Source organism: Lepisosteus oculatus, chromosome 27 (genome assembly GCF_040954835.1).
Source record: "Lepisosteus oculatus isolate fLepOcu1 chromosome 27, fLepOcu1.hap2, whole genome shotgun sequence".
NCBI lineage: Eukaryota > Metazoa > Chordata > Actinopteri > Semionotiformes > Lepisosteidae > Lepisosteus > Lepisosteus oculatus.
The window spans coordinates 487,453-559,541 of NC_090722.1; the positions used below are offsets into that span (position 1 = coordinate 487,453).

At 39.1% G+C, this 72,089-nt stretch overlaps 1 protein-coding gene and 1 long non-coding RNA gene across 3 annotated transcripts; both read right to left on the bottom strand.

Moving 5' to 3' along the window:
- Positions 1-3,881: 3,881 nt before the first annotated feature.
- On the bottom strand, positions 3,882-48,661 carry LOC107075924 (immunoglobulin kappa light chain-like). The gene is made up of 6 exons (XM_069185259.1): positions 48,541-48,661; positions 46,240-46,545; positions 45,273-45,593; positions 43,125-43,226; positions 42,822-42,877; positions 3,882-4,028 (listed from the first exon to the last, which is right to left on the bottom strand). Exons 1-6 carry the CDS (start codon positions 48,578-48,580, stop codon positions 3,882-3,884), a joined length of 972 nt encoding a protein of 323 aa, XP_069041360.1. The 5' UTR covers positions 48,581-48,661.
- A 15,193-nt stretch (positions 48,662-63,854) lies between these two features.
- Positions 63,855-71,997, bottom strand: LOC107075923 (uncharacterized). 2 transcript variants are annotated; one of them, XR_001477390.2, is made up of 6 exons: positions 71,645-71,997; positions 69,284-69,604; positions 67,688-67,814; positions 66,495-66,562; positions 64,870-65,054; positions 63,855-64,087 (listed from the first exon to the last, which is right to left on the bottom strand). It is a non-coding gene; the product is annotated as an uncharacterized lncRNA (long non-coding RNA). The 2 variants fall into 2 exon arrangements; XR_001477389.2 differs by having other exon boundaries at positions 63,855-65,054.
- Positions 71,998-72,089: the final 92 nt, after the last annotated feature.

Genomic DNA, 72,089 nt, shown 5'->3' on the forward strand with positions numbered 1-72,089 from the left:
AACCCAGGGCCCCATTGCTCTAAGGCAGCAATACTGACAGCATACTAAATTATTTTACACATTAATTTTGACTTCTGAAACACAATCTATCACAAAAGCCCAAGGTGAATAAAAATAAATCCTAAAATTAAAAAATATTAAGCAAAGAAGCTCATTTATTTTTTATTATGGAAACGGGAGCAAAAGAGAATTAGGGAAATTAGTCCACCTTTATAGGTGAGTGCCTGTCTATGTAGAAATGCTATTAAAGTTGTTTACTGTGATAACATGTAGTGTCATTTCAACTATCATACAACGATTTTTCATCTGTATAGAGAGATGTATAACATGAAGCATTATTAACAGGATTAAAAGTAGTCAGATGAATATTCAGAAGAATAGACTGTGCTAGAAACTCCAAATAAAGGGCGAAAGCAGACATTCCTGACATGCCTGTCAGCACCATTGCCTAAACATTTAATGCATAATATTATTAGCTAATCAAAAACCTTTTTAGTCCAAGGACAAAACTTCATAGGGGAAAACACTGTTGGTTGTCACATGTATATTGAGGAGAGATCGAACAGTGTCATAGATTAGACACCTCTGTTTAATACAGCTTGATTGTGGTGAAGTAATTGAGCTGTACAGAATATATATATTTTTCAGTAATGGAAATGAGTATGGAGTATACTGTCGCATCCTTTCAAAAAGACCGTATGTATCATGTCAGGTAAAAGGCGACTTAACTATGCAAAACGTCAAATAAAATTTAGGAGGGATGTTTTGAAGAGTAAGTATTTATTAAGAGTTTTTATAAACAAAAACATTAGCTTGGTGACATGCCAGAACTCAAAACGATTATACAAAGTTTAATTAGTAATAGTTTAATTTGGGATTAAATTAAATAACGAACTCAAATGGAACACGCTTGAGCCACGAAGTCCAGTACTGGGTGATACGTCACACTCTGTAGGATTTTAATTGTGATGTAATGAATGTCTCCTAAGTCTCAAGTCCCAGGTCCCAACAAAGCAGAAATTCCAAACTAATCAAGCACCGTGTACCATATCTTTTCTTTTAACTAAGACGCATTGTTCATTCATTATAATAAAACGTTACGACAAACTTATCTTCCAAGTTTTGCAAAGCCTCTTTGAGGTGATATATCGATTCGCACAAACAAAATTACAGTATGCGTATTATCATTGCGCAAATGAAAGTAGCCTACCTCCGCTACATGCTGTACATTATGATAGGTACTATTGAACACAACATTTGCAGCAGCCACTCAGATATCATACTTAAAAAAGAAAAACAACGCTAGATAAAATGTCAGACAAGCTAGCTTGGGTAGTGCATATGGCTTCATGTTGATGAAAGCGAAAATCGACAAAGGGGCTATAAATACTTCTGTTTGTCCCTCTTTAAAATCACCAGGCTTTTTATCTTACAGTTTGCGAGGAGAGCGGGGAGGAATGAAGGCGAGAGTGCAGGACTGCTGGAAGATGCTGTGCGCTCTGGGCCGCTGCTGCAGCCCGAGCGAGCGGCTGGTGCCTGAAGAAGACAGGTACAGGGTGAGAGTGTTTCGATGGTGTCTGTTTCTCACCGTATTCAGCTACACTCCTGTACGGACTCGTGATTACCTCTACATGGATTCAAAATAATGCGAGATCCACAGATATTTTTATAACAACAACAACACCACTGCTTCGTTGTTTGTAAAATGTCTAAATATACCCTGTTCCTTTTTTGCAAGATGTGTGTTACGTTGTAAACGCATTATAAAGATGGTCAATTAACCACAGCTTCCTTCGTGTTGGTATCAGGAGGGCAACGTGATTTCTGTAGGGGATACAAATCATCGTAGATGCAAACAGGTTTCAGGATATTACTCGAAGCGGATATAACCGTGCGTTCACCCAACAGGTTATCGGTTACATTTATTTATGCGTTTGACGCTTTGTCGAGGGCTACCTACATATAGTATATAAAATTATTGGTTCACAATGGCAGAACAGTATAAAATATAGAAAAGTTACATTTAACACTACTGTTAACTTCTGTACGTAAAACAGTTGCACGGTGACAAAAATACATTACACAGCACATACAGTACACATTGAGAAGGATTTCATCGCATTTGAAATACGAAGTGATCCATCCGTTTTCATTTTTTGTTTCATATTCATATTTCCCATTAGATTCCCACGTGTCGTGATTACGAAAATGTTATTATGCCACGACGTATTTGCACTGGGAGGAGGTTCACAGAGAAAAAACACACCCGGGTGACCCCTTTGGTATCATCTTTATTCTGACTCGTCTCTGTGAGTCATGCCACATGGGAAAATCTGACCCCCACGAACTTCCTCCTGTGCTCACAGTTCTGTTTTTAAAGTACTCTCTCGCTCTCTCTTTTATGCGTAGTTTCATTGCTTTATTTTTTTTTATATAATTCGATGATGGCATTAAATGTGGGTTTACTTTATGTTAGCTATATTGCTGCAGTATTATTCTTTATCAGTAATGTTTGCTGTATCAAATTTGTTTTGATCTATGTATGGATCGATGTGAAATATAGTATACCAGTATGGTCTATTTGAGTATCTTTAACCTGATATTTTTGGTAAAAAATATTTCATTATGAAATGCTTTGAGTAGCATCATAGTTGTAGGATTAAGTATTGCCCACAGTAGTAACCAGTGTTCTGTATTTCATATCAAACATCCATCCTTCCTTTTTCTAACCACTGTGTCAAGTGCAGAGTCATGGGGGAGCTGGAGCTTGTCCAGAAATGGGTACAAGGCAGGATACACCCTGGACACCGGGCACACAGACACAAGCACACACACACACACTCATACCAGAGCCAGTCTTCTCAGAGGCCGATTAACTTATCAGCATTTCTTTGGACTGGGTGAAGAGCACCCCACAAAGTATTCCTTTGCACTCACTCAAAAATTGTCACTGAAAAATATTGATATAAATTCACCTTTTGTAATTTTAATTTTACATTTACCAAAACACTAAACATACTTCTAAAAGTAAAAACAAGCAATATTTACTGCTAAAAATATTTATACACAGTAATAATAGTTTATATGTACTTTTTTAATAAAGTGGTAAGTCATTATGTTAAGGATAACCATAAAAAATAGCCACAATTAAATGTACTATTTAAATGTAATAATTTTCTATACACATTAAAAGGTTTTTGACAGAAAATTGAAACAGTTCTGTGGTTACCTGTAGTTGCCCACAAGTAATTATCAAAGGGAAGATGTATTAAAAAATAAGTAAGTTTGAAAATTGTTACATTTGCAATAAATACATTTAACACTGTATTCTACACAAGAAGTTGTTTGTATATTGAACAGTTATTAAACATAAAGAGCAAGTGACCTCAAGGCTATTAAGCTCATAACCAGGGGCCATTAGAAGGGGTGTGTTTGAATTTCAGGTGGCCGCATCTTGCAGTTCTGAGAAACCGGCATTCTTTCTCTGCCTTTGTTGTCAGAGCTGGTCTTTTCAGCAGTTACAAGCTGAGGGGAAAAACAGTGAAGAATATAGTAAAGGAAAGTACAGCAAAGCATTCACCTGAATGGAGATAAAATACAGTTTGACAAGCAGAGAAAATTGCGTTATACTAAAGGTCAACATCAGAGAATGCTTCACAATCTCGGAGCAGAAGGGGTGGGTGGAGCACAACATGTTGTGTGACATAAAATGCCAAAATGTACAACAGTGGCTGAGGAGAGTCATGTTTGTGTCTTTGCAGTACAGAAAACCACTCTGACCACAGCATGCCAGTGGTGACGCCACGCTTCTCCACGCAGATCCGCAGATGTCTGTTTTGTGGGCAGCTGCACAGGAAGCTCTGGAGACTGCCCTGTGGCCATTACTTCTGCCGCCACTGCCTGGTGAAGATCGTAGATGAAGGTTTCCGAGATATCGAGGGGCTTGACGGCAGCCCCTGCCCCAGGTGCCGGAACGACATCAGGCCTAGTTCCAGCCTGTGACAGTGAGATCTCACAGGAGAGGGAGCCTAAGAAGGGGAAATAAAGTCAAATGAAAGGGCATGGATCCTCCTGTTCTATGAATTAATGATGAAGCAATGAAGCACTTTAATCATGAACGATCTATATATCCTTGCCCTTCACACATGAGCTTTATAAGGCACGTACAAAAATTACTCACAAAAATGTAAACTCGATACTATTATTTGTGGCACTGTGGCTAAGGATCTGTGCCTGTGGCTGGAAGGTTGCCGGTGCTGTTTGCAAAGTTAGTTCCTACACAAAATGGAGGGGGAACATACCTGTGTAATCCAGAGTGAGGGATGTTAAGTTTTTACAAGATTATGGGAGGGACTTACTATATTGTATTAAGATATAAAGCAGTGGTGTCCTGGGCAGCCAGAATCCAGCAGGTTTTTAAGCCCTAGCTAAAATCAAGATCCTCTAAATACCTGGAACAATTTCATTTTATCCACTAGTAGGTAGTATGTTCAATTAAGTAGTTTGTTTATATTGATTGAATTGAAATTGTTAACACTCAGTACTGGTCAAGGGCTATAGACCAGTCATTCCTGATTATTTGAACCAATTAACACTAAATTGATTACACTTTTTGATGTCTCAAGTATTTAAAAATGGATGATTTAAGACTGGCTGGACTGTGGTTTCCCTGGACTGGGTTGACCACTCCTGCTACAGTATATTGCATTGTACCATAAAGTGCAGATTTGTACTATATCATATTGTACTCTTATTGTATACCTCAGTAGTGTATTATATTGTATGCTGTGACATACTGTAAACACTGATACTATTCTGTAAAACTGTTCGATCTTGACAAATACTGTTCTTTGAAAATACATCTGTAATGTCAGGTGAATAAAGCTTATTTTGAATTTCACTATTAAGGGGGCAGATTTAAGACGAGAAGAAAGTCAAACAGAGAAGGCAATAGGCCTTTTGTCATAACAGATGAGCCATGTGATGAGAAGATAAATGACCATCTCATGACACTATATATTGTACTATATAAGTACAATATGAAGGTCTGAGCGAAATCTGAGATAAAAAATCTGGAAAACTAAGGGAGTAACTATGATTCATAGCCTCAAATGTGTGCATTTGTTGTCATCAAGGAGCTTGAACAGTCCAAACAGTGAACATTTCTCATACACATGATTGCATAAATAAAGGAATAAGAAAAGGAAGAGTTGCAAAGAGAGCAACACACTTTACTCATCTAAAATGGCTTTTATAGAGAGAGAAATAAAATGTGAGTGTGAGAAAAGAGGAAAACATTCATACATATAAGCTGTGCTACAAACAGCATTCTAGAGAGAAATGTAAAAGATTAAGCAGGGAAAGGTTTATTGCAGAGATAGTGAAAATGTGTGTGAAAATGTGAAAGCCACTTATCTATACAGTACATGCAAACAGTCCAAACAGTGAAACAGTTATTAGTTGCCAGGAGCCACCAACAGCTAGCTTTCTCCACCGCCCACTTGATACTGACAGCTGGACAAACAGCGAAAGACAAGATTTTGGACCAAATTGTTGTCGGGTTTTACTGGCCTAAGATAAAAGTAGAGGTGGAGTAGGTGGAGAAATGGTGCACCACCTGTCTCACATGCCAGCAAACTAGCAGGAGGACAATATGTCCCACTTGTACTTTTAGCTTTGACCTTATTTCAGCATATTGGTAAGACTGGCCCATCAACCCACCAGCCAATCAGCCCATCACAAACTGATTGGGAACCAGTTTGTGTTAGTTATCTTGGACTATGTCCGATGGTAGCCTTACATAATCCCTCTTTAGAACAATATCTGCTGAGTGGATATGAGAGGAGCTGTTCAAGGCTTTCACTAGAGTTGGGATTCCTCACATAACAGGGGACCCCAATTTATATCCCAGATAGGTAGGACCACCGTCAGTCATAAACTGTCCAAATTCAGTTTACCACCTTTAATCTCACAGGCTGGTCGAGCTCTTCAACCAGACCCTGAAAATTTAAAGAATTTCACCTTCTTGACTGGTGTGTGTGTTGTAGCTGAAAAGAGATCTTAAGACCACACTCCTCGAATCTGAAAGCGAGACAGCCTAAGCTGGCAAAGAAAGTAAAAAGCTGTCAGAAATAAATGTGCTGCAAAGATGACTTATTTAATTTTACTCTAGAAGGCCCGCCACATTTCATTTATTCCTCCTCAGTACATTCCTATTCTTTGCCCCAGCTAGTAACAGATGCCTTAACCTATTTGTATATGACAATTGCTTGTGACCAAGAATCATTCTTGTTGCTCTTTTTGAACACTTCCTGAAGTTTTATTTTTTTGTTTGTGATTGTCGGGGATGTCGGAAAGGTCGAAACGTGGAATGACAGGAGAGCAAAAAGACCCTATGCGTAGCGGCGAGAAGGGGGTTAGCCCATGGCTCAGCTGTTCAGGAAATGCCGTATAGAAACCTATGCCCTCAGGTAGCAGACATGGGGCGACCTGGTGCTAGGCAGGTTTCAGGACATCCGAACATCAATGCTGAGCGAGTAGCAGAGCAGAAGCAGGAAATAAATAGGCTACACAACAAGACACACCAGAAAGACAAGAATAATCACAGGGAACTAGGAACAGGAGGAAAGTAGAGCACCCTCTAGGTGTACTGGGCGTGACAGTGATGTTATGTTTTATTTGTGTTTGTGTTAGGTTCAAATGAGCACAATATTGTTGTGTGTTGAGGAGTATGCTACAGTAGATAAATCTGTATACATTATTACGTAACCACATTTCATATCCATACAGGCCAGCAACCATTGGGACTTTACAAACAAGTTAACAAAATAACAAACTAAGAAGAGAACAGTAGGTTAAGGAAGGCAGTTCCTGCAAATGTGAATCAGCCATGTGATACTTGCAGTGTATTTTCTTATTATGAGTGTGGACTACTTAGTGTTTTTTCATTCTGCTTAGTTTTGTTTCATGTGAAGATTTAACTAGGTTGCTCATTATAAAAGGTAAAGTTCATACTAGAGAAACAGCTCATCATGCCAAAACCCATCCGGGGTTCTGTTGCATTAAGTAGACTAAGGCAAAAAGAAAGCCGATCCATTACAGGAATTACTTTACAACAGCCGTAGCCCCCACTTCTACAGCTGGTGGACTGGAGCAACTGGGGTAAAGTTCCTGACAGCAGTGTCTGCACTGGGGACTCAAACCCACAACCTATCAGTCATGAGTCCAGAGGCTTACCTATAGTAAAATCTAAATCATTAGTATAGACTAGAAAGTGCAACTCGCCCAAAACAGCTCCATGTAGCACATCACTGCATTAATTTACCTTACAGTATGTTCCCCTCATTTGTGTTTGTTAACCAGTACTAAATCAATGAGCATGCATTGCAATGGATTATGGCTTTTAATCTGAGATTTACATTTTTTTCTGAGGAATTTTATTCAAAAGCTTTCCAGAAGCCATGCCATACCATGGCAAACAATATACTTTAGCTTTATTTACTATCCTCGTTATTTATGGAATTCTAAAAAGGTAAATATCCTTACCTTTTTAGATCTACTGTATGTTGGTTGCCTCTTACAATGCCAGTTTGAAACATTCATTTACTGTATCATGATTACTTTATCTTTATTGTATTATCAATCCTGTTTTATCTTATGAACAATCAACTCACTTTTACATTTATTTTATTGTTCAGAAACACTTGCAAAAGGAAAAAAAATAGGATTTGTAACAGTTTTCAATTGTAACCATTTTCAGTTGTAACACTTTTAATGACTGTTGACTACCAACACTTTGAAACCAGTCATCTGCTATGAGAAATATTAAGGGCTTTCTGGATTTCTAAATGTATCAAAGTACTGTATATACACACACTGCATGGATTAGTGTTCTTGCTGGAACAAAAATTCTGTAATAAATGTAGGTAAGACCTACTTTTTCCTTTACCCATGCATATTATTCCTTTAGGAATGGCCAGATAAGCATTTTTCTGGTATGACTCAAATTCCATAACCAGATATATGACAACATATCTCTCTCATTACTGGGCACTACATGAACAACTCACCATCAATGGGTGCTACTCCTCTCCAGTGACAATGGTTTCTACACATTCCACAGAGTACAATTAGTACTAGAACATGACTCTGGATATCTGCTTGTCTCTTGAACAGAACACCAACAGTATAGTTAGTATAGTACCTATACTTATTATAGGTACTATACTAAATTATAATATATAACACCTATAGTATAGGATACTATACAGATGCAGCCATTCAAAATGCGCGGGCGATACCATATTATTTTGCGGTACGCTGTACGCAGTCTATCGCGAGTTACCGGTAAATACCGCGAGTTACCGGTAAATACCGCGAGTTACCGTAAATTCTCCTACTGTATAATACAGCAAGCAAAATAATAGTATCCAGAATTTCCGCAAGGTGGAGCTAATAAAGCTCAACCTCTCATGTTTTGAGTTTGCCATCAAAGTCTTTAACGAAGATATTACTAATAGTATTAATAATGAATGACCTTGGACAAGCTGTAAGTGTAAACTCAAAGTATTGCCCTGGTCAACATTCTTTTTTTCATTGACCGTCTTTGTAAAAGTAACACCACAGCATTTCGCAATCACGCATTTGTTTCCAATCATGCAAAGTACAGTGATTCACCATGCCTTTCACATGCTCATAAAAGAGATTGATTTAGGAACATAAACATATTACCGTATGCAAACTGTACTGTATACAGTATGTATATGTATATTTAATGTCTTAACTGTGCCCGTTTAAGTATTGAATATTCATATCTAATTTTACCACTGAAGGGAAATCTTAGTAGCTGAGCATAAAAAGAATAGGAGCATACTGCAACGTGTGTGAAGGCCATAAACGATATTAATTTTGGAACATAAACATACAGTATATGGCTGGTCTCGGTACTTTAAAGAAAACATACACGAAACATGGTTTCATTATGACCAGAATCGGTCTTGAGATATTTTTAACTTGATTTACAGTATTTGAGAGGTATGTCTTAACACCGATACTACAGTGCTTAAGTACTGCTCACGTATATGTTTCTAGGTTTATATTATGCATTTCATACGGTCAAATTACTTTTGAGCAACTAATAAGAAGCGCGAAACAGTATGCGTTTTAGTTTCGTTTTGTGCTGGGACCCGTGGATTGATTAGAGATATCAAGTACATACAAGTCATTTTTTAAATGTTGTAGTTCGTCTTGAAAAAATTTTACGAGTACATCATCTATCAACAATTACACAGGTTCTGTTTCCATATTGCGGATTTTGGTTACGTAATATTATTTTCTAGATTTCACGTTGTGAATATATGATTTGGGCAAACAGCCGCAAAGAAGTACATTATGGGTTGTTGTTTTTTTTTTGCAGTTTTATCTAGAACAAGCGATGCTTAAACCTTTGTCTGATTCTTGTGAAACTATCCACACGACAGTTACAGTACCTAGGAGTTGACTTCAGTGATGTCACTGATGGGATGTTTCTAAAAATCCATCCTCTGTAAAACGTCTTCTCTAGTTGTCCTGCATATGTATTCGCTAATGAAGCTGTGTGTTCTGAGCCTGGATCTCTACATTTCTGTATGAACCAGCTTAGAGGGCTAAAGACAGCTTGTGTTTAAATTGAGTGTAAGGCAATTTATGCTTCTAAAGTCATGGTCAGCATATATTATTGTACTGTGCTGTAAACTTTTTCTGTGCCTAGTCACATTATTTTATAGCGTTTTTATAGCATTATCGAATCCGGTGGCGCTGTGTGTTCGTTTCCTGACTCCCATGTCACATGGTCTGTGATTGAAACCTGTAAAACCGGTTTAATTCGTCACAGCCAGCACTCCGGTTGTAAAGTAGAAGCAGGTGAGATTTCTAGCGAAAAACACTTCCCCCTTCTTCAGGTGTGAGGGTCTTCTGCTCAGAATGAAACACTAAAATGTAATGTAGGCTCTGAATGGGTTCAATTATGATTTGGGCTTGATTAAGGTCGCTGCCTTTCATCTAAATCCCTACTTGAATCCTTCTAAACTAAAAATCAGTGTTAGTGAGTTCTAAATAAAGAGGTATCCAGGTAACAGTGAAACGGGCGGACAGTCTGGGGAGATCGCTCGTTTTCCATGTAAATAGTTCCGCACCCCTTGGTGTCTCTCGCTCTCTCTCGGGTCACCTGATCATTAGCTCGAATGATTTGAGTGCTTTGTGTATATTCTAATGGTAGTGGGGGCAGGGTGTGTGGGAACAGGTTTGGTTGAAATTGCATTGGAGATCTATGTTCTTCACACCTGAAACATTTTCTCTGAAAGCATTTTCTTCGCAGTTTAACCGATCTTGTTACAGCATGTTACAGTTTACTATTATTAACCATATTCATTTTAAGTGCTTAATGTAAAATCTTGTAAAAATATATTTTCATTGTTCAAATATACATTAAGTCTGACTATCATATAATAAGTTAAATACAAAACTAAAGAAAAAATAGGGTTAAATATAATTCAAAATATTTTGCTAACAATGTTAACTGTTTATGAATAATAAAATGTATTAACTAAGGAGTAGGATGGCACAGTTGTTAGTATGTTTTTTGTTTTGTTTCTTTTTCATAAATACAACAGTAGTACCTGATGTCTCAGTGGCTTTCAAAATTAAATTATGCATGCAAACCTGTGAACTAGAAAGATAACTAATATATCCATCCATTTATAATGGTGGCAAAGTGGTTGGCATTGCTATCTTGCAGCACTGGGGTCCTAGGTTCAATTCCTGCCATCCTGTGTGTGTGGGGTTTACATGTTCTCTCTGGGTTACATGGTTTTTCTCCATATGTGTGATATGACTCCCTCTCGCACTCCAAAACATACTGGTAAGTTAATTGGTTTATGGGAAAACTGGCCCTGGTGTGTGTGTGTTTGTGTCTGTCTGTCCTGTGATGGACTGGCGCTATGTCCAGGGTGTATTCTGCCTTGTGTCCGTTGCTTACTGGGATAGGCTCCAAATCCTCTGTACTGGATAAAGAGATTAGAAATGGAAGTAAAGGCACTGTGTGGATGGAACTATACACAGTGTTAGAAACCCACTATGAAATGGCAGCATCTCACTGAGAATAAAACATTTTATAGTGCTGGCTTAAGGAAACAGCCTTTCCACCTCTCTTGCACATCAGTATCCATACCTAGTTATTTAAACAAATTGCCTCTAATTATAAACATCTTAATATGCTGGCTCTGTGGATCCGCATCAGCTATGTTTGCCCATTCCTTCAATTCATGTGCATCCAACACACAGTTCAATGCCAGCAACTACACATAATCTAAAATACAATCCTTATTTCAGTATCTATGTAAACATATAGTCTGTTAACTTCATCATCTTCATCAAAAGTATGCCTAACCCCATTAGGAAGTGTTCTTGTTATAAGTGTATTCCTCAGCTTTCCGCAAATTATCTTCTTCTTGCCAACATCTCTAGTCTTTTATCCTGCAATAACTCAGCCAACACTTAAATCTCCAAAAGCTGCTTGTGTTAATTTCTTTAAATCACAAATATCATGTGTAAATACTGGCCATGTAATACTCTGCATTGTGGAATAATAGTTTATTTTAAAGGGAACTAGAGAAACTAAGAACTAGAGAAATCAAGAAAGGCTTTTTTTCTAGAATTAATAAATGCACATCCTGTTCACTGGGGAAATTAAATCCACACTGACCAATCTTCAATATGTTCAGAATATGACAGCAAGAATCCTATCAGGGATGCATTACACCTGTTTTCAAGTCCTTGCACTGGTTACCTATCAGATTTCGAGTCAACTTCAAAATCCTTATCCTCCTTATATACTGTCCTACAACTGTTATTATTGATCTCCGAATTATTGTACTTGACATGACTTCATTCAGCCTTTCCTGAACGTCTATGACAGGCAGAGAGAGTGCTGTTTCTGGTGCGATCTTTTGCAGCTGACATTTCACTGTTTTAAACGAACAAGAAATTAGATTGCTCATAAATCACTTTTTCTATATAAACACAGCGTAATTGCCCTCCGAAAATCCTCTTTTTCTTGTTCGTTTTAGAGACCTTGATTGAAACTGATTTTAGATGTCAGAAAGGATTTATTTTCTCTGTATTTCCTACATTGCTTTGTCGAGATTTTAACTTTATATCTAACTTTATATCTAGGCTCAGATTTCAACTATAAATCGTACAGTAATTAATAGCAGTAAATACTGATGTTTATACATAAAAAAGTCATGCCTTGGAGTATAGACCCCCAAAGGAATGCCATAGACTCAAACTGCAAAATAAACACATACAGAAAGAAAGTATTTGTATTGTAATTGCAAATCCTGGTACTGTATGAGTGATTGGTATGACTTTCCTCATTACAAATCTCTAATTAGAATTTAAATTTCTCTGTAACTCCAGGTCAGAACAGAGAAAATGTAACTGCCTTAAGGAGTTTACGATTATGAAAAATAGAAGGATTAGCATGATACGTATGTCTTCTGTCATTTTCTAAGTCATGTTACTGAGCACCAAATCTTATTGAGAATATGAATCCATTTAAGGTTTATACCATTAAAGTAACGGTTTATTCCATGCTGAAAATGTTTGTACCAGACTTTTTTGAGGCCTGTTTAATTGTGTCTGAAGTCTGATGTTGTAAATTTTATTGTTAAAAAGATCCATGAAAATGTCACTACTAAAGTTAGCTGGTACTGTTGGTATTGTAAGTGGCAAGTAGAACTCATATTTTAGATTTTGTGTAGTTGCTAGCGTTGAACTGTGTGTTGGATGCACATGAATTGAAGGAATGGGCAAACATAGCTGATGCGGATCCACAGAGCCAGCATATTAAGATGTTAATAATTAGAGGCAATTTGTTTAAATAACTAGGTATGGATACTGATGTGCAAGAGAGGTGGAAAGGCTGTTTCCTTAAGCCAGCACTATAAAATGTTTTATTCTCAGTGAGATGCTGCCATTTCATAGTGGGTTTCTAACACTGTGTATAGTTCCATCCACACAGTGCCTTTACTTCCATCCATTTCTAATCTCTTTATCCAGTACAGAGGATTTGGAGCCTATCCCAGTAAGCGACGGACACAAAGCAGAATACACCCTGGACATAGCGCCAGTCCATCACAGGACAGACAGACACAAACACACTCACACCAGGGCCAGTTTAAATCTAACCTCAGAACCTTTCTTTTCAGAAGACTTAGTGTCTGTATCTGCTTCATTTTCTAATTTTGGTAGCACCTCTAACTGCTTGTCTTTCTTATATGCATTTACTTTGTAATCTGTGGTCCTTTTATCTGTTTTTACATCTACTGTATTGCTTTGAGATGCCACCTTTAATGGTGATATATCAAATAAAGTGTTTTATTATTGTTATAGGGAAACATGATCAGATTTTCCCTGGTTCAGAAAAAAAGATCTAAAGTATACTAGTTTGTCACTCTTCTCATACCTTTTGCTAAATGACTTTTCATACTAATCTGATCAATCTAACTGCCAGTTTTCTGTGCTTTCTCTATCCTGCTAGATTTGCAATTATTCTGAAAATTTTCATCTGGAAATAACTTATTTCTAAATACCTTTTTCACTGTTAACATCTTGCAGCAACTCTGCGACAAAATATACACTCAGCTCAACCTGACAGTTCATCCTGCTATCAACATTAAATAAATCAAATCTTAAGATTTCTATATTTATGTCTTTAATTAGTGGTTTCATTAGTGACAAAGGCTAAACTTTCTTGGAAAAATGTCTTTAATGTGTTGCGGAAAAAACTGACTTGCTTTAACAAAATATGTTTACAAATCCTTTCACCTGGCATTTTCGTAGTTAGAAATTATGGAACGCTCTGTTAAAAGCAAGGGAGTTTTTATGTGCGTTGTAGTTCTTTCGCAACGTGAATATAATTATATCATTATTAATTTCTTGAGATACGCGATTCCCTTTTAATCAAATTCTAAAAGTATGCTTGTTGACTCCGGTATCGCGTTAGTTAAAGACTTCGATGCTTAAAATGTTTAGGGGGAAATGGAATACTGGTGTGTATGTTTTCTTTAAAGTACCGAGACCAGCCATATACTATATGTTTAAGTTCCAAAATTAATATCGTTTATGGACTTCACACGCATTGCAGTATGCTCCTATTCTTTTTATGCTCAGGCACTAAGTAAAAGGAGATGCTTCATATTGCTTGACTAATTTTAAAAACTAAGTTAGAAATGCAGACGCTCCCTCGGTGCGCTGCTCTGGTGCGCCAGCTCTTACACAGTGCCTGTCTGCCGTAAGCGTTACAATATACATACCCAACACTGCTTGTACCCATCTGTCATGCAAATAAAACACCTTGAATTGAATTGAATTGAGGGGAGAGGGGGGGGGGGGATACTAAAGCCAATACTGGCGACGTGCTAATGCGTTGGTTTAACAGTCTGGGTGTGGCAGGCTTCCAATGTCAACTTGACTCGATTGGAAGACAATGAACGTATTTTAGCCCTAAATGAATTAATAGCAAACATGGTTTACATAAAATACATTTTTCCAAGAAAGTTTATAATAATACGATCTATACTTGAAATCTGAGCCTACTTTAAAAATAAAGGAAAAGCATTTTCAGAGAGCAATCACGCTGTGTTTATGTAGAAAAAGCAATTAGGTTTATGAGCAATCTAATTACCTATTCGCCTAAAACGCTATATAAAATAAAGTTTATTTAGAGATGAATGATCAGTGTCGCAGTTTAAATAATGGGAGTCAGGAAACTAACACACAGCGCCACCGGATTTAATAACGCAATAAAAACGCTATAAAATAATGTGACTAGGCACAGAAAAAGTTTACATCACAGTACAATAATAAATGCTGACCATGACTTTAGAAGCATAAATTACCTTACACTCAATTTAAACACAAGCTGTCTTTCTGTATGAACCTCTAAGCTGGTTCATACAGAAAATGTAGAAATGCATTAGCCTGATTATGATTAAAAAACATTATGATTATTAAACACGCGTTTGCGATTTAAATCAGAACACGATTTAAATCAATATAAATGTTTATATTGTAAAGCACACTGTCCAGCCTCCATTTCTCTATAAAAATTTACTCTGTTGCACACACACACAATAGAAGCAGGAACTGCTGTCAGAAGGGAAGAAGGTGACTATTCATTGTTATCAAAAATGACTTAGAATCGATCATGTTGCGATATTTTGAAATACAAAAGTCAATTGATTGTCCATAATATCGCTATTCTATTTTTTTGAAGAAATGTTTGTTAAAAGAAAATTCCAGCACTAGCTGGATTCAAACACACAACCTGCCAGTTAGTAGTCACACACCTAGAGCAGTAGGCTACAAGACAGCTTGCATGAACAGGTAGGCGAAACAGCCCTACACAGCCCTGTCGCAGTACACGGATATAATCATACCATTATTAAATTCTTTAGATACGCGATCCCATATTATATTCCCTTTTAATCAAATTCTAAAAGTATGCTTGTTGACTCCGGTATCACGTTAGTTAAAGACTTCGAAGCTTAAAATGTTTAGGGAGAAATGGAATACTGGTGTGTATTTTTTTCTTTAAAGTACCAAGACCAGCTATATACTGTATGTTTATGTTCCAAAATTAATATCGTTTATGACCTTCAGATGCGTTGTGCTCCTCTTCTTTTTATGCTCAGCTACTAAAATTTCCCTTTAGTGGTAAAATTCCATATAAATATTCAAAACTAAGCGGATTGAAATGTGCACAGCAAAGACATTAAATGATTAAATCTTTTCATTACCAACCAATGCACCACGAGTGCCCCTGTCGGTCATTTTGGCCAGCCAATCACTTACCGCGGTGCCCTGCGTGTTGGTTACTGTACCGCGGGTTTTTACCGCTCATTTTGAATGGCTGCATCTGTAGGTACAATAGTATAGTCACAGAACCATCTTAACACTTACCATGAATTGACTTTCCTTCCTGTGTCTGTTCTTAAAAAAATAATAACTTGTGAATAGTTGTTGACATGGATATACATTGTAAAGGATCAATCTCTGATAAAACAAGTTGGAATTGGTTACATGTGCTGAAGTTATTGAACCAATATACTAGAAGTTGGGTATTTTTTAAACCAAGCACTGAGTGCAAAAATCTGTATACAAAAGAAACAGATTGATTAAAGCAGTAAATTAGGACCTGGAGTTAACAGCTCAGTTGGAAAGATAACTAGCGGCCACAGAGTTGCTTTCAGGACCAGCAGGCTTGGTGAGGCTCTTTGTGAGTTTGCATCAGGTCATATTTTGTGGAAAAGAAAAAAACAAACAATTAACAACTGAACTGTAAGAAAAGTAGGCTGTCAAGTAAATGTTTATACACAAATCTCAAAACCTGCCAATGACCTGTCATATTACATGTTAGCAGTAGAATCAAGAAACATGCTGTTGTCCTTGTACTACACCTGCCAGCCTTATTTATTCTAGTTTAAACTATTTTCTATTTTGATAACTACTACTATATGAAGACAACTTTTTGATTTGGACTTAGAATTTACAAACCTCTGTAATCAGCTTTAAATCAATTAAGCATAATGCAATTAGAATTAAAATTTGAATTAAAAGTTCAAGTTAAATAAACATTAAGTTAAAATTGAAACGTAATTCTTGTCTTTCTCATCGATTCTGTGTTCCTCCTTTTTGTTCTTTGATGTCCCAAAGAGACAAGCAGTTAGTATGAACATCTTCTGAAAATCCAAATCAGACATAAACAACAAAAAAAGTAAAGAGGATTTAAATAATTTAACATTAACAAAAGGTTATACAGTGTCACGCAAAATTTAACATTTTGTTTTTTTTTAAGGTTGCGGTCATGTTTTAATATACATAACTTATTCTACATAATCAAAGCAAAAAAAGAAAGAAGGTAATAGATAATTCATGTTAAAGAAAAAATGGAAAACTCATGATTGCATAAGTATTCAAACCCTTTGCTGTGGCAAACCCAAATTACTTCAAAATTACCTTAATTAGCCACCCCGTTAATTGTGTGGCCTCTGTCTGTGTATGATTTTAGAATAAATATGCATATCTCTATGTCTGTGATGTTTTGTATTTAATGGTCAAATAGAAGCATTTAATTGTACTTACACAATAATTGACGTAGGTGACTATTACATGGATTTGCATTCTTTCATATTTAACCTAATCTGACGTGTTTTAAAGGCTATTATTGATACAAAATATCTAGCCTTGATTGATTGCTATGAACAGAAGCTGACAGATACGTATTGCCCGACATTTGGCAGGCAGACACCCTGGGGTTAGAGCTGCTATATCTTCAGGAAGTGGTTGTCTAGGAAACAAAGGGATGTTGATTAAATGCAGGAAGTGTGTGTATTTGTGCCAGAACTGACCTGCAGCCTTTCTGTTATATGCGAGTTGCCAGTCTGGTTTGGGAATAGCCCTTTCTGTACATTAAAAGTTCTTTCTTTGTACAGTAGATCACGGTGTTGACTGACACTACAGTACATTGAACAGTACAGTATGTCTGTGAAGTAAGCAAAATATATACAGTATATTTGCATTGTCACATTCTCATTTGGAGCTGTTTTATTATGTTGCTAAGTCACAGTCAGTAGTCAGGAAGAATAATATGGTGAGCTGAGGTCAAACCTAAACAGTTGGTTGTTTTCTAAACTGACACTGTCAAAGGCACATATCTCAGAGACTCTGTTGGGTTCTGTGTGTCAAAACCACAAAGTGGCAAACATGCACCCATATCTCTGCTTCTTCCCAGAACTATTAAATCAGACCATATCACAACGGCAATGATTTAAGAAGCTTCTTTTGCCCTGGAGGCAGCTTTGTTTCATAGTAAAAAAATAATGAACAAAATTAATAAAAAGATGACGGATTATTAAAAAATGTAAACTATTATCATGATTTATACGATTTACTAAGATACTGTGCAAATATTTTATGCTGCTTTGGAATTTTGTGTATTCCTCTTACATATTTCTTTATTTACAACTATTTTACTATGGATTCCGTCACTGATATGTTGTTCATGATGAGTGAGAACTTGATTTTAGCGTCAGGTGAGAACCCCTACATCTTGATCATCCATACAAAACCTGATTAGTGCTGAGTAATTGAACCTTGCTAGAGAGAGCTTGCTTTTTCTGCTTTTCTATCCAAACAACAAAAAAAAGTCAGAAATGCAATTGTCTGCTGTGGAAAAAATAAGTACACCCATTAGCTTCAATAGCTGTTGTTGCCCCCTTTGCCTACTTCTTGTAGGCATTTCTTGTAATTGTCTATCAGTCTCCTACATCGACTTACAGAACTCCTTCAACTGTTTGATGTTTGAGGGCTCTCTTGCATGGACTTCTCACTTCAAGTCCCCCCACAGCATTTTGGCATTTGGCCATTCCACAACCCTCCATTTAGTCTTTTTGAGACATTCTTTTGTGGATTAGCTTGAGTAGTTTGGGTCATTGTCCTGTTGCAGGGTCCACTTACGGTTCAGCTTAAACTTTTTGACAGATGGCCTCACATTCTCCTCAAGTACTCTCTGGTAAGATGTGAAATTTATGGTTGACTGTATAATGGTAATCTGGCCAGGCCCTGAGGCAGAGGAGCAGCCCCAAACCACAATGTTTCCACCAATGCTTTACAGTTGGTATGAGGTTCTTTTGGTCAAAGGTAGTTTTTGGTTTTCGCCAAACATGACATCTGGCATTGTGACCAAACAGCTCTACCCTTGTCTCATCCATCCAGAGCACATTGTTTCAATAGTCCTGATCTTCATCGACTGTAGGTGTTGTCTAGCAAACTTCAGTCGTGCATCTATATTTATTTTTGAGAGCAGAGGCTTATCCTTCCTGACTTCGCATGTAGGGCAAAGCTGTGCAGTCTCTTTCAGCTGGTTGACTCATGCATTTTGACATTGACTGAAGCAAGACTTGCCTGTAAATCCCTTGATGTTATCCTGGAGTTCTTGGAGACTTACTGTAGTATCTTTCGATCAGCTCTGAATTTTGTTGGAGGACCAGGCCTAGATCGATTGCCAGTGGTTTGACATTTTCTCCATTTGTACATGATCTTTCGGACAGTGGAGTGATTGACTACAAATTGCTTTGAAATGGCTTTAAAACCCTTCCCAGATTTATAGGCATCAACAGTCTTTCTTCTCAGGGCCTCAGAGAGCTCTTTTGATCTTAGCATGATGTAGCTACACACCTCAATTGCTAAGACCAAACCAGACCACAGGTTTCTGATGTTTATATCAGGCAGTGCCCTCCAAGTTCCTCTTTAGTGATGTTCTTATCATTTGCACCTGATTCTAATTTTAGGCATTTGATGCAATGATAAAGTAGGGGTGTAATAACTTTTTCTGCACAAGGAAATTGCATTTCTGTTGATTTAAATAGTACAAATTAGTGCAATATGTATTTTTTTCAATGTTATTTTTTAAAATTAGATCACCTTTATCTATCGGTATTGTTGAAATGATGATCAAATATCCTTTTGTCCAAAAATGTAAATAAAGACAATCCTTTCCTGTTTTTTTTCAGGAGCATTTTCAGGTTGATTAGAACATTAGGCCTCTAAAATGCCTTGTCTGTATATGCTGTAACTATAGCAACTTGTGAGTTGTTTGTTTTGTTGTGTGTAGTGTAGTGTTTGATTTGTCATTGTTGATAAACATTTGTTTAACTAAGTGTGCCTGGATTATTACTCTTTTCACCAAAGCTGTGCCAGAGAACAAATAATTCACTTGCCTCTAATTATACCAGTGGCTAGGATATATCCTGGAGAAATCACTTACAAGTTGGGAGTTACTAATAATTATTTTACTTATTAACTAAACCGCTTGATTAATTTCTGATATTTCACCATTTTCATAACACCTCATTTGTAACAATAGATTCAGCTGGTTAGTAATGTATACTCTTTGTGTACTGTGTGTAAGAAAGTACACAGTACTTGTGATTCTTGTGCTGAAATGCATGTTTCTTCTCCTAGACATGTGAACCACACTCAACCGTTTGTATCATACATTTAGTTCCAAGTTTGTTGAGTTATTAATGAGATTTTCTCGTTTTGAATTTGCTCACCTCCATTGTTGGTCACCATTTTAGTGAGGAAGGGAGTTTCAGAGGAGGCTGATCTGGAGGAGGAAGAATGCAAGGTGCATGGAATTTGGAAGAAGGACGTTTTTTTAAAGGGAGAATGGAGTTTCAGAGCAGAATGCTGAACACATGGAGTTTTGGAGTTAAGAGGATGGAGTGTTGCAGGAGGGAGGAAGATATCTTGATCCAGCTGCTATATCACCTTGCAACTCACAGCTGGCAGCCTTCTGAAGCTCTGCAGTTGTGAGGCTGTCCAATACCTGGATGGGAGACTCCTGGAAAAACTAAGGTTGTTGCTGGAAGAGGTGTTAGTCGGACCAGTAGGGGATGGTCACCCTGATGTCTGTGTGGTTCCTAATGTCCCATTATGGTGACAGGAACACTATACTGTAAAAAGGCGCCTTCCTTTGGCTGAGATTTAAAATTGAGATCCTGACTCTCTGTGGTCATTAAAAGTCCCAGGGTGTTTCTCAAAAAGAGTAGGGGTGTCCTGGCCAAATTTTATATGGCCTCACTCAACAGACCAAGGGGGGAGGGGTTTGCTGAACGGTTCAGTTTCTTCCCCACATTCTCTTATGTGCCTTACCTTGCCAGCATGCCTTCAGTGGTCCAGCAAACAGCAACATGTATCGACTCTGGTACTGTGGGGAACTTTATAAACACTAACATGGCAGAGCAATTAGGAATTCCCTTGGTGCCATGTTTGCTGTGCCATCAAGTTCTAGCCCTTGATGGAGCACCACTTGGCTCTGGCGTTATCACAGAGAAAACTGATTCCCTCGCTCTTCAGGTAGGCACCATATACAGCAAAATTTTCCAGTTTCTATGCATCACTACTTCTCTTGTGTTTAGTTTTCCATAGCTTCAATTAAATAATCCACACCTGGACTGGGAGATGAAAGAACAAAATTCTTGGGGTCCCCACTGCCTTAGCCTTCTCACCCCTCCTGTTACCACAATTTAATTGATATGTTCTCCCAAAAGAAAGCTTTAACCCTTCCTCTTCACTGAGAGTACGACTGAACTCCCGCCTGGTGCAACACCACATAGAGTACGCCTTTTTTCTATTTCTCAACCAGAGATGAAGGCTATGAGAGAATATTGTGATGAATGCTGACCTCAGAGCTGCAATCTGTATCCTTGACTCAGCATATCATTCACTTTAGGCCTGCGTGTTCCTGTGATCTGTCACTGTTTGCTTACAGAATCCCTCTGGGCTCCAAAGATGTACTGATGGTCCCCTTTCGGAGAAGCCTGCTCAGACCCAAAAAACAGTTCTTCACAGAGATGAATTCCCAAAAGATCTTCAGTTCCTCTTCTTACATTAAACAACTCTTCAGTCCTCTATTCCACTGAGAGTACTGGAACAGACACATTCCTGATGAACTCCCGAATTCTCAATTTCTCTTCTTATACAATTTAATTATTTCCTCTCATTCCCTGGAACCCGTGACACACTCAACAAGACTCTCCCATTCATGGCAGGTCTTCCTTTTACCTGGAAGCAACCTGTCCCAATCCTACTATGGACCTCTGGCACACTCAGCCAGGCTCACCCTTCAACAGCCACTCTTCCCTACCCTGGAAGATACATGTTCCCTGTCTCTTTCGAGAACTACTGGCACACCTTGCCCTCTGGCACCCAGTTACCAAATATAAACAGTACTAATCTAATCTAATACATGGTAAAGACTAAAGAGAATTCAAACTAATCCAGGAATATAGTACACACCTGAAAGATGACTAAAATCTCTCTGGATCCATCTGTCTTTACTAAATCCCATGCCTAACAAATTCCTTGCAAGTCTTTATTATCTCTCTCAAACCTGGACTGGACATAGGACTGCTGGCTAGCTGCTGATGTAAAAGTTCAAGAGAAAGGCAGCTGTGTGGCCTTCTTCATGAAAATTGACCTGCAAGGGGCGTATAATCTCTTTAGGGAGGGTGAGGTGTGAAAGACTGCCTTTAATATGGATAACGGACAATACAAATACCTGGTCAAATTCCTGATGGTTTATCTCAATGACATTATCATGTTCTCTCAGAGCCTTCCCCAACACATCCAACATGTCTCTGTCAAAGATTATCCACCTCCTGCATCGTTGAAACAAATACAACACTTTGTTGGGTTTGCAAATTAATACAGAATAATTTATAATTTAATAATCTGTAACTTTAGCATCCTGGTCATCCCTATTCCCCTATTATCAACCTCACAAAGAAAGGTTCCACTATAGGGAAGTAGAATCCAGAGGGACAGCGGAGCTGTGGAGCACAGGAGGAGTTAAAGAGTTCATATCAGTGCCCATTCTTTTAGCAGGTTGGGGTTGATGAGTATGAGGTGGGGTTTTGTCCCAAAGATCAGGTAATACTCCTAAATTGCATCCATGCACCTTCTTCTTCGGTAAACTTTCTCCCGAAGAATGAATTATGTTGGGGTGTTTGAGTATTTGGGTAGAGTGAAACTTGGCTTGGCTTGGCTTGGCTGAGAGGCGTGTTCCTGGCCAGAGGACAATGAGACTGGGATTTCCTGCGGACTGAGGGGTGAGCAGAGGAGAGATGGGGTGCAGGAGAACTGCAGAGATGAAATGCAAGAAGAGAGGGATGTACAAATGATGTAGCTGTGAGGAATTACACTGGGAATGATAATAACTCACAACTGCTGAGACCAAAGTAAATTACAGATGTAAAGCAGTTTTTTAACTAAATGGGTGCAGCTTTAGAGCTATGGGCTGTCCCCATTCAATAAGCGCTCACAAAAATCAAAACTCTTTGTAAATATCTTTTTGTCTTTGTCCCCTCATGTCAGAGATAATATTCAAAATATCACCCTGCAACTCACAACTGGCAATCCACTGAAGCTAAGCAGGTGTGAGCCTGGTCAGTACTTGGATGGAAGAACCTCCTGGGAAAAACTAAGGTTGATGCTGGAAGAGGTGTTAGTGGGGCCAGCAGGGGGCACTCACCCTGCGGTCTGTGTGGGTCCTAATGCCCCAGTATAGTGACAGGGACACTATACTGTAAAAAGGCGCTGTCCTTCAAATGAGAAGTAAAACAGAGGTCCTGACTCTCTGTGGTCATTAAAATTCCCAGGGCATTTCTCAAAAAGAGTAGGGGTGTTACCCCAGCATCCTGGCCAAATTTCCCATTGGCCCTTACTAATCATGGCCTCCTAATAATCCCCATCTCTGAACTGGCTTCATCGCTGTCACGTTCAACATCTCACTAACCTGGTCTCTAGCTCCCTTCCTCAGCCTCTCGTTTCCTACCCTCCCGTTAATCCCATTCAGCCACCAGTCTCTCTTGCCTCCACTACTCCCCTGCCTCCTCCCACACCGGACCGATTTGATGGCACCCCGACTATGTGTCAGACTTACCTGACTCAATGCTGGATGGCCTTCAGCCTTCGTCCGGATTGTTTTCCCACCAGCCGCGAACTCAGCTTCTCCTCCTCTGTTCTCCTTCTCTCCCACTTATTCTCGGTTTCCCCTGGCTACAGTTACACAATCCCCGTATTTCCTGGCCCGACAAGGAACTCACTGCCTGGAGTGATCACTGCCTAACCCACTGCTGTCAGCTCCCCACGAAACCTCATGTTCTTCAGATCTCTCTCACGTCACCTCCCCACTTATTCCCCCCGAGTATGCCGATCTTCACGTTGCTTTTAGCAAACCAAGAGCTCTTTCGCTTCCTCCTCATCGCCCTTATGATTGCGCTATTGATCTGGTTCCCGGAGCCTTACCATCTAGAGGGCGTGTTTACCCCATCTCCGTGCAGGAAACCAAGGCACTGGATACCTACATTCAGGACCCCTGCAGTTTGGTTTCATCCGCCCGTCCTCATCTCCTGCTTGCACCAGTTTTTTTATTACCAAGAAGGACGGTTCTTTGCGTCCGTGTGTTGATTACCGGGGTCTGAACGACATTACTGTTAAGAATCGTTATCCTCTGCCTCTCATTCCTGCTGCTCTGGAGTCTCTTCATGGCACAAAGATTTTTTCCAAACTGTACCTGCAGGATTCTTACAACCTTATCTGGATTCGAGAGGGGGACGAATGGAAGACGGCTTTTATCACCACTCACGGCTATTATGAATATCGTGTCATGCCTTCCGGTCTTGCCAACGCTCCGACCGTCTTTCAGAATTTTATGAACGACATCTTCAGGGACATCATTCACCAGTATGCGCTCGTCTATCTGGGTGATATATTAATTTTTTCCAGTAGCCTTCAGGAGCATGTTATTCATGTCAGGGAGGTCCTCACCCGTCTTATTAAGAACAGTCTCTATGCCAAACTGGAAAAGTGTTCTTTTCATGTTTCCACTGTCCAATTTCTAGGTTATGTCATCTCTCCCCTGGGCATCGAGATGGACCCCTCCAAGATGGAGGCCATTAGGGACTGGCCAACCCTGGAAGCAAGTTCAGCGCTTCCTTGAATTCTCTAACTTCTATCGTCGTTTCATTCGTGATTTCAGCTCTGTTGCCGCTCCCATCTCTGCCCTCACTCTTAAGGGTCCGACTCTGGGCAAGTGGACCAATGAGGCTGATCGTGCCTTTCTACGCCTGAAACACCTCTTCACTTCAGCTCCCCTCCTTCGTCACCCTGATCCCTCACTGCCCTTCGTTCTGGAGGTTGACGCATCGGCGCGTGGCGTTGGAGCAGTTCTGTCGCAGTGCTCTGGGGACAACTCATCTCTCCATCCCTGTGCCTTGTTTTCCAGGCGTCTCTCCCCTGCTGAGGTAAACTATGCTGTGGGAGACAGAGAGCTCTTGGCCATCAAGCTCGCCCTGGAAGAATGGAGGCACTGGCTGGAGGGAGCCCAAGATCCGTTCACCATTCTTACGGACCATAAGAACCTCTCCTATCTCCAGTCTGCTCGGCGCCTCAATTCTCGCCAGGCCAGATGGTCCCTATTTTTTGCACGTTTTGCCTTTTTCATCACATACACCCCCGGCTCTAAGAATATCAAGGAGGATGCCCTTTCCTGTCTGTTTGATCCACTGGAGCTCGAACACCCTCCCGAAACCATCATACCCCCTCATCAGATAATTGCGGCGATCTGTCCCAACATCAAGCACATCGTCCGAAATGCCCTCAAGGACCAGCCTGTACCTCCCTCATGCCCTTCGGATAAGCTGTTTGTGACTGATCGGGTCCATTCTGAGGTTCTCCAGTGGGCTCATGACTCTTGTTTTGCGGGTCATCCTGGCGCCCGCCGGACTTTGGAACTTCTCTCTGAGGACTTCTGGTGGCCCTCCTTACAGGCTGATGTTTCGGGTAACGTGAAAGCCTGTCCCATCTGCGCTCGGATCAAGACACCCCGTCACCGGAAGGCTGGCTTACTCCCACCTCTTCCAGTACCCACGCGGCCTTGGTCCCATATTGCTGTGGATTTCCTCAAAGATCTTCCCAGGAGTCTTGGCAACACAGTGATTATGGTCGTCGTCGACAGGTTTTCCAAGGCTGCTCATTTCGTTCCCTGCTCCTCCTTGTCCTCCGCTCAACAAATGGCCAATCTCTTTGTACAGCACGTTTTTCATCTCCACGGGATCCCGGAGGACATCATCTCTGATCGGGATCAACAGTTTATCTCCCACTTCTGGAAGGCCTTCTGTTCTGCTTTGAGCTCCAACGTTTCTCTTACCTCTAGCTATCATCCAGAATCCAACGGCCAGACCGAAAGGCTTAACCAGGACCTTCTTCCCGGACTCGGACCCCTGCCTGTTTACTCCAACTTCGCCTACGCCTTGCACCAACCCTACCAAGGGCACTGCATTGGATCTCCATCCTCCGCAGTCAGCCCCTGCGTGATAATCACTCTGCTCCCCTCCCCACTGATAGCTGATGTGTGGTGAGCGTTCTGGTGCACTGTGGCTGCTGTCGTATCATTCAGGTGGGGATGCACATTGGTGGTGGTGGAGGGGATCCCCATTAACTGGAAGGCGCTTTGAGTGGAGTGTCCAGAAAAGCACCATATAAGTGTAAGCAATTATTATTATCTAACAAAGCCTGGGCAGGATGATTGAAAGGCTGATTAGTAGAGTTTCCAATGCTTTCTTTCATTTTAACTACACCCATTACACCCATTGTAAAGCAGTTTAAAATGTTACTTATAAGGCACTATATAAAATAATGTTTATTATGATTATTATTATTAAGCTATTCATAAAACAATGCTCAAATAGGATGTAGCTCCAACAATTTAGATACATAGGTATCTAAGATGGGTTGAACCTTGAAACTTGAGAGTCTTTTCAATTGCAGATTTATTTACTTCTTCAGTTTTCCAAAATATTGACACAGCAATGAAGAATTGTGATGTTAGTGAAATCATTTTGTAAGAAAATGCAATTGTTTCCTAATTTTATTAATTTTACATTTCTAAAATAATTTAAAAGCTTTTTTTAATTTTAAGGGGTTTATTTAAAACAGAACAGGATGTGTATCATTCACCAAGCATACTCAACATGTTTATATACAGTAGTATACTGTAGTTAGCACAGGGAAGCACTAATAGGTTAACAAATATTTAATACCAGTAATGTTGTGCTACTGAGGTGGGACTTTGAATGCCATTCAGCAGTGTGAGAGAACTGAATTGCTGGACGAACAGATGACTGAGTTGAGGAGCCTGCACAGGGAATTTTACTGAAAGTGAGGGGAGTGGGGAATGCATACTCATGGATTGGGGAGCAGCTTGCTTGGTGAGCCAAGTAGCCACACGCACAGACAGAAGTGGAGTTGTGGCTAGCTAGGGAGTCCAGAGTGTGGTGCGGGCAAAACACAGTCCAGATTGGAAATACAAATGAAGTGAGGGTTGTAACTGGATGGAGACACAGAAGCTGACAAAGCATAGGAAGATCAGGGAGATAGGTTTAGGGTTCAGTCAGAGTTCAAATCCAGGGTCCAAAACAAACAGTTAGCAAAGCCAAGGAGTGATCTGGGAACACAGCTGAGGGACAAAGCAGTGCTCAGAGAACACAGGAAACTGGACATGGGAAGAAACACAGAGACAACACTGAAGGTCTCTGTCCAAACTCAATGAGAGAGGTCTGCGCTCTGTCAGGTCCAAGTATTTATTTGAAAATGTGTCTCATGAGTCTGTGATACCACGGTATCAAACTTAACAGGAAACTTAAACTTAACAGGAAAATAAAATAAATATAATCATACCGTTATTAAATTCTTTAGATACGCGATTCCATATTATATTCCCTTTTAATCAAATTCTAAAAGTATGCTTGTTGACTCCGGTATCACGTTAGTTAAAGACTTCGAAGCTTAAAATGTTTAGGGAGAAATGGAATACTGGTGTGTATTTTTTTCTTTAAAGTACCAAGACCAGCTATATACTGTATGTTTATGTTCCAAAATTAATATCGTTTATGACCTTCAGATGCGTTGTGCTCCTCTTCTTTTTATGCTCAGCTACTAAAATTTCCCTTTAGTGGTAAAATTCCATATAAATATTCAAAACTAAGCGGATTGAAATGTGCACAGCAAAGACATTAAATGATTAAATCTTTTCATTACCAACCAATGCACCACGAGTGCCCCTGTCGGTCATTTTGGCCAGCCAATCACTTACCGCGGTGCCCTGCGTGTTGGTTACTGTACCGCGGGTTTTTACCGCTCATTTTGAATGGCTGCATCTGTAGGTACAATAGTATAGTCACAGAACCATCTTAACACTTACCATGAATTGACTTTCCTTCCTGTGTCTGTTCTTAAAAAAATAATAACTTGTGAATAGTTGTTGACATGGATATACATTGTAAAGGATCAATCTCTGATAAAACAAGTTGGAATTGGTTACATGTGCTGAAGTTATTGAACCAATATACTAGAAGTTGGGTATTTTTTAAACCAAGCACTGAGTGCAAAAATCTGTATACAAAAGAAACAGATTGATTAAAGCAGTAAATTAGGAACTGGAGTTAACAGCTCAGTTGGAAAGATAACTAGCGGCCACAGAGTTGCTTTCAGGACCAGCAGGCTTGGTGAGGCTCTTTGTGAGTTTGCATCAGGTCATATTTTGTGGAAAAGAAAAAAACAAACAATTAACAACTGAACTGTAAGAAAAGTAGGCTGTCAAGTAAATGTTTATACACAAATCTCAAAACCTGCCAATGACCTGTCATATTACATGTTAGCAGTAGAATCAAGAAACATGCTGTTGTCCTTGTACTACACCTGCCAGCCTTATTTATTCTAGTTTAAACTATTTTCTATTTTGATAACTACTACTATATGAAGACAACTTTTTGATTTGGACTTAGAATTTACAAACCTCTGTAATCAGCTTTAAATCAATTAAGCATAATGCAATTAGAATTAAAATTTGAATTAAAAGTTCAAGTTAAATAAACATTTAGTTAAAATTGAAACGTAATTCTTGTCTTTCTCATCGATTCTGTGTTCCTCCTTTTTGTTCTTTGAAGTCCCAAAGAGACAAGCAGTTAGTATGAACATCTTCTGAAAATCCAAATCAGACATAAACAACAAAAAAAGTAAAGAGGATTTAAATAATTTAACATTAACAAAAGGTTATACAGTGTCACGCAAAATTTAACATTTTGTTTTTTTTTTAAGGTTGCGGTCATGTTTTAATATACATAACTTATTCTACATAATCAAAGCAAAAAAAAAAGAAGGTAATAGATAATTCATGTTAAAGAAAAAATGGAAAACTCCATGGAAAACTGCATAAGTATTCAAACCCTTTGCTGTGGCAAACCCAAATTACTTCAAAATTACCTTAATTAGCCACCCCGTTAATTGTGTGGCCTCTGTCTGTGTATGATTTTAGAATAAATATGCATATCTGTATGTCTGTGATGTTTTGTATTTAATGGTCAAATAGAAGCATTTAATTGTACTTACACAATAATTGATGTAGGTGACTATTACATGGATTTGCATTCTTTCATATTTAACCTAATCTGACGTGTTTTAAAGGCTATTATTGATACAAAATATCTAGCCTTGATTGATTGCTATGAACAGAAGCTGACAGATACGTATTGCCCGACATTTGGCAGGCAGACACCCTGGGGTTAGAGCTGCTATATCTTCAGGAAGTGGTTGTCTAGGAAACAAAGGGATGTTGATTAAATGCAGGAAGTGTGTGTATTTGTGCCAGAACTGACCTGCAGCCTTTCTGTTATATTCGAGTTGCCAGTTTGGTTTGGGAATAGCCCTTCTTTGGTTTGGGAAAAGTTCTTTCTTTGTACAGTAGATCACGGTGTTGACTGACACTACAGTACATTGAACAGTACAGTATGTCTGTGAAGTAAGCAAAATATATACAGTATATTTACATTGTCACATTCTCATTTGGAGCTGTTTTATTATGTTGCTAAGTCACAGTCAGTAGTCAGGAAGAATAATATGGTGAGCTGAGGTCAAACCTAAACAGTTGGTTGTTTTCTAAGCTGACACTGTCAAAGGCACATATCTCAGAGACTCTGTTGGGTTCTGTGTGTCAAAACCACAAAGTGGCAAACATGCACCCATATCTCTGCTTCTTCCCAGAACTATTAAATCAGACCATATCACAACGGCAATGATTTAAGAAGCTTCTTTTGCCCTGGAGGCAGCTTTGTTTCATAGTAAAAAAATAATGAACAAAATTAATAAAAAGATGACGGATTATTAAAAAATGTAAACTATTATCATGATTTATACGATTTACTAAGATACTGTGCAAATATTTTATGCTGCTTTGGAATTTTGTGTATTCCTCTTACATATTTCTTTATTTACAACTATTTTACTATGGATTCCGTCACTGATATGTTGTTCATGATGAGTGAGAACTTGATTTTAGCGTCAGGTGAGAACCCCTACATCTTGATCATCCATACAAAACCTGATTAGTGCTGAGTAATTGAACCTTGCTAGAGAGAGCTTGCTTTTTCTGCTTTTCTATCCAAACAACAAAAAAAAGTCAGAAATGCAATTGTCTGCTGTGGAAAAAATAAGTACACCCATTAGCTTCAATAGCTGTTGTTGCCCCCTTTGCCTACTTCTTGTAGGCATTTCTTGTAATTGTCTATCAGTCTCCTACATCGACTTACAGAACTCCTTCAACTGTTTGATGTTTGAGGGCTCTCTTGCATGGACTTCTCACTTCAAGTCCCCCCACAGCATTTTGGCATTTGGCCATTCCACAACCCTCCATTTAGTCTTTTTGAGACATTCTTTTGTGGATTAGCTTGAGTAGTTTGGGTCATTGTCCTGTTGCAGGGTCCACTTACGGTTCAGCTTAAACTTTTTGACAGATGGCCTCACATTCTCCTCAAGTACTCTCTGGTAAGATGTGAAATTTATGGTTGACTGTATAATGGTAATCTGGCCAGGCCCTGAGGCAGAGGAGCAGCCCCAAACCACAATGTTTCCACCAATGCTTTACAGTTGGTATGAGGTTCTTTTGGTCAAAGGTAGTTTTTGGTTTTCGCCAAACATGACATCTGGCATTGTGACCAAACAGCTCTACCCTTGTCTCATCCATCCAGAGCACATTGTTTCAATAGTCCTGATCTTCATCGACTGTAGGTGTTGTCTAGCAAACTTCAGTCGTGCATCTATATTTATTTTTGAGAGCAGAGGCTTATCCTTCCTGACTTCGCATGTAGGGCAAAGCTGTGCAGTCTCTTTCAGCTGGTTGACTCATGCATTTTGACATTGACTGAAGCAAGACTTGCCTGTAAATCCCTTGATGTTATCCTGGGGTTCTTGGAGACTTACTGTAGTATCTTTCGATCAGCTCTGAATTTTGTTGGAGGACCAGGCCTAGATCGATTGCCAGTGGTTTGACATTTTCTCCATTTGTACATGATCTTTCGGACAGTGGAGTGATTGACTACAAATTGCTTTGAAATGGCTTTAAAACCCTTCCCAGATTTATAGGCATCAACAGTCTTTCTTCTCAGGGCCTCAGAGAGCTCTTTTGATCTTAGCATGATGTAGCTACACACCTCAATTGCTAAGACCAAACCAGACCACAGGTTTCTGATGTTTATATCAGGCAGTGCCCTCCAAGTTCCTCTTTAGTGATGTTCTTATCATTTGCACCTGATTCTAATTTTAGGCATTTGATGCAATGATAAAGTAGGGGTGTAATAACTTTTTCCGCACAAGGAAATTGCATTTCTGTTGATTTAAATAGTACAAATTAGTGCAATATGTATTTTTTTCAATGTTATTTTTTAAAATTAGATCACCTTTATCTATCGGTATTGTTGAAATGATGATCAAATATCCTTTTGTCCAAAAATGTAAATAAAGACAATCCTTTCCTGTTTTTTTTCAGGAGCATTTTCAGGTTGATTAGAACATTAGGCCTCTAAAATGCCTTGTCTGTATATGCTGTAACTATAGCAACTTGTGAGTTGTTTGTTTTGTTGTGTGTAGTGTAGTGTTTGATTTGTCATTGTTGATAAACATTTGTTTAACTAAGTGTGCCTGGATTATTACTCTTTTCACCAAAGCTGTGCCAGAGAACAAATAATTCACTTGCCTCTAATTATACCAGTGGCTAGGATATATCCTGGAGAAATCACTTACAAGTTGGGAGTTACTAATAATTATTTTACTTATTAACTAAACCGCTTGATTAATTTCTGATATTTCACCATTTTCATAACACCTCATTTGTAACACTAGATTCAGCTGGTTAGTAATGTATACTCTTTGTGTACTGTGTGTAAGAAAGTACACAGTACTTGTGATTCTTGTGCTTGTTTCTTCTCCTAGACATGTGATGTTTCTTCTCCTAGACATGTGAACCACACTCAACCGTTTGTATCATACATTTAGTTCCAAGTTTGTTGAGTTATAAATGAGATTTTCTCGTTTTGAATTTGCTCACCTCCATTGTTGGTCACCATTTTAGTGAGGAAGGGAGTTTCAGAGGAGGCTGATCTGGAGGAGGAAGAATGCAAGGTGCATGGAATTTGGAAGAAGGACGTTTTTTTAAAGGGAGAATGGAGTTTCAGAGCAGAATGCTGAACACATGGAGTTTTGGAGTTAAGAGGATGGAGTGTTGCAGGAGGGAGGAAGATATCTTGATCCAGCTGCTATATCACCTTGCAACTCACAGCTGGCAGCCTACTGAAGCTCTGCAGTTGTGAGGCTGTCCAATACCTGGATGGGAGACTCCTGGAAAAACTAAGGTTGTTGCTGGAAGAGGTGTTAGTCGGACCAGTAGGGGATGGTCACCCTGATGTCTGTGTGGTTCCTAATGTCCCATTATGGTGACAGGAACACTATACTGTAAAAAGGCGCCTTCCTTTGGCTGAGATTTAAAATTGAGATCCTGACTCTCTGTGGTCATTAAAAGTCCCAGGGTGTTTCTCAAAAAGAGTAGGGGTGTCCTGGCCAAATTTTATATGGCCTCACTCAACAGACCAAGGGGGGAGGGGTTTGCTGAACGGTTCAGTTTCTTCCCCACATTCTCTTATGTGCCTTACCTTGCCAGCATGCCTTCAGTGGTCCAGCAAACAGCAACATGTATCGACTCTGGTACTGTGGGGAACTTTATAAACACTAACATGGCAGAGCAATTAGGAATTCCCTTGGTGCCATGTTTGCTGTGCCATCAAGTTCTAGCCCTTGATGGAGCACCACTTGGCTCTGGCGTTATCACAGAGAAAACTGATTCCCTCGCTCTTCAGGTAGGCACCATATACAGCAAAATTTTCCAGTTTCTATGCATCACTACTTCTCTTGTGTTTAGTTTTCCATAGCTTCAATTAAATAATCCACACCTGGACTGGGAGATGAAAGAACAAAATTCTTGGGGTCCCCACTGCCTTAGCCTTCTCACCCCTCCTGTTACCACAATTTAATTGATATGTTCTCCCAAAAGAAAGCTTTAACCCTTCCTCTTCACTGAGAGTACGACTGAACTCCCGCCTGGTGCAACACCACATAGAGTACGCCTTTTTTCTATTTCTCAACCAGAGATGAAGGCTATGAGAGAATATTGTGATGAATGCTGACCTCAGAGCTGCAATCTGTATCCTTGACTCAGCATATCATTCACTTTAGGCCTGCGTGTTCCTGTGATCTGTCACTGTTTGCTTACAGAATCCCTCTGGGCTCCAAAGATGTACTGATGGTCCCCTTTCGGAGAAGCCTGCTCAGACCCAAAAAACAGTTCTTCACAGAGATGAATTCCCAAAAGATCTTCAGTTCCTCTTCTTACATTAAACAACTCTTCAGTCCTCTATTCCACTGAGAGTACTGGAACAGACACATTCCTGATGAACTCCCGAATTCTCAATTTCTCTTCTTATACAATTTAATTATTTCCTCTCATTCCCTGGAACCCGTGACACACTCAACAAGACTCTCCCATTCATGGCAGGTCTTCCTTTTACCTGGAAGCAACCTGTCCCAATCCTACTATGGACCTCTGGCACACTCAGCCAGGCTCACCCTTCAACAGCCACTCTTCCCTACCCTGGAAGATACATGTTCCCTGTCTCTTTCGAGAACTACTGGCACACCTTGCCCTCTGGCACCCAGTTACCAAATATAAACAGTACTAATCTAATCTAATACATGGTAAAGACTAAAGAGAATTCAAACTAATCCAGGAATATAGTACACACCTGAAAGATGACTAAAATCTCTCTGGATCCATCTGTCTTTACTAAATCCCATGCCTAACAAATTCCTTGCAAGTCTTTATTATCTCTCTCAAACCTGGACTGGACATAGGACTGCTGGCTAGCTGCTGATGTAAAAGTTCAAGAGAAAGGCAGCTGTGTGGCCTTCTTCATGAAAATTGACCTGCAAGGGGCGTATAATCTCTTTAGGGAGGGTGAGGTGTGAAAGACTGCCTTTAATATGGATAACGGACAATACAAATACCTGGTCAAATTCCTGATGGTTTATCTCAATGACATTATCATGTTCTCTCAGAGCCTTCCCCAACACATCCAACATGTCTCTGTCAAAGATTATCCACCTCCTGCATCGTTGAAACAAATACAACACTTTGTTGGGTTTGCAAATTAATACAGAATAATTTATAATTTAATAATCTGTAACTTTAGCATCCTGGTCATCCCTATTCCCCTATTATCAACCTCACAAAGAAAGGTTCCACTATAGGGAAGTAGAATCCAGAGGGACAGCGGAGCTGTGGAGCACAGGAGGAGTTAAAGAGTTCATATCAGTGCCCATTCTTTTAGCAGGTTGGGGTTGATGAGTATGAGGTGGGGTTTTGTCCCAAAGATCAGGTAATACTCCTAAATTGCATCCATGCACCTTCTTCTTCGGTAAACTTTCTCCCGAAGAATGAATTATGTTGGGGTGTTTGAGTATTTGGGTAGAGTGAAACTTGGCTTGGCTTGGCTTGGCTGAGAGGCGTGTTCCTGGCCAGAGGACAATGAGACTGGGATCCCCTGCGGACTGAGGGGTGAGCAGAGGAGAGATGGGGTGCAGGAGAACTGTAGAGATGAAATGCAAGAAGAGAGGGATGTACAAATGATGTAGCTGTGAGGAATTACACTGGGAATGATAATAACTCACAACTGCTGAGACCAAAGTAAATTACAGATGTAAAGCAGTTTTTTAACTAAATGGGTGCAGCTTTAGAGCTATGGGCTGTCCCCATTCAATAAGCGCTCACAAAAATCAAAACTCTTTGTAAATATCTTTTTGTCTTTGTCCCCTCATGTCAGAGATAATATTCAAAATATCACCCTGCAACTCACAACTGGCAATCCACTGAAGCTAAGCAGGTGTGAGCCTGGTCAGTACTTGGATGGAAGAACCTCCTGGGAAAAACTAAGGTTGATGCTGGAAGAGGTGTTAGTGGGACCAGCAGGGGGCACTCACCCTGCGGTCTGTGTGGGTCCTAATGCCCCAGTATAGTGACAGGGACACTATACTGTAAAAAGGCGCTGTCCTTCAAATGAGAAGTAAAACAGAGGTCCTGACTCTCTGTGGTCATTAAAATTCCCAGGGCATTTCTCAAAAAGAGTAGGGGTGTTACCCCAGCATCCTGGCCAAATTTCCCATTGGCCCTTACTAATCATGGCCTCCTAATAATCCCCATCTCTGAACTGGCTTCATCTCTGTCACGTTCAACATCTCACTAACCTGGTCTCTAGCTCCCTTCCTCAGCCTCTCGTTTCCTACCCTCCCGTTAATCCCATTCAGCCACCAGTCTCTCTTGCCTCCACTACTCCCCTGCCTCCTCCCACACCGGACCGATTTGATGGCACCCCGACTATGTGTCAGACTTACCTGACTCAATGCTGGATGGCCTTCAGCCTTCGTCCGGATTGTTTTCCCACCAACCGCGAACTCAGCTTCTCCTCCTCTGTTCTCCTTCTCTCCCACTTATTCTCGGTTTCCCTTGGCTACAGTTACACAATCCCCGTATTTCCTGGCCCGACAAGGAACTCACTGCCTGGAGTGATCACTGCCTAACCCACTGCTGTCAGCTCCCCACGAAACCTCATGTTCTTCAGATCTCTCTCACGTCACCTCCCCACTTATTCCCCCCGAGTATGCCGATCTTCACGTTGCTTTTAGCAAACCAAGAGCTCTTTCGCTTCCTCCTCATCGCCCTTATGATTGCGCTATTGATCTGGTTCCCGGAGCCTTACCACCTAGAGGGCGTGTTTACCCCATCTCCGTGCAGGAAACCAAGGCACTGGATACCTACATTCAGGACCCCTGCAGTTTGGTTTCATCCGCCCGTCCTCATCTCCTGCTTGCACCAGTTTTTTTATTACCAAGAAGGACGGTTCTTTGCGTCCGTGTGTTGATTACCGGGGTCTGAACGACATTACTGTTAAGAATTGTTATCCTCTGCCTCTCATTCCTGCTGCTCTGGAGTCTCTTCATGGCACAAAGATTTTTTCCAAACTGTACCTGCAGGATTCTTACAACCTTATCTGGATTCGAGAGGGGGACGAATGGAAGATGGCTTTTATCACCACTCACGGCTATTATGAATATCGTGTCATGCCTTCCGGTCTTGCCAACGCTCCGACCGTCTTTCAGAATTTTATGAACGACATCTTCAGGGACATCATTCACCAGTATGCGCTCGTCTATCTGGGTGATATATTAATTTTTTCCAGTAGCCTTCAGGAGCATGTTATTCATGTCAGGGAGGTCCTCACCCGTCTTATTAAGAACAGTCTCTATGCCAAACTGGAAAAGTGTTCTTTTCATGTTTCCACTGTCCAATTTCTAGGTTATGTCATCTCTGCCCTGGGCATCGAGATGGACCCCTCCAAGATGGAGGCCATTAGGGACTGGCCAACCCTGGAAGCAAGTTCAGCGCTTCCTTGAATTCTCTAACTTCTATCGTCGTTTCATTCGTGATTTCAGCTCTGTTGCCGCTCCCATCTCTGCCCTCACTCGTAAGGGTCCGACTCTGGGCAAGTGGACCAATGAGGCTGATCGTGCCTTTCTACGCCTGAAACACCTCTTCACTTCAGCTCCCCTCCTTCGTCACCCTGATCCCTCACTGCCCTTCGTTCTGGAGGTTGACGCATCGGCGCGTGGCGTTGGAGCAGTTCTGTCGCAGTGCTCTGGGGACAACTCATCTCTCCATCCCTGTGCCTTGTTTTCCAGGCGTCTCTCCCCTGCTGAGGTAAACTATGCTGTGGGAGACAGAGAGCTCTTGGCCATCAAGCTCGCCCTGGAAGAATGGAGGCACTGGCTGGAGGGAGCCCAAGATCCGTTCACCATTCTTACGGACCATAAGAACCTCTCCTATCTCCAGTCTGCTCGGCGCCTCAATTCTCGCCAGGCCAGATGGTCCCTATTTTTTGCACGTTTTGCCTTTTTCATCACATACACCCCCGGCTCTAAGAATATCAAGGAGGATGCCCTTTCCTGTCTGTTTGATCCACTGGAGCTCGAACACCCTCCCGAAACCATCATACCCCCTCATCAGATAATTGCGGCGATCTGTCCCAACATCAAGCACATCGTCCGAAATGCCCTCAAGGACCAGCCTGTACCTCCCTCATGCCCTTCGGATAAGCTGTTTGTGACTGATCGGGTCCATTCTGAGGTTCTCCAGTGGGCTCATGACTCTTGTTTTGCGGGTCATCCTGGCGCCCGCCGGACTTTGGAACTTCTCTCTGAGGACTTCTGGTGGCCCTCCTTACAGGCTGATGTTTCGGGTAACGTGAAAGCCTGTCCCATCTGCGCTCGGATCAAGACACCCCGTCACCGGAAGGCTGGCTTACTCCCACCTCTTCCAGTACCCACGCGGCCTTGGTCCCATATTGCTGTGGATTTCCTCAAAGATCTTCCCAGGAGTCTTGGCAACACAGTGATTATGGTCGTCGTCGACAGGTTTTCCAAGGCTGCTCATTTCGTTCCCTGCTCCTCCTTGCCCTCCGCTCAACAAATGGCCAATCTCTTTGTACAGCACGTTTTTCATCTCCACGGGATCCCGGAGGACATTATCTCTGATCGGGATCAACAGTTTATCTCCCACTTCTGGAAGGCCTTCTGTTCTGCTTTGAGCTCCAACGTTTCTCTTACCTCTAGCTATCATCCAGAATCCAACGGCCAGACCGAAAGGCTTAACCAGGACCTTCTTCCCGGACTCGGACCCCTGCCTGTCTACTCCAACTTCGCCTATGCCTTGCACCAACCCTACCAAGGGCACTGCATTGGATCTCCATCCTCCGCAGTCAGCCCCTGCGTGATAATCACTCTGCTCCCCTCCCCACTGATAGCTGATGTGTGGTGAGCGTTCTGGTGCACTGTGGCTGCTGTCGTATCATTCAGGTGGGGCTGCACATTGGTGGTGGTGGAGGGGATCCCCATTAACTGGAAGGCGCTTTGAGTGGAGTGTCCAGAAAAGCACCATATAAGTGTAAGCAATTATTATTATCTAACAAAGCCTGGGCAGGATGATTGAAAGGCTGATTAGTAGAGTTTCCAATGCTTTCTTTCATTTTAACTACACCCATTACACCCATTGTAAAGCAGTTTAAAATGTTACTTATAAGGCACTATATAAAATAATGTTTATTATGATTATTATTATTAAGCTATTCATAAAACAATGCTCAAATAGGATGTAGCTCCAACAATTTAGATACATAGGTATCTAAGATGGGTTGAACCTTGAAACTTGAGAGTCTTTTCAATTGCAGATTTATTTACTTCTTCAGTTTTCCAAAATATTGACACAGCAATGAAGAATTGTGATGTTAGTGAAATCATTTTGTAAGAAAATGCAATTGTTTCCTAATTTTATTAATTTTACATTTCTAAAATAATTTAAAAGCTTTTTTTAATTTTAAGGGGTTTATTTAAAACAGAACAGGATGTGTATCATTCACCAAGCATACTCAACATGTTTATATACAGTAGTATACTGTAGTTAGCACAGGGAAGCACTAATAGGTTAACAAATATTTAATACCAGTAATGTTGTGCTACTGAGGTGGGACTTTGAATGCCATTCAGCAGTGTGAGAGAACTGAATTGCTGGACGAACAGATGACTGAGTTGAGGAGCCTGCACAGGGAATTTTACTGAAAGTGAGGGGAGTGGGGAATGCATACTCATGGATTGGGGAGCAGCTTGCTTGGTGAGCCAAGTAGCCACACGCACAGACAGAAGTGGAGTTGTGGCTAGCTAGGGAGTCCAGAGTGTGGTGCGGGCAAAACACAGTCCAGATTGGAAATACAAATGAAGTGAGGGTTGTAACTGGATGGAGACACAGAAGCTGACAAAGCATAGGAGGATCAGGGAGAGGTTTAGGGTTCAGTCAGAGTTTTAAATCCAGGGTCCAAAACAAACAGTTAGCAAAGCCAAGGAGTGGGAACACAGCTGAGGGACAAAGCAGTGCTCAGAGAACACAGGAAACTGGACATGGGAAGAAACACAGAGACAACACTGAAGGTCTCTGTCCAAACTCAATGAGAGAGGTCTGCGCTCTGTCAGGTCCAAGTATTTATTTGAAAATGTGTCTCATGAGTCTGTGATACCACGGTATCAAACTTAACAGGAAACTTAAACTTAACAGGAAAATAAAATAAACTTTATGTCTACATTTAATCGACCAATCCTTGACTTTTGGATTAAGGAGGTAGAGAAGTAGGGCATCGCCTGGCAAGGTAGTGGTGTATCTTCTCCCCACTGATAAGAGCAATGCATCGAGATAGCACAGGGAAAGTACTCCAGAGCTATAACATGAGCAGACAGGTGTGCTGTGCTGTCTCAGAGAGGGTGTGGGGAAGAGTATAGGAGAAAGCATACCAAACCAAACCATTAAAAGCTCATGTTAGATATGTCACAAGATCACATTTCAGGAAAAATTCTTATTGTTTTACACTGCTCAGTGATGAACTGGAGTATACCCATACCTCTGTGGTCTGTGTGCTAAAAGATAAAAGTAAACGTACTTTGCATCAGCTTATAACTCCTGTGCTCTGTAAATTGTATGTGAAGTTTAGAATACATTTTAAGGAAATCCTGCTAATATATAAGACATTTATATTATACAATGTGAATAGTACCTCCATGTTATTGCTATACTATTCTATTACATTTTTTAATAATAATTATTTTGGGCTCCTGGGAGGTTTTTCATTTATGATTTATAATTTGATGAATGCGGTTTTATTATTTACTACTAGTGCTCCTTAATGTGTGAATTACAGTGGCTATAGAATGACCTTTCAGACTTCAATGTGAGAGTTTAACATTTAACATTTCTTGTTATTCAGAGAAATTAACCAATAAGATAAGTAAGGAGTTTCAGGCCTTGAAATGTACTCATTACCTCTGGTCAAATTTAAAGGGGAGCTTCCATGATCTTTCCCATCTTCTTGATCCCTTAGAGAACAGTGAAACATTCAGCTTGTAGAAAATGGAACACAAAAGTGATACCCCACTTGAGGCCAATTCAAACCGAAAGCGTTTCTGAAGCGTTTATTCAGTCGTCCGTTTCGCGTCCGATGGAAGGAACAGAAAACGTATCCATCTCTGTGAGATGCATGTCTCACATTCTTCCCCTTCGTCCTCCAGCGTTTCTTTATGCACCGAATCTTGTTTTTTCCACCCGCGCACATGAGTGAAGCATAAACCCCAATAGGGATCCATTCAAGTCACACAAAACTCACACTTTCTATACCCTGTGAGCTACAGTATATAAGCACAATCTACAACAATATTATGATCATGCTGGCCCAGAGTGGTCCATTGATACAGTGTATCCACAACAGCTGAAATTAGGAAGCTAATGAACCAATTCAACTTCTTAACAATCAATACAGACTCAAAACGAAAATAACATCGTCAGTACCTTCACTTACCCATAACTGATAATCGATTTTACCACAAAATATCATTTACCAGAAAACAAACGAGAGCTGCTGTTCCTCTATTGATGCCTGTAGTGTTTGAATACGGAACGCAACTGTCTGTGTTGGTGTGGATAGGACGGATGGTCGCTTGTGCTACGCTTTCGCTGCGCTGACGTGTTGCTTCTGTTGTAACTCGAGGTTAGAAACAATCAAAGCCTAATCTTTTTGTGTCCACTTGCAAAGGAGACAGACAGGAAACACTTTGTAAAGGAAAAGCATAAACGGCTTTGTTTTACTGTCTTACAAATTCCTCTGATAGGTGTGTTTGTCGAAATTCACCATGCTGTACATTATTTCATTTTCCCCCGTTTCCTAAAAATGAAATTAAAAAAACTCAGACTTCTACACAATTCTACATTTGAAATGAATGGGACATTTTAAAGAACAAAGGTTTAAATTCAACATGTTCAAGCAGGTGTGGAAAAAAAAACAGTAAATATTGATAACAGTTGCTATTTAAAATTACACTGAAGCAAAAGCCTACATATTATTATTATTCAAGTAGTATACTTCTTAAATTCCACTGCTACTTTAAACCTTTCATCAGAAAAATATTTTACCTTCCATGTTAATGGTCCCATACATATTCTAAAATTTGCTATGTGGATAGAATATTTAAAGGGGAGAAACATTTCTGAGGTACTGTATATCATCTAGTTCAGGTGGGTAGCTGCATCGGCATGCGTAGTTTGCAAAGGAACAAGTAATAGGTTTATTCCATGCTAAAAAGAGAAGTGAGAAAACACAACATTTCAGCTGTGAAGCCTTCTTTAGGTGTGAGAAAGACAGGGCAGAGAGCAAAGATTGAATAGCACAGAGGAACAAAAGCTGGGAGAGAGGAGGAGGCAGGAGGGGCAGAGAGGCAGAGAGGCCACTCAGGAAGTGCAAAGTGCAGAAGGGTGAAGAAAGATGTGAAGTCAAAACCTGCATGAGAATAGAGAAGATTACATGAAAATAAGTCAGTCATTGAGAGAACAGGGATGGTGTGAACCTAGTTTCAGGATGAGTTTCATTTCTGTTGTTTTTCTGCTATGGGAGTTGAGAAATCCTTCTTTGAGAACAGAGACAGAGAGATCAGTGTGATCATTGCTGTCTGATGGTGAAATGAGAAACTATGAGCTTGGAGAAATCTTTAATCTTCACAGCCCGAACATGTTCTCTGAAGTGGTCTCCTAGTCTCCTTCCGGTTTCCCCTACGTAGATAGCTGGGCATTTTTTGCAAGAGATACAGTAAATAAGGTTGCTGGAGATACAGGATGCCATCTGGGTGATTAGGAATTGACATGAGGGGCCCTGAATGAATGTTTTGTTAGATATGTATTTGCAGGTGATGCAGTAAGTTCTGTTGCAGGGGAAGGTGCCTGGTGGGTATGATTGCCAAGTGTGGTCAAGGGAGCTATGAACCAGAAGTTTACATAGATTGGGTGGTATGAGATGATTAGGTGGTTGGAAAAAAGGGTACTGATAGAGGGATTGCCCTGTAAAATGGAGTTGTTGTTAATAATGGTTCTGGGGGTAGAAAGCGTGTTAGAGTGGTAGGGAAGCACCAAAGGAATGCAGTTGTGAGACCAGGAGTTCCTTGTCGAGTTGATGATCTGAGGGCTATTTTTGGCCCTGGTGAGGGCCCTATTGATAACATGGGTGAGTATCCTCTGTTGATGAAAAAATAATACATTCTGAGTGCTTGGTTCTGGAAATCCATGTAATCACTGCAGAGTCGACTTAGCCTGAGGAACTGTGAAAAAGGGAGAGAGTTTTTGGTCTGAGTGGGATGAAAAGAGCTGTACAGGAGATAGCTGTGTGAATCTGTGGGTTTGTAATAGACCGAGGATGAGAGTCATGGATGGTTAACAGATAAATTTATGTCTAGAAACAGAAGAGTGTTGGATGATATGTTAAATGTATATTTGAGGTATGGGAGAGAGTTAGTGAAGAGATGCAGGAAGTGCTCTAGCTGATTAATAGAGCATATAGCGGCACCGACACAGTCATTGATGTATCGCTATATGATGTATGGAGGTCAGGGACAAAGCCGGTATAGGAAACAAAGAAGCATTCTTCTACCCAGCAGACAAAAATATTGGAATAGCTAGGTCTAAACTGTATATCATCTAGTTTACTAGACTAATAAAGCAGAGCAGAAAATTATATTTTTAACTAATTTGTTGAAAACATGATGACTACCTCTGTAGGAACTGAAATAGATTTATGATTGCCATGAATAGACCAAAGCAATAAAAACAGCAATTAATGAAAGAGGGTGCTTTAAAATATTACCTCTTTAGCCACCATTTCTTCCTTTATACGCTTTATATGCTTGGAATTGTGATGCCCTAAGAAGAAAGACAAAATGGATGCTTTTAATAAGCTATAGTTTTGCCATTGTACAGTAGATGTTGTTGCATTCAGCTTTGTTTTATTGACAGAGCAACACCTATAAAGAAGAGTTTAATAGAACCATAAGTAGTTACAATTGTACTATAGCAAACTGCAAATTTGTTATCATCATAACATAGAGATGTGGAACAGTTAATTACAAATTAAATAATTCAATACGTTTATTAAAGTAATAGGATTTACCTGTTCTAGTTTTTTCTCTGTACAAAAATACCACCAACACAGCCAACAGAATCATAGACAGACCTGTTAAAAGTCCATACAGAAAAGGCGTCTTTCTTGGTCCTGTATATGAAAATATTATTTGAAAAGAAATATTTTACATATTAACAATCTCAAAGGGACTATTCTCTAAAACAGACAAAATTGTCCAATTTATATACTTAAGTCTCTTGGTATGTTTTCTCCTTGACTATTTGAAGGTTGACCATTCAATCATAAAATTTCACATTTATAATAGGTCTAAATTTACCAGGTCTCAATAATACTGTTTTGGAGTTCATCTTTTGTACATTTTGATAATTTTAACGTTTTGAGGTATTATATTGATTTCAAGGAAGCAAAAGTTTTTTCAATGTGATTGATTACAAATATAAAACATTTGAAATTTATTTTTCAGATGACTTTGTATTGACTTTATAACAGTGTTATTTATATCAGTGTTAAAACACTGATTATGAAACTATCCATAGATAACATTTATTTAGTTTATCTTTGTTTTAGAACACAAATCAATTGAACTTACAAAAAAACATTTTTTTTCTTCTGAAATGTCCTATTGCTTCTAAGCAAAAGATAGCAGCTAAAATTCAAAGCCTTTTAATCTACAGTATTGTAACAACATTGGTATAGGACAGTTATCATATTAGGGCAGTAGGCATGGTGTGGCAGCAGTAGATTTAAAAGCTACCTGCATTTTGTTTGGATAGACTTTCAAGCACCATGGGGACAAAGAACACAGAAATATGAGGAAAATAAACAAAGGGAATTGGGTCTAAGAAGCAGGAGGCGATATCCCTATAAAATGAATCATGAAATCCATGGTGAAACCAATTCACTAAGGCATGAAGGATTGAGATGTGTAAAACGAAAAAGAAGAGTGCTAAAGTCAAGCATACAAAGAAATATTGTAATGTAAGAAAAGAGGGAGGAATGTTATGTCCTTCGGATGAGACGTAAAACTGAGGTCCTGACTCTCTGTGGTCATTCAAAATCCCAGGGCGTTTCTCGAAAAGATTAGGGGTGTAACCCCGGCGTCCTGGCCAAATTTCCCATTGGCCTTTACCAATCATGGCCTCCTAATAATCCCCATCTATGAATTGGCTTCATTACTCTGCTCTCCTCCCCACTGATAGCTGATGTGTGGTGAGGAGCGTTCTGGCGCACTATGGCTACCGTCGCATCATCCAGGTGGATGCTGCACATTGGTGGTTGTGTAGGGGAGTCCCCATTACCTGTAAAGTGCTTTGTGTGGAGTGTCCAGAAAAGCACTATATAAGTATAAGCAATTATTATTATTATTATTATTATTATTATTATTATTATTATTATTATGCCAAATGTTATCAAGCTAAATTGTTAAAAGTTAAATAACACTTTGTATAAATGAGGTGAGGAAGCCATGTGAAAGGACAGTTAAATCTGCAACTAATCAATAGTGGAAAACTGGTATCTAGCATTATTTTGATCATTTTCAGTAATATTAGAAAAATAGCTGGATGTAGCCCTTGACATAGCTAAAGTATATTCATTCAGGTGCTCCTTCTATGAATACAGTTGTATTCTCAAAGCTGAAACTTGTCTGCTCTCCAGTTTACAAGAAGCTGCCTCTGTGGAGTGCAACGGTTCAGTATACTTACAGTAAATCTAATGACTGAAATTGCAGGGGGCAAGGTTTTGAGCTGACGTATTAACTCAATACTCCATTCAGCTTTACGTCCAAATTATAGGAAGCAATATATCCACTTTACATTATCTGCATCTGAATACAATTATGTATTTAAAAATAGGCACCAAAATGGTAAATCAATTTGAAATAGAAAACCGCTTTTAGAAATGGTTCTTAAGTAACAGTTTAAATTACAATAAAAGACACTTACATTTTAATACAAAAGCTTCATATCTTATATGGAGTATTCCTCACAAATCAAGTACATTCATAACATACATTTCAGTATCCATAGAAATCATATTTTATAATGTATTTCACCATTGTGCATTCACTATTGTTTCATAATGTTTTTCACCACTAAAGCATTCTAAAGTACTGTACATAAAATAAATTGTATGGTTTAGCTCACAGAAATAATGTCCCCTTTAAAATTCTCTTACCTGTCTGTGTCACTGTTTTTCTGAACACTCCCTTGTCTTCCATTTTCACGGTACATGTAAAAGGCTCTCCGCTCCACCAGGACTCTGCTGGGACTGTCATTTCTTTTCTGATTAAATAGAAATCCTCTCCAATGGAGTATATCTCTGTCTTGGTCTTGCTGGATCCACTGCTCTCCAGATTAAGTGGAACATCCCAGTAAACTGAGTTTGAGTCAGAAACCATCCCAAACACCATGCACACCAGAGTGGCCAAGCCTTCAGAGATAACAGCCTCGTCTGAGGGCGGGATGATCTCAATTGAAGGTGCTCTGATAGTGGAATCTGGAGAAACCAGAGGAAAGAAGAGATGAACATATTAGCAACCACGCACAGCTAATTGTTTAAATTCTATTATAAATGCATCACAGAAATAAATGAGGAAAATGTTTGATCTCTGGAACCTGTGAAAGAGTTTACAGTACATCAAAACCAATGCTCTGCAACATTTCAAAATAGAGTGATATTCAGTATAAAAAATCTTAGAAAAAACTATTAAGAGAGCTGCACAGCTGATATTTTTCTTAAGAAACATATATAACTGATTTCCTCTAAGGCTACTGGTAATCGTTTCCTGAAATAAACATTTGACTATATTGTGTGTCAAATAACATGTATAGTAATACTCTTAAAGTGAGTTGACCTGCTTGTTAAAAATCCTTTCCATCATCTCAGAATGATAAGGCAAAAAGGATACAGACCTACAATAGTCAGGATATGATTTATTACCTCTTTTAAAAATAGTCACTGGCGTTGAGGGAAACAAAGTGAGATGTTGTGTTACAGAAGATTTAAAACTTGAAGATACTGTATGCAGTTGACACTTACTAGTCACAATCAGTTTGCTTCCACTTCTTGCAGTCTGGCAATGGAAGAGAGGCTGAACATTCATTTTTTAAAAAGAATTTAAAACATGAGGCTTCACACTTACTTTTTACAATGAGTTTGGTTCCATTGCTAAACTTCAGAGGTCTGGAATCATAAGCACAGTAATAAACCCCAGAGTCGCTGTGCTGTAAGTGCTTTATTGTCAGCATGCAGCCTTTCTCATTGTTACTAGTGACAGTATTCCGATCTGAATAGAGTGATGAAACCATGAGACTGCTGTCAGATTCCACCTTGAGCCATGTAACACTAGCGCAGGACGTCGAGCCATGAGCTAGACATGTCAAATTGACTGTGCTGCCTGCTGTAGCGTTCATGTGGAGGGGTCTGTAGAAATCCTGTGTAAATACAGCTGAAAATACACAAAGCATGAAAATGAATATATTTATTGGAATCTATGTGCATTTCTTTGCTCAACTTGTTTTGACTAGATCAAATAATTATTTTGTCACAGAGGCATCATTCAGATTATACTGTACAGTGCCATGTGTATGTGTAAATCATTACCTCACATTCCTTGCATAAAAACCTACTGAAATACTTTTTACAAACAAACACACAAGCAAATATTTCATTGTATTTACTTCTGTTTATGTAATTCTTTGAACATCTGTAACAGTGACATCAAAGGGACTAAGCAACAGAAGAAATGATTTGATGGAGGTGTGCAAAGTACACAGCACAAGTATCCTCTGATGCATGTACTGTAGTAAACAGGAGAACAATGGAATGTAGAAAACTGGTGTTTGTAAACCTTTTCAGTTCCCATATTTCACCAAACATTTATCTTAATTTACCGTAGTTTGAATAAAAGGTAAACCTCTTATCTTGCCCACTCTGCAATTCCCAGGTTTGTTTTTCTGTTTCAGGAAATGAATTTGAATTTTCTTTGTTATTTTAACATCTGAGATATGGGGAGTCACTTTAGACCTTCAAAGATGACAATGTATCCTTTGCTTTTCTAAAAGTAATTGTAGCAGCATTGGTTTTTATTTGTTATCACATAATTAGATGTAATTTTGGAGAAAATAACTTCTGCGGCTCTAGATAGAGTTACACATAGGAAAGTGCATTTCTACTGTATATGAATTATTTAAATATAATGTGAAGGAGCTTCAGAGGCTTTCAAAAACCAAGGAGAAGTTTTTAGCATTTAGTTTTTATACTATAATACATGGGACATTTGAATTTAATAATGAAACTTGAAAATGTAAAAAAATATAGTAATGGATAAAATACTTCCTTTCCTGCCTTTGGATTTGTGCACAGCAAAATTACATTACATTTTCTCTCCTTAAAGATTTGTTTTCTTTTATTTTAATTAATTTTCAACAAAATTCACATACCATCCCATAAGGGATTCCTCTTTAATAGACACTGACCTTTCAACAACAATTCTGTCAACTCCACTGGCAAATACTCTATAAGAGGTGATCATAATTTAAGGAAAGATCTTTTGTTCCCTTTCTTCTTTGTGTATTTAAGAGGTAATTGGGCTAGCTCCATTTCTGTGTTTATTTTAAATTACATAAATAACCAGAACAGAACTTTTGCTCTTAAAGCTGACTGTCATTTGTTAATTACATTATCCAAAAATAAAGCTGGATCTTCTGTATAATGTGATTCCAATTCTATTGTTCCAAGTTTTTTATAAGATTGAAACCTTAAAGCTTACACACTGTCAGATAAATTTATGTTTACATTTTCTGTATATTCTACTGTATATCGCATTTGCAGGAATCTTAATCTATAGTGGTGGGTGCGCAAAATTTCAGAGGGCAATAGGCACAGTGATAGGTAGTTTTGTTTATGGGTTAGATAAATGAACACTTTCGCAGAAGCACCACACTAAAGTGTTGGTGTTTCATTAGAGATATTTATGTGCATATACAATACATGCATTATAAAGAAGCAGGGGCTTAATGTAAATGGGATGTAAATAATTATTTAAATAAATAATTATTTTACATTTACAATTATTTTACATAATTATTTTACCTTATCTTACATTAATCTGATTTTTTTAAATTTTGTAATTCTTTGGCTTATGCTTGATCTATTTCTTTATAACTTCAGTTTCATCATCCACAATTACTGTATAAGATCTTGTTAAAATGAAAATAACAACTAAGCAAACCATTAAGGCTATTCTAAAATGAAAAATAAAAAATACTACAAAAGCATGAACAAATATATTGCTTTAAAAGAACATAAAACTGAGTGTATATGGCTTGTAGTACTTGAAGTAAAGTATCTAAAGATAAAAATATTAAATACACTTCATATAAACTGTTGTTTAGCCAATTTAATACGTTTAAAAATTTAATTAAAATAAATTTACTCTTACCTTGATAGATAACCATGAACAGAAACCAAAAGAGAAGCATGTTAATTGTTCTATATTTTTATTAAAAAAATAGAAATCCCCTTTAAAATACATTTATTTTGTGAAGGTCTCACTTGCTCGCTACAGCCTGTCTCATAGCTATGTAACTGGTCACAGAAAATGTGTGGCAGCACAGTCTAAGCAGCATATAGGAAATCTGTAGGCGGCTATATTTTTGAATTGCAGACACATCTTTCAGAGACAGGATCTATCAACACCAGAGATGGCTAAAATGTATTTCCTACAAAATGGAAAAATAAGAACAAGTTGTTTATACAGTATGATAAGGTTCAGTTATAAGGTGATTTCTCCAACATTTTGTGTGAGAAACAGATTTTCTTCTCCTTTTTTGAAATTGAAATAAAAAATCAGAAAATTATTTAATTAACAGAAGTTAAGAACTGACAAAAAATATTAAAACATTAATGTAACAGAAGATTTATGTTATTAATTTGAACAAGTAAGGCTTTTTATTTTATAATTATATGATAGTTTTGTGTAGTTTTATATTTTATAGTGTGGTTTATTACTAATTCATTAAATTAGTGACATCTGGATGTCATTTCACTTAATAGAATTTCTTTTCTGTCAAACTCAGATTTCTGATTGACATTAACTTGAAACTAAAGGCCTTAAATTAATACCTTCAATGCTGTTTTCCCCATCCCACTTTAGATTAAAGGCTGCAAATTCCAGTTATAAATTCTTCATAACCTTTCATATAAAATCAAAGCATTAATCATAAACAGAATTATTGATTCTGTCATTCGTCTGCTCCATGCCTGGGTGTCTCAAGTTGTGTAGCTCTCCCAAGATCTCCTCCTACATAATAGTGGGCAAGACCATCCTTTAATACCTCCTTTCCCTCTACATGTTGGGACTGCTGTAACAGGACATCTCCCTTGATGCATAGCTGATTCTATTACTTAAAGAGGAGCCTCACCTGATTGTTCTCTCTACTCCTGACTACACTGTTGGGTGCCCGATTACCCCCTCAGTGCTGCATCACTCTCAATAGGACGGGTTTTCCAACTGGAGTTTTCACAGCTCCTGCAGAGACTTTTCTGGAATCACTTCAGTACTCTTCTCTCCCTGACTGAAACACAACCACTTGGCAACCAGCTGACATAACTTCTGCTGGTCAAACTTTTCATCATGGAGCGACAAGACTGACAAGACTCTGAACACATGGCCATACAGATACTCTGGGAACGTCTCCATTTCCCATTTCAAAACAAGGAATACAAGCTTATGGGCAGGGTACCTTTTCTCCACTGGAAATAAACAGCAATGGAAATCACTCTTTCCCTTTTTCCTTATTCCTGGGCTAAATAAGGCATCAGTGTGGAGGATGAAGGGCTTACTGTAGTCCACATATCCCAGTACCTTGGTTGTTCTAATCTCCTCCTTCTGTTTTCTTGAAGGCTCATTCATATTGTTCTATCCACTTGAAGGGAAGTAAATTTTTGGAGCCTGGTTTCTTCTTCCTCCTCTTGGAAGGTCCTCATGTCAGCCGCCTATTTGCTGATGGGAGTCGGTCACGCTTGTAATTGTTGTATCTTTTCAGGGTCTGTCAAAATCCCCTATTCTGATACTACTGTAGATGGCCAAGGTTGGGTCTTCAGGAAGCTGCACTTCTTGTGATTAAGGTTCAATCCATGTTCTTGCTGATGGCAGAAAACCATCCCCAGATGTGCCAGATGTCCCTCAACTGACATCGATGCACATCTGGGGATGCGATGATGTCATCCATTCACAGCAGCAGGCTATAGAAATTCTCTTCCCCGAAGCAGCTTATCATTAGTCTTTGGAAGGTTGCTGAGGCTTTCTGTTACATTCAAACAGGCCCATTTGTAGTAAAGGCCATCTTTAGGTGATCAGACTCAGCTACCATGACATGCCTTATTGATCTCTTGATACCATGCCAGTGGTTCTGATGGTAAAGCAGTTGGAAAAGATTAGTCAATAAGCAACTTCCCTTTCCTTATTATAACCATCTGAAGCAGGATCTGACCTGAGGGCTTCCACCTTCACTACCTACAACAGGATTGAAATTCCAGTCATGCAGCATCCTCTCCAGATCTCCAGATCTGGACAGGATGATTTCCAATGTGGTTTTCCAATACAAACCAGTCTTCCCACCTTCAACATCAGGTACTTCCCACACCCATACCTTCAGGAAGGGGCAATTCTCAGCACCTTCAAGCAGCGCAGTATAAGGTTGTCATCCTGTGGACCATGGCTCTGTAACATGCATATCCATCTGCCAGCTTAGCACAATAACCACTAGCAATACTGAACTCTAAATATTATCAGTCATCAAACTCTTAGAACAAACACAAACCCTTATAAACATAAAGTATATGACCCATAATTTCCCTTTAAGAATCGTCCACTAAAAAACTCCGTTCTGTTTGTTAACTCTAATGTTGAGCTAAGCCAGTTTCCATGCCAGGGAACCAAGTGAAAAACATATAAGATAAGATCACTTTATTGGCCATATATAATTTCTTGTTTTAGGAATTTGTCTTTTTACCCAACTTGCTCCCCATGAAAAACACAGACAGGGAGCTTCAGGTCAGAGCACAGGGTCAGCCATTTCATACAGTGCCCCTTGAGCAGTTGGGTTGAAGGGCCTTGCTCAGGGACCTAACAGAGTAGGATCCCTCTGTCAGACAGGGGATTTGAACCAGCAACCTTCCAGCCACAGGCACAGATCCTTAGCCACAGAGCCACTGCACCGCCCCCTTAAAACATATCCCAGTCTTAAGGGGAGCCTGGTATAAAAACTGGCATGTATGGCAGGTCTTCCGCAAAGCTGCCAGAAATAATATCAATCTGTATACGGACTATGCTACTGGTTACATCAACAAATGCATTGAAGACGTGGTTCCCAGGATTACTGTTTACACATACCCAAATCAAAAACCATGGGTAAATGGTGAGATACACGCCAAACTTAAAGCTAGGACAGTTGCTTAAAATTCTGGCGATATGGATAGATACAAAAAATCCAGATACGATGTCAGGAAAGCCATCAAAATAGTTAAATACAACTTTAGAGTTAAATTAGAGACATATCATCATGGCTTCAACACACGGAACATGTGGAGTGGTATACGCACCATTACAGACTACAAAACGCAACCCTGCTATATCATACAACAGTCTGCCTCTCTTCCTGATGAGTAAATTCTTCATATGCTCAGTTTGAGGTCAGTAACGTAGATCCAGCCAGGAGGATTCAAGAACTCAAGACGGAAACCCACTGATCATATCCAGAGCGGATGTGTGTAAAGTTTTTTAAAAAGACCAATCCACACAAGGCTCCTGGCCCTGATGCTATCCCTGGCTGTGTTCTGAAGGCATGTGCAGACCAGCTGGCAGATGTCTTTTCAGACATATTAAATCTTTCTCTAGCTCAGTCTTAGTTCCTTCCTGATTTAAGAAAACCATCATTGTCTCTGTACCTAAGAAACCCAGAGTCAGCTGCCTGAATGACTACCGCCTTGTTGGAGTCACATCAGTTATCATGAAGTGCTCTGAGCAGTTGGTCAAAGCATACATCACCTCCTTATTGCGTGACACCCTAGACCCATTGCAATTTGCATATTGCCAGAACAGGTCAACAGAGGATGCTATTGCCACTGCCCTCCATACTGCCCTCTCACACCTGGATAAGAAAGGAACATATGTGAGAAGAAACAAGTAATAGGTTTATTTGAGCTGTTTGTTGATTACAGCTCAGCATTCAATTCTATAGTGCCCTCAAAGCTTGTCATCAGGCTCCAGGACCTGGGACTGAACACCTCCCTTTGTAATTGGATCTTGAACTTCTTGACAGAATGTCCGCAGGTGGTGAGGGTGGGCACCAACATATCTCTACCCTGACTCTAAACACTGGAGCCCCCCAAGGCTGTGTACTTAGCCTTGTCTTCTACTCCTTATTTACCCATGATTGTGTAGCCAGGCATAACTCAAACTCAATCATTAAGTTTGCGGGCAATACAACAGTCATCAGCCTGATCACAGATGGTGAGGAGTCTGCATACAGGGAGGAGGTTGAAACCCTGGCTGTATGGTGCCAGAAAAACAACCTCTCTCTGAGCATCAGTAAGACTAAGGAGATGATTGTGGATTATAGGAAACACCAGGAAGAAGATCACATGCCTATTTATATCAATGGGACTGTAGTGGAGAGGGTCAGCAGTTTGAAGTTCCTGGGAGATAACATCATGGACCCACCACACCAACATTTTGGTCAAAACAGCACAGCAGTGCCTATTCTTTCTCCGCAGGCTAAGGAAGTTCGGCATGCAGTCACATACCCAGATCAGCTTCTAAAGGTGCACTATTGAGAGTATCCTGACTGGTTGCATCACTGCCTGGTATGGGAGCTGCTCTACCCGGGATCACAAAGTACTACAGAGGGTGGTGAAGTCAGCGCAGCTCATTACCGGCTGTGAGCTTCCAAACATCCAGGATATAAGATTGGTAATAAGACTGTTAAATAGCCAACCTGCAGTTCCTTCAGCAAATCACCCGTAATGGCTACATGGACATATAGTTTTCATTGTATTCAGCATACTGCACAACTTGGACGTAATATATTGCATACACCCTGAATACTCAGCAGCTCTATTTAAATTGAGTTTTGTCTGAGTTTATTTTATTCAATTTCTATTACACTCTTCTTCTTCTTTTTCACAGCCTTAGTCCCAGACTGTCCTGGGGTCGGCTGCTTTGGTTGCTCAATTTCTATTACACTATTATCTATTATTATGTAACCTTATTTTGTAACTTTAATTTTGTGATTTTTATCCCCCCCCCCCCCCAGTAAGCTTGTAGAAATGACATTTCATGGCCAGCAACTACTCCTATACGCTGTATTGTTGTGCATTTGATTAAAAAACTGTGATTGATTGATTGATTGACTGAAGAGGCCCCTCTGTTCAGATACATAGTAAAGCTATATCCAGTGTAGAACCATCTAATGATATATAGAGCAGGTAAATTGCATTCAGTCTGGCTAGTCCTAAAAAATGAATATGGAGAATAAGTTTTAATTAAATTACATTTAAACAATCTAAAGAATGGTGCGATACTATTGAGAGAAATAGCATGGGACCCTGATTGTAAACTCAATAAAATAAATATTTTTTTCAAGGAACGGTCATTGAGGGGCTTAAGGTTTTGCTGTCAGCTAATTGACAAAGACTGCATTGCAACATTCGATAATTTTGATTTGGTTGAGAAATTTGCCTACTTGACTGTCATCTCCATAGGTATTTATAGGTTAGAAGTTATCTTACAGACAGTTTGAGCTAGAGTATAACAATGAAAGACTGTTTTGTAATGTTCTGTGCACATTGTGTGAAAGTGTTGTCTGTTGTATTGTGTAGGCCCTGAGAGAACAGCACAAATAACAGCTGCCACTATAATGAAGCAACTATTCATTAACTTCTACCACAGCACCATAGAAATTGTCCTCACTAGTGGCATCACTGTATAGTATGGCAGTCCCACCATACTGTACATAACCATGACACTCAAAGGGTTCTGGCAATGACACAGAGGGTTATTGGATCTCACTTACTTTACTATCAATCGATGAGATTCACACCATCCACTGTCACAGTAAAGCATGATCCATTATTCAGGATTCCAACTATCCTGACCACAAACTGTTCTCCCCCTGCACTCTGGCAAGCGGTACCACACCATTAAAACACAGACCATTAGACTTAAGAAGAGCTTCTATCCTACAGTAGTGCTCATTATTAACAACTATCTATGCAATGCCTCAAAATTCAATGCGCACTGCTCTTTTGATTTGGCTAACAAATACAGAATTTATTGACTGTACATACAGTACTGTCACTATTTTTTACTGATCTTCTAATGTCCTGCCCACATTGTGTTGTGTTGACTGTTGTCCTGAGACAACAGCACGGATAAGAATCCCAGTGTACGTGTACAATACATACTGTACGGCAAATTAACTCCTCTATCTATCTAGATGTGTGGTTGACTGCAGTACACTTCCCATGGGGAAAATAACTCTTCAATTATATAATAGTCAGGAATGGTGAATATGGAGGCAGGGAAATAATTTCCGGACGTGGTGCCCCACATACCATTGGCTCATTGATGGCTGAATGATGACATACAGGTAACGATAGATACCTGTATGTCAAACTTTATATTTGTCTCTTCCTGGGAACACGTCTGCCATACATCACCTAGAAAAATGCCACTAGGCATTCAGTATTACACTATATCATCCAATCTTATGGATTTGGGCAATGACACAATTCAGAGGTGGAAGCACACGTTTTGATGTTTCCCCAATGTTGACCTGGCAAATTAACTGTGGCTCTTTGTCCAGTAATGGTTCTCCATGATTGTAGCCAAATGATGAAGTCCACTTCATCTATGTACACAAACACTTGCGTCCAGGGAGATTGAAAACTAAGCAGAACGTATCTTTAAACAGACTTAAACCTCTTCAAATAGGGTAATCTTCTTCCCAAAGTTCTGTAACCGAGGCTACAGCTTCTCCAGAGAGCAAAGACGTTTTGTAGGCCAGTTTACCGTGGTCCATGGGGAAAGTTGAAAGTTGTAAGGAAAGGATTGTGTTACACTGAATGAGAAACTCATGACAATGAGAAAATTCTTCACAGAAAGCTTGAGGAGAACATGTGAGTGCTTCTGACAGGAAAAATTGGTGGAGGTGGAGCCACAGGGGAAACTGTAACAGGAAGAGCTATTGAATTAAACACAGTGAATGTCTGATACACTTACTTTCCTTCAAACACAAACAGCAGACCTATGACTTGCCAAAACACTGTGGATTTCTTCTCTTCCTGTTGAATCCTTGTTATGGCTCATTCTTACTGTAACAGGCTTCACTCACTTGTCAAACTGCAGCAGTCTGAGACCTAAAGTGGGATCAAAGCGTTTAAGTAGTGATTGGCTGACACGAGCAAACAGTAGAAAATATAGTCCAAAGCAGAAGTAAAAAAACAAGTAAGGGCTGTAGCCAGGAAGACTCATTATTAAGGCACCAAAGCGAATCCATAAACAGAGTATACTGCAAAACCAGGGAAAAGTGGGTGATCCAGAGGAAAATCTAAGAAACAAAGCAGAATGAAGCACAGTCAGGAAACAAAGTAAACAAAGAATCACTAATACTGAGTGCCAAAATATCGCATGAGCAGGTCTTAAAGAGCCAGGTGTTCAAGAGTACACAAGTGGGACACGTCATTTTAACCTGATCGGGTTGTCACGGCAACCAGTTGATTGACATGTCTGACTGCTGCTGTGATGACTCGAGTGTGGTTTATGATACTTCAATGAGAGATGGTAGTAGAGTTTCACTGGCTTCAAGTTACAGTATTGTCTGAAAAAAAAGTATAAAAGTGCACCATTTATAGTAAAAACATATTATTTGACATTTACATACATCACATAAAACATGTTGTGAAATACTAAATCATTCAATGTTCTGCAAAACACAATTAGATGGATTGTGAAAATAAGACCTATATATACAGTATACTGATACGTTTATTTACCTCCTCCCGTTGGGCTTTGACAGACAGAGATTGGAACTCTCTGAAGGGGTTACACACACAGGGTAAGGATTAATAATAATAATAATAATAATAATAATAATAATAATAATAATAATAATAATAATAATAATAATAATAATAATTGCTTACACTTACATAGCACTTTTCTGGACACTCCACTCAAACCGCTTACAGGTAATGGGGATCCCCTCCACCACCACCAATGTGCAGCATCCACCTGGATGATGCGACGGCAGCCATAGTGCGCCAGAACGCTCACCACACATCACCTATCAGTAAGGAGGATGTGACCGCCATTTAGCGCCATTAAATATGACATGACAAGAAAGCTAATGCAGAATGTAGTATAACTGCCTAATTACCCCTTCATATCATGGATAAGTGCCTTGCGTTTGGTTCTCTTACAAAGAAAGAGACAGAGTAAGGCCCATCTACAAGCAAAGAAACCACATCAGTGTCTCATACTGATAACCCAAAATCCAAACCCAAATTAAAAAAGAGAAAATAGAGCAGTGAGTACCTGGCTCTGGGCTTTAGGTGCGTGGGAACTGAGATCTAGCTGCTGCCGCTGTGTGTTGTGAGTTCCGAAGTGTTACCAAATTCTTCAAGGTAAAGCAGTGACGATTTTTCATGTCCAAAGTAAAAGAGAAGCCACAATAAAGAAATTGGAAATGTGGGCCAAACGTATCGACCAGTCAAAGTACGATTTGCTTCAAAATTTGTCAGATTAAATAACAATAGAACAAACGCAGCTACCAGCCTCTGTCACAAAGCTAATTACAGAGCACCTGCAAAGTTTGAGGACCCAACTGCGGGACCACTTCCCGGCTCCAGATGTTCGGTTCAGCTGTAAATGTTCTTTCCTTCTGTAAACCTATGTGAAGAGGCTATCGCAAGTTTGAGAGCAAAGGAGCAAGACAGCCTTGTGGACCTATCCTGTGACAGTGCTTTAAAATGGATTTTTTCACAGAAATTCTCAACAAATTTTTGCCTTCATGTTACTTCGGAGTATCCTCCGTATCTTTCGGACAAAGCAGTGAAATTTTTGATGCCGTTTCCAACAACATATCTTTGTGAAACTGGATTTTCTGCGCTGGTGACACTGAAGACCAAAAACAAGAGTAAGCTTAATGCTGAGCCAGAGCTCCGCTTGCAGCTTTCCTCTCTGCAGCCCGACATCCAACACTTGGTATCTGTCAAACAGCACCAGCCCTCTCACTAAGCTAGCCAGAAAGAAGACGTGCGTGTTTACAGCCAGGCTAGCTGTAGCCTATTGAGTGACTGTGCATTCATGCATCCTTTGGAAAATCTACGTGTTGAATATAATGAAAGGATCGGGAGTTAACATCTACTTCTGTTTTATAATTGTTCTGATTATTGTGCAATATTTTTGTTTCTCAACGTCTTCATAAGTTCATTGGAACAGAAGACTACCCCGCACTTCTGGAAAAAATTTCAGTTCATTTTGATTCTGTCCATTCACTTTTGTTGTTGACAAGGCTAGCGTTAAGTGCCTGGGATATCATAACAAAGAAAGGTAGTACTGGTTCCTTAGTTTTTACTTTTTTTATTTTTATTTATTTATTATTTGTGAGGTCCTGACTGGACTCTTTCTCTAATAAATAAAGGTCTTTGTAAAGCCATGTTTGTAACTTGTATGTGCGTATTTTCTCTGATTACAGGTGTCGATTAGGCTACTGCTGAGGTATAGCGCTAGCCCATTTCGAAACGGTGAGCCGCATACGTTTTTATGGATGGTCATGTGGGCCGCGAGCTGTAGAAGGTTGGGGACCTCTGCTCTACACTATTTACACTGCCAGGTCAATCTCCGGTCAACATGCTGACCTCAAGTCCAGCTCCTCAGCTGCTGCCCCCAGCCTGCCTTGTGGGTGCATAGCTAAGGGGAGGTGCAGCCGCTGAAGTGACCAATGCGGGCGAGAGTGTTTTGTCTGTTTGTCTGTCTTCTATTTTCCGTGTTGTGGTCACTGTGCATCCTGGATAGCCTGACTTCCAGGTATGGTGGCCTCATGGGTCCAAACCCGAACCCTGTTCTTGCTTGGCTTTGTAGTGTCAACATGCACACATCTTCCGGTATAGGAAGTACAATTTTGTACAGATACAGTTAAAATTAGTAAAATGTTTTGTTCATGATTCTTTGTTTTATTTGTACATTCTGTAAAGTCTATTGTTAAAAGATAATGAATTATCTATGTGGAGGAAATAATAAGTTTAATGATATGATAATAAGATGATAAGTTTAATGTTAACGTGAGAATGGTCCAAGGGGGCAGGGCTATACTGTGCCTATTTTGGAGGCTCCTTCGCTATGTAAGGTAAAAAGGTAGCTGATAGGACCTTAGTGTGGTGGGACTCCTGGCTTATAACTCTCAGAGGAAGTATTTATGTATTTTGTTTTGCGTATTTTTGTTCTATTTTGTTATTTGTTGCACTATATATAATTGTTTTGTTGGTTTATGGGGAGCACTGTTCAAATAAACCTCACCTTTTGCACCTAAGTGATATTGCAGCTGAGCCATCTTTTCTAAAAGAACTCACTTGGGGCCACCTCCACCCCTCCCTGTGACAACTTCAGTGTCAACTTTGTTAAAATTATTAGATAGATAGAAAGATAGATACTTTATTGATCCTATGAGATAAAATGCAGAGCAACAGCAGCTTAACACATTTAACACAGCACAGTGTAACGAATGATACAATACATACAATACAATCAGTACAGCGAGAAGTGCACTAAGAAGAGTTAGCATATACTGTATTGGAGCACTCTGCTTAGCTGATCAGCACAAGCCCTCAGAACTCTGGGACAGACGTTATCTGGTCCTGTGGCCTTACCGTGGTGCAGCCTCTTCAGCTCCCTCTTCACCTGGTCAGCCGTGATGGTCAGTCTGGCCTGAGGGATGGTGCTCATAGGTGCTGCAGGTGTTAATGGCGGAGGTGTTGGAGAGTGGCAGCTGTGGGGGCTTAGGGAGCGTTACACATTATAACGCAATTGCGCATTATTTGTGAAATTCCTTCTATTACCTGGGGCATGTCATATAGTCAACATTTTTCTTTGTAAATACCTGGGCAAAATATTAATATAGAACATTTACTGTATTTTAATTTAAGTTTTAATTCCATATGATCTTGAAAAATATTTACAATTTCTAGTTCTTTAAAATACATAGTATTGAAATGTTGTAGTGGGTGGCATAGTGATGAAATGGTTAAGATTGCTGCTTGTGGGTAGGCCATTGGTTCAGTTCTGGGGCATGTAGATACCCTGGGTCTAGAGTGGCTGAGGCCAGAGGTGGAAGACCCTTTTTATTCCTCAGGGGAGATAAGGGCTGGAACTGCTTGTTTCATCCCAAGCAGGTGTCTAAAACTGTGAGCACAGACACTTTTGGATCAGATTTCCTTTACACTCTCAAACATTCAACTGCAGTTCTAAGTTCATTTGCGCTTGTCTTTGATTTTAATGTTTAAGGGCAGTAAAGTTTGGTTCTCTGGTTACTGGTGTGTTCTAGTCTTTAATAACATCATGCTAAAATATTTAAAAGGACCTTAATAAAAGAACAAGTAAAGGTATATTCCATGCTGAAAAGAGAAAAAAAGAAACACAATGTTTCAGCTGTGGAGACTTCTTCGGGTGTGTTCCTTGTTCCTTTGCAGCCTACGCATGCTACTGCTACCTACTTGAATTAATAAAAGAAGTAAAATGTAAAATAAATCTAAATTAATGGAATGTCAGTACAAAGCACTTGAATCTTAAGTCACTGTTACATCCCAGTGTGTGGTCCATGTGTGTTTTTGTTACTATGTTCCACACTTTCCGACTTTGATTGTTCTCCCTCCGCCATTGGTCCATCATTACACCATTGTTTCCGTATTACATCATCATGAATCAGTTCATCAGCCAATCAGAACTCAGTTTATTCAATATACTGGTGGTTTTCAGATTGAAGGGGCCTTTCATTTGACTTTGGTCCCGCTCGGTTCAGGTTCAGGTTCAGGTTCGCTTTTGGTTTTGCTTCGGCTTTGTTTCGCTTCGTGTGTGTGTTTTCGTATAGCTTTGGCTTTGTTGGTTTGTTGGGTTGTTCGTCTCCTCGTACTTTCATTTGTGTGTTTATCCTTATTTAGCCATTACCTTGCTCAAACTTGTTATATGTTATATGTTCAACCTCTGTGTTCTTTTGTACCCTGTTACTTATGTCTACTTTCATTTTCCCTTATTGCTATTCATAGTTCACTTGTGTATTTGTGTGAACTTTGGTGTAAAGGGTTAGTTTGGGTTGTTGGTTACATTTTACACACATAGTTGATTTTTGTATTAGTAACACTAGTTTAGGACGGGTGAGTGCCTTTTGTCTTATATGGTTTTGGGTAGTCAGTGGAGGTTAGCTAGGGTGATTGTAGACTCCGAAGACCGAGTGTTTCGGGTTTTCTTTTGTAGTTAGGTCACCTTCCCCTCACTTTATTAGCCAGCTACATTTTGTTTGTTATTTTATTTTCTTTGGCACAGCTCTAGTTCCTTTTCCCTGTGTGTTATTGTGTCCCATTTATGTACCAGTCACTTATTCACCTTAAAATAGTCACTTTTGCACCAACCCTCGTTGTCATGCTTCCTAAGTACCTCACCAGAACCCACCTGCATCCAGAAATGATCCTAGTTACACCCTTTCACCCCTAGACACGTGGGGTCGTAACAGTCACCTTATATCGGCAGTCTTTATAACTTCATCTGGGCAGAATATTGTTCAACAAATTTGAGAAATTTGGCATTCATTTGATGAAGAAAATAAAAAAGTAAAATTAGTAGGACATGGGTGCTGACATGGGGGTGTGTTTTGATTGGTGAAAAATATTCCATAAAATGAAACCATCACAATAGTAGATGTTATGATTATATTTATCTACTAACATTAGATGTTTAAGTTATAAGTTATAATTGTATTGTGAAATCTACAGTTTAAATAAAACAAAATGTTGCTTTACTATTAATAGGCTGGGCAAACGATTTTTAAATTTTTAAAAAAATAAATAAATAATTAGATATAATGATGTGTTCCTGCTTAACTTAGACATTGCACGACTTTAAAACATATAAAAACAGGTTTCGAGAGTTAAAAACCACTTTTTATGCGCGAAAAATGGGTGATTTTTCTTCCTCGTGATCAGCTCAGAATCTTTGTGTACGCTGTAAGGTTTTTACTTCTTAATTAAACGTTTAAAATTCACGAATTTCATAAAGACAACACACGTTTCGAAGAGAAAAAATCCCATTCTTTTCTCTTCCTGGTGTGTGAAACTGATCAGCAGGTCTTTTTTTCCCAATCAGAGGCTCTGAAAATAGCGTACCGCCCACTGCGTCCGTCAGAGAGGGGCGCGGCACCGAGAGAGGGAGGAGGCGCGGAGCGCAGCAGTACAGAACGAACGTTCTACTGCCTGGAGTGCTTATGGCAGCGATCGCGTCTGCATTTATAACTTAGTTTTTAAAATTAATCAAGCAATATGAAGCATCTCTTTTTACTTTTAAGTCACTTAATTATCATTAAGCACAGCTTTCTCACCACCTAGACTACTTTTTGATACCATCCTTAGACAAAGCAGAAACTTCTTGTTCTGTCTAATGACATTACTAGTGGAAAGATTACAGATTTTAATCGTCTTTAATTTTGTTACGTTATACATTTTAGAAACGTTTCATCCATACAAACACCACAAAACTATTCTCGATTGTATTTCTGAATGGTATGTTACACTTAGTTCACTGTTTTAAATACATCTAATTAAGAAAGTTAGGTGTTAGCATAAACTATTAGCAATCAATATCAATATCTGATTCCTCACTCTGTTTCATGTTTATAGATAAGACTTTATTGATCGTGAAGGGAAATTGATGTACATGATGAACATGTTTGCATGTTCTTTTGTAACATACACCTTTTTGTGATTTTTTTTTGTATATCTAAGCAAGTGTTCCTGCATCCCTCTTCTGCACTTTAGTCATGGCTTTTTTTCTGTTTGCTTATTTCAAAGCAACACCTGCTCCATTTCTAAAACTTTTTACTCATGTGCATTTTTGTATTTTTTACACCTCTAGCACTTTAACATCCTGAATTTTCATTTGCCTTAATTTGTAGAATGAACTTGAGTTTTAGCCTAAAGAAGTTTTCATTATCTTTTGTTTCTTGTCCTAAAACTGTTATTATTGATCACCGAATTATTGTTCTTGACATGACTTCATTCAGCCTTTCCTGAACGTCTATGACAGGCAGAGAGAGTGCTGTTTCTGGTGCGATCTTTTGCAGCTGACATTTCACTGTTTTAAACGAACAAGAAATTAGATTGCTCATAGATCACTTATCCTATATAAACACAGCGTAATTGCCCTCCGAAAATCCTCTTTTTCTTGTTCGTTTGAGAGACCTTGATCGAAACTGATTTTAGATGTCAGAAAGGATTTCTTTTCTCTGTATTTCCTACATTGCTTTGTCGAGATTTTAACTTTATATCTAACTTTATATCTAGGCTCAGATTTCAACTATAAATCGTACAGTAATTAATAGCAGTAAATACTGATGTTTTGCGCCCTCTTACCACAAAAATATATATGTTTTGTAGCTGGGATGAACTTTATTTCGTACGCGTAGCTACTGCGATTCGGACACGGACGGTTAAACATGGCGGCAAATCAGACACCCAGAGGGGGGGGGGGGGGCGTCTTCTCGCCTCCATAACTAAAATGCCAAATAGGAGTGGCTTAAGCGACATACACAGTCGTGTAACTGACAGTTTGAGATAGCCTATCGTGTAAATTTCGCTTTGTTGCTGATAGGTTAAGCTTTCGAAACTCTGCCCCAAAGTCATGTGACTGATTTTTCGCCCTGTTTCGTTGGTTAAACGCAATGATCACAAGCACCACCATGGTAACTGGGATGTGTAGTTTTTAATTCCGTTTGAATTATAACTGTACGTACTGTCTTCGTATTTGGCCAGGGCTTTAAAGAGAGGGTGCGCCAAAAATTTTCGGTGCCGTTGTCTCCGCTTTAAAGGTACCCCCGTCGCGGAAGAATTCGATCTCGGGACGTTTGCCCAGCGTACTATTAAATAGTATACATACATTCATATACATGATATTAAGACACTATGACTTTTAAGTTAACATATTTTGTCACAAATATGAAATACTGTAATCTACAATTTAGATGCCTTAATATACAACTTTTCAAAAGTGAAAACGATATGATGGTGTCACGGACGTCCAAAGGGACTAACCGTGGGGAGCAGGAGAGCGGAAAAAGACCCATATGCGTAGCGGCGAGACGGGAAAAATGCCCGGGCTCATTAGTGCAAAGAGTTCAGGAATGCCGTATAGAAACCTATGCCCTCAGGGAGCGGACGTGGGGCGCCCTGGTGCTAGGCGGGTCTCAGGACAACCGAACATCAATGCTGAGCGAGGACAGAGTGCAAGACCCGGAAATATATAGCCCAAGGGAGAGAGGGACAGGAAGGACAGCAGACCGGAAACTTGGGACAGGACAGAGAAGGAGTGCCCCCTGGCTGCAGAGGGCGTGACAGATGGAAGGCAAAGATAAATAAGAAAGAGTACAATTAAAAAGTTATAGATTATATCTTAAAAAGCAACAAAAACACATATAACAATATTTTCTGACCAAATGCTGCTACATTTTATTCATCATAGTAGACTACATCTATATACAGGTGAGATAACAAGTGACTAGACATGATATAAATTACAATTCAGACATTTTGCTCTTAGGAAAAAAAACAGGTGCGTTAATTTCAGATTTCCCATCATTTCTTAAATCAAGCTGATCCTTAAATTACACATACAGTGTACTGTGTTGGTATCCTGGTAACCTGGAGGGATACAGGGTCTGCTAGCCCTAAATGCAATTGAAATAGCAAATTTGAGCTATTTAGAAAACAGTTTACTCTAGAGAAAACATCTAATACAGTAACTGTGTACTTGTTTATACGCTATAAAAAGAATGATCTACTCTCTTATAAGCAGACATTCCATATAATTGAGGAGTCAAAAATTCGGCCTGCAGACTCGGTCTAATCCACTTGCAGGTGTGGTCACAGCCTTGGTTGGAATTCAATTAAAAACTTGGAATTTGGAATTATAAGCCAATTCTACTGTATCTACAAATAAGTGTTGAATTTACGAGAGGAAGTATCCTTAGCCGGGTAAACTGCCTAAAGCACATTGTGACTCATAATAACAAATATGATCCTTGTGATCAGAAAGACGGCTGAGGTTTAGTTATAATCACTGCAGGTGGTGCCTTTGGGTTGAAAGTCAATAATTTTCCAGCACTGTACAGAATGTGTATATTTTAATAAAGTCCATATTTAATTCTGCACTGTTTATAGACTCTTTTCAATTGGCACTTGAATTATACTTAGAAATGGACAGCTTGACATTGTAACCCAATAGATAATTAAATTAAGATGATATATAAAGTTCAAATCATCTTGATGAATGGAGTTTCATTGACTAATTAGACAAATGAAATACAGTAAATGAATTGTCTAGAATGTGAAGTCTCAAACCCTTCTAGAAAAGCATGATATTCTTGTTCAAATTTAAAAACAAAACTCCCATCTTTCAGTTGCTGTTTAGAAATTTAAAGCAGTTAGACAGAGCAACCAGCATGATTACCTTCCTGTAGAAATGCCATTTTCATCTAGTCCTTCTGTTCTGACTTCACTTCCATAGGCTACCAAGCTTTGTAGAGCACAGGCATTCATTCCTTTTTGTCACATTTTTTTAATGGCTGTGTTTATCAAACAGGGTGCAGTAAAGACCAGTTACTTTTGAAGTTTCCTAAAAATAGTTTAAAAAAACTGAAAGAAAACGGAATGAAAAATGTGAAATTAAATGTTAGAATTAAAAACGAAAATGAAAGTTATAGGTTCTGATCTTCTTTAAATTATAAATGTATCAAATTGGTCTTTTGGATGAACCTAAAGATACATTTGTCTCTAGAGATCTACCTAGTGATCTGGAGTCCCTGAGTAGTCCGGCTATCTGCTTTGATCTACAGTACGTCTTCAGGAAAGACATTGTGAGAGATGTGATGATTAATCTGCAGAGACTATGTCTGTATTCATGACTCCCTGTGACCAGAGTAGCATCTTCCATGGAGATTCACCTGGAACAGGAACCCATAAAAATCAGCAGACCCAGGCTTCCCCCAGCAGTGTCAACTTTCTGTCTCTGCTGTGGAGGGAAGGGAACCTTCATAACAGATGTCCAGACTTGCAGGGAAATGTCATGGTCAGTAAGGAGGAGTACTTATCGAGTGAGGTTCAATCTTCTCCACACTTCACTCAACACCTTACATTGCCAATTGCTTTGTTTTGGGATTCCCACCAGTTTTGTTTGAATGATTTTGTGGACTCCGGGGCATTGGGGAAATTCATCAATCATGAGTTAACGAAACAGATTGGGGATTCTGTTAATGTCTTGCAATGTACTAGCTCACATGCAAGCTTTGGACGATCGGTCTGCTGGTCTTGGGGTTGTTACTCAACAAAATGTTCCTATTCAAGTCATTGTTGGATTATCTCACTCTCAATAAGAGTATCTCCCTGTTATGTTTCTCATCTCCTCAGTGCCGTTAGATTCTGGGGTTCCTTTGGCCTAAACTTCAAGCATTTGCATTTGCTCTCTCAACCTGTGCTTAAATATTGTCTTCTGTCCCAGATTGCTTCACCATCATGAGAGTATAGCAGTATTATCACTGAAACATGATATATTTTTTAGATTATAAATACTTTGGTCTAGGACCCCTTTTCCATACTTAAAGTTAACTCAGAAAAATGTTAATACCAATTGAATTTCTAAGTCCTGCGATTCTGTGGCTCTCATGTTGTAGATGAGACTTCCCAGCATCTGAGGTATGAAACTGCTTTAAGGTCCAGCTGGACAGGAACCATGCCAGTGGCAGAGCAGAGAAAGCCAAACCTCAGTCGTCTCTGTGACAGTAATCCTTACCCCGAAATCATAACATCCAAAATGAATATAACACCTATAACACCTTACACCAAGGTCCAAGTAAATGTACCATAGTACGGGCTCTGTGTTTTTTACAGAAAAGATTATATCAATAGACTAGTTAATGAACTGACTCTTAGCCAGGTAAAGCTAGACTCTGAATTATGTTTTCATTATCATTGAATATAACAAATATATATTATTATATAACATGGACTAAACTGTAACTACAATATTATAAAAATACTTTTTTAAAACAAGATTTATAAAAAAAAGAAATGATTTACCGTATTTGCCCATGAGTTTTCTCTTGTATGTTGCTGTGTACTAGAAGCACATTTAGGTCTTTGATCTCCTAACAAAAAATATATTTTAATAGCAGTAATTGTGAAAAAAGACAGTGTCAATAGTGTCAACAGTGTCAAAAATGTAATTGTCATGGATGAACAGTGAGTGAGGTAGTGAATTACCACAGTAACTGGCAGTGACATCTGGGTACAGTGTAAAAACTAGGTCGCCCCGCCACTCATCCAGGTGACGAGCATGACAAAAAGTATATAAATTAAATCGATGCTCACTAGAATTATAACTCTATACTGGAAACAGTTGCTTAGGTTTAATTTTTTTCTAATTAGATTTAGGCACCTATAGATCCATCTATTCAAAATGTGTGAGGTAAGCTGCTTTAAAACATGGTGGTACTTGGCGCAATATACTGCATCATACCACATGTTTTTTTTTTAAATAGGATAATAGTATCTGGAAGTATCTTGTAAAACTGCCAGGTGGGACTAATAAAGCTTAACGTCTCATGTACAGCATTTGAGCTGTCGCTAGAAAACACCCGTTTTCGAATCCTGGGCACTGCTGGGGGACAATCTTTTTCCAGTTAAGAATACTTTTTATAATTTTAGACTGTGTATTACAGCATGTTAAACATTAAAAAGTTGGTATATTTTATAAAAGCAAGATTGCTTTCTTGACAAATCACCCCAAACAAAATACAATTTTAAAATGCAAGCAGTTTGAAATTATTAGTTGTTAAAAAATCACTTAACTTTGAACATGTTGTGATATTTAGAAATACCAACAAATTCAATATAGTGTCGATAATATTTACTATTTTAGTTTTTCAAAGAAATGTTTATTTGTTAAAAGAAAACTCATGGTCGGAGCCAAGTTTGATCCCCCAACTTCCAGCATGTAAGGCACAGACATTACACCAACAACCACTTGACAACTTAAGCTATAACTGAATACAGACAAAAAGTAATTGCGAGTGAATGAGTCAAATTGATGTAGATGTTTACAAAGAAAGTGTGCTCCAGTAATAATTTAAGCCATATGAATATAATTATATCGTTATTAATTTCATTAGATACCTGATTCCATATTATATTCCCTATTAATCAAATTCTAAAAAATATGCATTTTTTTACTGCGATAACGAGTACAAATATTCATAGAAAAGGTTATTTACCTTTGCAATTCCTTTGTCCGTAGAAAAATAAAGCCAACACAACCAGAAGAATCAGAGAAACAGTTGTCAAAAGTCCATACAGAATTCTCTTTTTTCTTCTTTCTTCATATACGTCTACTGCAATATACTGTACATACAGTATAATACAGTCTTTATTGGAATGTGAAGTTGAGCAACATGACTCATATCTCCATCACATTAATCACATGACAAAAATCAGTCTCTTTATTTGATCTAATCCAGAGTTCTCTGACCTTGGTCCTTGAGAGTCCAAATCAAGGTTGTTGTGTAATTTGGTAAATTAACTAGACTTTGGCTCTTGAAACCAGAAAGTTTTGCTACAATCTCTAAATATCTTAATTTTTAATGAAACCACCTGTTTAACTGATAACAGTTATATGACTCCAGATCTTTAGGATCCTGTGATTCCTGAAATGGTTTCATATAATACTTTCTGGATAGGGTTTTTTTTCAGGAGTTGTTTTGGGGATTTCTGGCCTAAACCAACATCTGAAGATTACACTTTTCCATAACACTGTAGCAAAGTATAGAAAACTGAATATTGTATCAGTTTAGAATTTCAGATAACAGCTAGATGTATGTTTAGCTCTGGGTTTGGAAATATATGCTAAATGTATGCTAAATTGTGTTAAGATGCTTCATTAACAATTGTGGGAGCATTTTTTAAATGGCTAATAGTCATTTTTGTTGAGTTCCCTTGACTGACAACAGCTTACTGTAATTGATTTGGACCAATTAAAAAAATTCAGTTCTCAATGCAAGAGAATGTCCAAAAAACTTTTTTTTCATTTGATCATAAAACACAGTTCAGTTGTCATTCGGGTGTGGTTTCTGGATCCCCCTTGCAACCCAGTTATTAATACAACATTCATGCAGGCAACCTTGAGTATCAATAATAGCACTTTGTATCCTGATGGTTTCTGTTGATTGCGGATCATTGTGTTGGAGCTTTTGGATGTATGCCTGTCTCCCAAACTGCTTGTGCTCTAAAGGATGTCACTATACCTTTATTACCTGTAGCCTTAATTTCAGATTATAACAACACTGAAAAGTGGTAGTGCTGTCTTCCCACTTTTTATACTGTACTTCTATACTAATGGAAAATGGAAAACTGTACAATTTCAATTGTAATTTATATTTTTTTAATTTTAATAAGTACTTAAAGGTTTGAAAAAACACGGCCTTTGTGTCTTGTGGAATTTAATTATTAAGGATAATTATAACTAGCTTCTGGGAAAACTGGCCCTGGTGTGAGCATGTGAGCTTGTTGCTTGCAGGAATATGCTCCAGATCAGGTTCCCCCATGACCCTTAATTGGATGATGTGATTAGAAAAATGATATAGATAACATGAATGTTATATTCACAATCACGATATTATGCAATAGTGTATTTCCAAAAAGAGTCCAAATTTAATTTAAGATAATTACCTAAAATTTATCTTCAGGATAGATTATGAATGTATTAGAATAATATGTAGAAAATATTAGATTGATACAATTATTTCGCAAGACCATGTTGATTAAATGTTGCAAAGCACACTGACAATCGGCTAGACTGAAAACAAATCTTGTACCTGGAAATTGTATAGTTTTGCTGAAGAATTCCTTGCTTTCCATTTTCACAGTACAACTGAAAGACTCTCCGCTTTTCCAGGTCTCTTCTGGGACCATCACTTCTTTCATGATAAAGTACAAGTCCTCGCCAATAGAGTGTTTGACTGTCTTAGTCTTGTTGGATCCAATGGTCTTCAGATTAACTGGGGTTTCCCAATAAACAGAGTCTGAGTCAGGAATCTTCCCAATCACCAAGCACACAAGAGTGGCCAAGCCATCTGAGAAAACAAGCTGGTTTGAGGGAGGGATAACATAGACTGAAGGGTCTAAAGTGGTGTCATCTGAAGGAAGAGAAGACATTACTTTATTAATGTACATTAATGTACTTGTACTATGCCAGGGGTGCCCAACTTTTTTTAATGTAAGATCTACTTTTTCATTTGCCAGTCCAGCGCAATCTACCAATGTGAATTTGAAGCTCTTATATAGGAAGAACAGACTACAGTGCAATACAGTACAATAACGATACCCATCACTGAAATGACAGCAAATAAAAGCAAGTGACTCAGGCTACAGTGAACAAGTAATGTTCTCCATTTTAGACAAAAGAATATCCTACCTTAATGTGAGCATTGGCACTGAGAAGCTTTCTTGAGAACACTTTCATTTTTTTTAACGTGTTGACACTGCTGATCATGTCGGTGACATTTTTATTTTGTCCCTGCAGCTCGATATTCAGCTCATTCAGCAGTTCAGCCAAGTCTGTGAGGAATGCTAAATCCAGAAGCCATTGGTCATCCTCTAATTGGGCATACTCACCATGATTAGATGACTTGAGAAACTCTTGGATTTAAGCCAACAGCAGTCTGAACCTTGCCAAAAATGTTTGTTTTTGAAATCTCCAAACAGCAAGTCAGCAGTCTCAGCAAATGCTTTTTTTATTACTTCTTGATCCCTGAATGACTTGTTGTGTTGAGCCAGGACGTGGCTCACACAGAACGATGCAATGATTGCCACTTTCCCTCTTGTATTAGGCCTCGTGAAAACCGACTGCTGCTAGCTGACATTTTTTTCCATAATTTTTCCACTTTTCTTTTGCGTAACTCACTTTTAGCGGGAAAGTCCACATCATATATTTTGTGTGCAGTTTTGAAATGTTGTTCTATGTTTTCCTTTTTTGCATAGATTCTAGCATTGCAGATTTGAATGCAAAATTACAAAAAAATAAATCATGCTCCCATTCCCTGTGGTAACGGTAAGTTTTTGGCCTCTTTGCTTCATCATTTTCACTCAAACACTACAACTATCAAAAAGGCAAATTATCTTATCAAACTGTTGGCGAATTTGTCAATAACCAAGAGAACATTCTTGGGTAGCACACAAAACACAATTTACGGAGCTCCTGTAGCCTTTTTTTCAGTGTCAGGTAGCACTCAGAGACTTTTACAACCCATTCGACAGGTGTTAAACACACACAAAGGGTGATACAATGTATGACATTACATCCACAGATCTGAATAAATTTTCAGGCTATCGAAAAAAGTAAATAGTTAAAAATCCCATTTATTTTTTGCCAAAAATTCTTATGATCAATCGACTGGCAAGCACTCCGCAATCGACTGGTTGGGCACCCCGGTACTATGCTGTAATACACTTGTAGTATACTGTGTTACTTAATATGCTTATTGGAACAATACAGAAAATACCAACATTTATCTGCTTTATATGGGAAAAACTCAATTTAACCTGCTAATTTTATTTTACATGATGCACTTGAGGTTTATACATGGCGAATGTGTTAATCTCCTTAATCAGAACTGTAATGTTAGCCAGATTAAATAATGACTGGTTTGAGTGCAAAGAGAAGCTTTAATCTGATTCTTTATAACAGACTTTACAAGGGACAAGAGTTGCTAGAAATGATCCAGTATTGCACTCTTGCATATTCTTTCTTTCTGTTTTCAAAAGGTCAATAGGGTGTTCAGTTTTCATGCACAACACACATTATATATTTGGTTTCTTTGGTGCTCTATTTTCTGTTAAGTACTGTATGGTGTAAGCAAACTACTCAACTGTAGACAAGTTCAGAGACAATGTTTCAGTGCAGGTTGCTTTCCTATTGCTATAATCTGTAGCATTTGTACAAAACTACAACGGTGAAAAGAGCATGACTTATGGGCATCATAAATATAACACAAAACGAATGCACTGTATTAATAAATTTGCTCTCTTCAAAAATAGTTGAAAAGATTACAAAAATGAAGCTTTGCAATTTACACTTGTCGAAATCAGTCTGTTTCCCAACCTGCAGTTTGTCAATGGAAGAGAGGCTGAACATTCATTTTTAAAAGAAGATTTACAAAAAGAGGATTCACACTTACTTTTCACAATGAGTTTGGTTGAGGTCTGGAATCATTGGCACAGTAATAAACCTCAGAGTTGCTGTGCTGTAAGTGCTTTATTGTCAGCGTGCAGCCTTTCTCGTTGTTACTAGTGACAGTATTCCGATCTGAATAGAGTAATGAAACAATAAGACTGCTGTCAGATTCCACCTTGAGCCAGGTAGCACTAGCGCAGGACGTCGAACCATGATTAAGACATGTCAAATTGACTGTGCTGCCAGCTGTAGCATTCATGTGGAGGGGTCTGTCGAAATCCTGTGTAAATACAGCTGAAAATACACAAAGCAAATTAAACTAATTACTTTATTGGAACAAGTAAAAGGTTTATTCCATGCTGAAAGAGAAGAAGAAGACACCTGAAGAATGCCCCAAGGCCGAAATGTTGTGTTTTCTTTCTTCTCTTTTCAGCATAGAATAAACCTAT

Bases quoted from the DNA above. Each gene is read 5' to 3' on its own strand.
- LOC107075924 (XM_069185259.1), bottom strand. From the start codon at position 48,580: ATGCTTCTCTTTTGGTTTCTGTTCATGGTTATCTATCAAG. The intron at 43,227-45,272 runs GTAAGAGAATTT...TTTCATATACAG, and splicing joins AAAAACAGTGACACAGACAG to GACCAAGAAAGACGCCTTTT. The intron at 4,029-42,821 runs GTAATATTTTAA...TCCCCTTCTTAG, and splicing joins AAGAAATGGTGGCTAAAGAG to GCTCCCTCTCCTGTGAGATC.